The sequence below is a fragment of the Miscanthus floridulus genome, chromosome 1, assembly GCF_019320115.1.
Source record: "Miscanthus floridulus cultivar M001 chromosome 1, ASM1932011v1, whole genome shotgun sequence".
Taxonomy (NCBI): Eukaryota; Viridiplantae; Streptophyta; class Magnoliopsida; order Poales; family Poaceae; genus Miscanthus; species Miscanthus floridulus.
In genome coordinates, this window is record NC_089580.1 from 127,839,516 (window position 1) to 127,911,604 (window position 72,089).

General features: G+C 44.0%; 2 protein-coding genes and 1 pseudogene across 4 annotated transcripts; all 3 read right to left on the bottom strand.

Annotated features, from left to right (window-relative positions):
• Positions 1–5,460: 5,460 nt before the first annotated feature.
• Positions 5,461–19,994, bottom strand: LOC136540765 (MADS-box transcription factor 56-like). 3 transcript variants are annotated; one of them, XM_066532798.1, is made up of 8 exons: positions 19,836–19,994; positions 19,443–19,703; positions 7,396–7,474; positions 6,783–6,844; positions 6,597–6,696; positions 6,439–6,480; positions 6,308–6,349; positions 5,461–5,885 (listed from the first exon to the last, which is right to left on the bottom strand). In XM_066532798.1, exons 2-8 carry the CDS (start codon positions 19,625–19,627, stop codon positions 5,718–5,720), a joined length of 678 nt encoding a protein of 225 aa, XP_066388895.1. In that variant the 5' UTR covers positions 19,628–19,703; positions 19,836–19,994; the 3' UTR covers positions 5,461–5,717. The 3 variants fall into 3 exon arrangements, with proteins under 3 accessions (XP_066388895.1, XP_066388879.1, XP_066388887.1); XM_066532782.1 differs by having other exon boundaries at positions 5,461–5,888; XM_066532790.1 differs by having other exon boundaries at positions 5,461–5,888; positions 19,443–19,740; positions 19,836–19,970.
• Positions 19,995–22,595: 2,601 nt separating this feature from the next.
• Positions 22,596–24,036, bottom strand: LOC136462940 (uncharacterized; annotated as a pseudogene).
• Positions 24,037–34,529: 10,493 nt separating this feature from the next.
• Positions 34,530–35,267, bottom strand: LOC136462947 (uncharacterized). The gene has a single exon (XM_066461999.1). The coding sequence runs from the start codon at positions 35,265–35,267 to the stop codon at positions 34,530–34,532; it is 738 nt and encodes a 245-aa protein (XP_066318096.1).
• Between the last annotated feature and the right edge of the window lie 36,822 nt (positions 35,268–72,089).

Sequence of the window (72,089 nt, forward strand, 5' to 3'; positions counted from 1 at the left end):
TGCACCACCGTTGGTGCACTCGACACCTTGCTAAGAATTTACTTTGGAAGGATGGTACGAAGGACAACTTTCCTCTATTCGAGGAGATTGCTCGCATGCTTGAGGTGTCGTTATTCGAGGAGAAGTTGGAGTGGCTAAAAATGGCATCAAATGCAGAAGGTAGGCAGTGGTTGAGAGGATTGATGAGAGAACCTGAGAAATGGACAAGAGCCAACGACGTTGGTGGATGGAGGTACGAGTTTTAGACTAGCAACATGGCGGAGTCATTTAATAGTGTACTCAAGGGTATACGTGCCATGCCCGGCAATGCCATTGTATCATTCACCTTTTATAGGCTAGTTGCATGGTTTAACGAGAGACACGCTCAAGCAATGGCGCTACAGAGTAATAATCAGAAATGGGTATCTAAACCTAAGAAGCATCTTGACAAGGCAAAGGAAAGGGCTGCCACACATGACGTCGATTGCTTTGACCACAGCACCGGCAAGTACCAGGTCATAGAAAGGGGTGGTACAACGTCCGATGGTGAGGTCCAAGCATCAAGGAGTTATATTGTGGTACTTAGTAATTTCTCATGCCGATGTGGGAAAACTAGGCAGTACCACTTTCCTTGTTCTCATTATGTTGCAGCATCTCAGCATCGTAACTTTGCCTACGAGACCCAGATACAATGGGAGTTCAGTGTTGACAGCCTTGTACAGACTTGGTCTCCCCGTTTCGAGCCTTTCCTAGACGAGGGTCAGTGGCCACCTTACACTGGGCCGAAATACATTGCGGATCTAGGTACACGTTGGGACAAATGTGGAACCCGAAAGAGGACGAGGCACAAGATGATCATGGACCAGGTTTCCGGTAGAACGAGGTGAGGGAGAGCAACCCCCTTTCTTACTGGCTCCGAGCAGAACCAATGTGACAAATGTGGTAGACTTGGGCATAATTCACGTACATGCCATTGGCCGCTTAGTCAGGTGAAAATAACTAATGTTTCACATGCATGTTTACTACTACCAAAAAGTTATTTATTTGTTCATATAAAACTAATCAGTACTTTCTCATTATATTTTGTAGGATGCAGTCGTTCCACCTGCTAGAGCCATACTACGAGAAGAACCACCGAGGACGACTCATCGCGAAGGGGGAGGTAACGACTTTACTTCTGCTTGTTATTTTTCCTCTGCACATGTACTTGTGTTCATGAATTAATCTAATAATTTCTATTCTTTGCAGGAACTGTACCCTCTTCGTCCTCGAACCCATGATAAGTTTGAGGACATGTGGTACGACGACTGGAACACTCCTCTCCTTGAGAGGGCTAGACTTGACGTTGTATCGTTCCAGGTTCGCCGTGGGTTGCCTGCCCCACACGAACGAGAACTTCAGTGCGTACCTATCTTGGTACAGACAGGCAACAAGGACCAAGCTGAAGGTGCAATGGACCCAAATAGACTGCCGACATTGAGTCCTCCGACGATGAACAAACGTCTTACGATCTTGCGACGAGGGCCGGGACACAGGTGGAGCTTGCGCCGATCCTGGACCGAGTGGTAATATCAACTATAACCCCATCATTTAAATAACATTCATAGACTTAGGTGCTTAGGTTCTTCAGTGAGGCTGATGCAAATTTGCTGCTCTTAATAAAGATTTCTTAGTTTATCTTTTTCTCTTAATATAGAAATAGAAATTTATACCATGTGTGCATGTGATATTTCATAGCCATAACTATTTTAACAATCATTGGGAAAGGGCATCACAGAAGAATGCATTATTAACTAACATGTAATGGACTCGATATTCAACCCCCTGATTTCATCACAAATTCACATGAAAATGCCTGAGGGCCCTTCCCTGTAATTGCTTCCTGAACTTTGGCACTACACCTCATCACCTAGCTAACTCGTAGAACTTTGAAACAGAAGGGATAGTCCCCTACTGGTTAATATATACTTTATCACAAGGATAACATCCACAGCTCAGAACTTTTAGTAATAAATTATGAGTTCTTTTGGCATTTGACTTTCAGTTGAAAAGTGCTTTGGAATATCTCAAGTATTATACTTCACACAAAGCTAACTTGTACAGTTAAATTAAGTAGTTGCAAAGGTACCATAACAACTATTAGCTGCAGCAATCTTTCAAAAAAAAAAAAGAAGCTGTAGCAATATAGAACAGGCTTATAGCTAAGCAAGCTCTGAGATAATCGACACAGTCAAGCAGCATATATATAAAAAAACAATCTGAGCTCAGTCATGTACTTTTCAGTTTTCATGACTAGTCAGTTTTGAGGTTAACGTGACAGAGCTTTCATTTTTAATTTCTGTTACCATGCTATGAAAAGGCATGTGCTTGTTACCGGCCACACTTTCTCTCTAGCCTTTTTGACTTTGCTGGGTGTTCATCGACGGCTTGGCAAGGCACAGCAGTCCTTGCAATCTGTCTGTCTATGTTCTTCCTTTTGGCAAGGGGAGAGAGAGGGGATACCTTGCTCGTGAAGATGTATGGATCAAATCCAAGTATCCAAGGTGAAATTCGTCGATTCAAGAGATTGGGTGGGTTAGGGAGAGAAAGAAACCGAGAGGGAGGAGGAAGAAATGAGAGCAAGCCTCGGCAAGGGAAACTTAGCCGTAGGGTTTTGAATCCATGCTCGGCGCCAGAATACATGGTGCCGAGCTCGGACGCCATGTGTTCTGACGCCGAGGTACCGGACCACGCGAACGCCACCTAGGATGCCCTGCTGTGTATGGCCAGGCACCTCGGAGCCAAGGTCTGTGGCGCCGAGACGTGTTACCTCGGCTGCCATGAGTCATGACGCCGACCCCCTAGGGTCCTAAAGATGAGTTTAAGTCTCCCAAGGGAACCAAACGTAAATTTTCTTAAAAAAGGGTCAAATTGTAAAAAATTAGGTTGGCCTGTTGGGTCATGTCCATATATGGTGACAAGCGATATGCCTCCGTTGCCTCCCCTATGAGACAGATAGGATTGTTTAAAGCATGTTGTTTCTAAAGTATTTTTTTTTAATTTTGGCATTGGCAATCAATAATGGCCCCGTTCGCTTGTCTTAAAAATAGCTTGTTCGGCTTCTTTTTTCAGCTGGAACAGTGTTTTTCTCTCACAACAATTCAGTCGGAACAGTGTTTTTCAGCCAGTTTCAGCCAAGTTGGTCTGTGTTTCCGAAGCATCATTGAGCACACTGTAAAATTGATAGAAATTAATATTTGTTGAACTATAAGAAATTCGAAGAAATTGCTGTTGCAGCGTATGTTTTTTGTTACCCTAGTAGTGTTTGTACTGCCATACACAGGCCAAATCACAGCTGCAAGCATCTGAACCAGATACACACAGAGATTTTGCTGATGCTTTTGTCCTTTTTTTTTAGCTTAGTGTCGTTGGAGCGGCATCCTCCTCCTATTGACAGATAAATATCAAGAAATTGTAGAGATAAACTATTTTTACATATTGTTATTAATATTTATTAGAATTTTTGCTAAATTCAGTATAACGGTATCATTTACTTGCCTTGTCATCAACATGTCTTGAAAGTTGAAATACTCTTTCAGGCAGCTGTTTGATTAAGATTTTCTCTCTGGTCTGGTAAGGAGACAGACAATTTTAATATTGAGTTGGAGCATACGGTGATAGGTTGGAAAAAATATTGGAATCATATACATATAGAGATGCATGCATCGGATTTGCGTGCAACATGGCGTTTGTGCATGGAAGAAAATGCATAGCAGTCACTGTTCCCGAACGCAGACTAATTTCATTTTATTATTACAGGCATGCTAAAGTTAGTTTCTATGTCAAATGGAGGAACATTTGAAGTCTTGAATTGTAATGTGGAACTAAATGAGTAAATTTTTAATTCTTTTGCATGCTGACATCAGGACATGCTATTCTCAATAAAATGCGGTAAATCTGGTTTTGTAGCAGACTATGGTCAGACAAATTAATTTGGCACCTTCACTCATCTGTGCAAGGTGACAAGGGATTTAGACATCAGCAACATCCATTGAATCCACGCCCCAGTAATTGAAATGGAAGGATACAAGGTACAAAGCTTACTGGCACAGAAAGCACGAAGGGTTTCAGCCTTTGGTACATCATTGTTGTCTTGCACAGAAAGTACACCAGTTTGATTGCCACCATCGTCCCAAATGAACTGAATATATATACCATCATTCATCAATGGGAGACAATGCCTATGCAGAGGCAAACCATTCTAAAGCTACAGCTGGTGGTACTTGGCCAAGAAATTTATGGTTGGTGAGAAGTACAATTGCATCAGGATGTACCGTGTCACAAACACATATAGTGAGCTTAATCGCAGGGGATAAAATAATCATGGGATTGCTCTGAACTTTCTTGATGCGTAACAGCTCTGAAGTATTATGTTCAAGGAATCAAGGTATTTGTAGCCTGCAAAGACTATTGTTTTAAAAAATTAAATTCACGTTCGAGCATGCTTACATTCGAGGATTGTATAGGTGCAGTTTGTCTGCTTTTTTCAACACGTAGGACTCCCTGTTGACTGCAGACATAGCCACTTCCATTCTTCTCTGCACAGACCTAAGCATGGTTATTTGACCACTAACCAAAACTAGGCAAATCATCGAGCGCATGGTGTGCGTACTGCATAGTGAGTAACCAACATGGTCTCCACTGTAGGTGTCAGGCACAAATGCGATTGGCACAACGCCAGCGAGGCAGCGAGCAAGCCGGGGCTTGCGGCGGCACGAGAGGGTCACAGGAGGCGGCGACACTGACTTCCGCGTCGCCAAGCGGCGCTGGCCGCAGCCCCTTGCGGCTCTAGAGCTGGCACTTGTCGCGCTCAACAGCAGGTCATTCGTCGTGATCGTTCTCGAGAAGAAGTGCAGTGGGCATCTCGGGGCGTGACAATCTGAGAGGGGGAGGGGCCGAGGGGGAGGAAGCAACAGCGACTGTGACTATCGCGGAGGTGGTGAGGGGGACGGAGCGGCGGCGGCGTGTGGCGTCGAGCGGCGTTAATGGCCGTGCCCGCCTCGCCGGAGGGCGAGGGCCGCACCCATCACCCATGATGTGGTGGTTCTCCGGGGGCCGCCACGCCCACGCCAGCCGGGTTCGCGGACGGAGCACAGCGGACCGACGGGAAGCACGGAACGGAGGGGCGACGGCGGCGCTATTGCAGGTCTTGGACGAGCCCGATGGGGAATTCGAGAAGGAGCGAGACGAGGCGATGGGTCGTTAACGGCCTAACGGGCACGCCACACGCTACCGGGTGAATGACGAGCAGTTTGGGACCGACCTATGCACGATCGGACGTTCCATATTGAGTCTTACCAGATCTGACGGATTGCGGTTTTGTGGACGACGTGGCCCTATCCCTAGCCTGCTTTTAGCGCATGAATCGTATCTAGAGATAGAGATTTTCAGGCCCCAGTAAGCATTTAAGCATTTTGCTCGCTTCTCTTATAAGCCGTACTATTTCAATCAACGAACAATATTTCTCTTTCATAATAAATTAGTCAACGATACTTTCACCCATGGCTTATCAGCCAAGCGAACTTGTGCAGGTTTACAGCTAGCTACCCAGCCGTTTCTTTGATCCACATACTACAGATTTTTTTTTTTTACTTTTCAAGCACAACTTTGTATACAAGTTGCAAGTAAAACCATTGGCCAGTGCCCTTTGATGCTTTCAGAGAGCTTATTTCTTTTAGCCGACCTGAAAAATCCGTGGTTCAACCAGAGTCCCGGTTGGAGGAGCGCTCCCTGCCGGGTAATCCTATGTACAGCTCCGTCTCCACGTCCATGTCGTCATTGCTCGGTGGCGCCGGCAGGTTAAGTGGCCAAGGAGGGAGACAGCGGTTCAGGACTGGTGGCGCCTCCAGTGGAGGCTGGAGGTTGCGCTGCTGCAGCGACTAAGAACAGCAGGTTAACTTTTACAAAAAGCAAGCAACACATGACTTGTTTAGGTTATGTACACACATGATGGCTCTGAGATTGTCTTTCTTGCCCATATTATGTTAAGAATTTAATTTGCAGTTTGCGATGTTAAAGAAAAAACTCAACTCCTGAAAGTGGACTACCCAGCCATCATGTATGTACATAACCTAATGTCACATGCGTTCTCTAGCAGTTGTTCCTATCATTAAGAGTTTATTTCAGGAGTTGCGCATATCATTACGAGGGCATTTTCCAACACCAGAGTTGAGAAAAGGCCCCGAACTCTGCTGCGCAGCGGAAGCTCAACCAACACACTGTACATGCGTTCTCTGCAGCTTGCAATGCTGTTTGGGTACCAGACTACCAGGTGGTTCGTTTCATTTACCTTATCGCGCAATTCTTTGTTGTCTTTGAGCAGGGTCCGCTCCTGGAAGTGGTAGAAGTAAGAAACAGCAGAGGTCAGGGAATGGGTCACTGTAGAGTTTCAGGATACTCTGGGCCTATGCGCTATGTTACCTTCTCCTTCAGCTTGGCTATCTGCTGCTCCAGCAGTTGTGTCTGTCAAAACAAAAGTAGGATGCATATCAACTTGGGCGAACAACAGTATCTTTGTTATCGTCTATGCAGTAATTTCAGAGACTAGGGTTTATGTGGCAGGTCTAGCATTAACTAACCCTCTTTCCTCTGATGACGTGAAGACTCTTCGCCAGTTTAACCTCCAAATTGTGCAGTTCTTCAATGGAGCATTCTTCTAAATTTTCACCCAAGAACTTTCTGCAACTCATGTAAAGACAATGAATGGCTGGCCTTTTCGCTCCGAGGAATGTCATTAATCTTTAGTAAAATACATGATTACTTACCGTTTGGTCTTTTCAAGGGCTTCGAGTCTATTTGCCAAGCTTACGGCATCTGCTTTGACTTGCTGCACTTTCAGATGATTGAATGGTAAAAGATAAGTGCGCAATCAGATACATTCTGTCATGAGAGTAAGCCCCCAAATATTTACTGCAAGTTCCATTTTATATTGTGAACACTGGCCTAACCGCAAGAAGATTATTCTACCCATGTTTTGAAGTGATGCTGTATAACATTACTTTAATGCCTTGGAGGTAAAAGTATTCAGGTCAAAATATTGACCTTATTCCTTACTTTTCAATTAAGCGTGTCAGCACCTTCGTTGCGGTTTATATATATAAAAACTGTCATGTAAATTCACTTTCAGGTTTGCTGTATTTAAGTGAAGATGCAATAGTCAAAAGATGTGTTTAGTAGATACATCAGCCACATGAAAAGTAATAGAATCTGAAACAATGAGCAAATTAAGTATCTTCCGAATAAAAAACATCTCATTGATATAAAAACAAGAAAAATAGCCGTCAATCACTTCAGATATTCATATAAGTAGTAGTACTAACTCTATCTGTCATGATCAAAACCAGGTAGGTCATACATACTATACAGTGAGAACTTCACCCGTATATCTTGTTGAACAGTCTTGTTATTGACATTTTCCCTTGTGTACGTCCTATAGCGGTCAATTGTTTTCTGGAGGCTGCAGAATGAAGCAAACAGTAAGAAAATAATAATATTTCTTAAAAAAAGTTGGGCATAACATTAGTTGATCGCTGACATTATTCACATTATTCATCGACTTAGAATCTTATCATTGATAAAAAGTTAACCTTTCTGGCCAGAATTAGGAAAAAAAAGTACTTAATTGACATATTAGATACAAGGAACTTAGAAAGAACAAAAACCAAAATACGTGAGAATATGAGCCTTGGCTCAACTCTACTAAAACTATGTACTTGCATGCGAAAAATGATGCAAATATTATTACATCTGCGCATACTGGAGCTAAGCTGACAAGGAGAAAATAGTGTGCTAGCAATTTGGTTGAAGTTTAAGAAGAAATTATGCATGCTTTGAATAGGTTCTCAAAATTCACAACAAATTTATTTTTTGAAGCTTGTAGTAAACTGAAATTAAAATAATATTAGGCTATTTCAGATGAAAAAAACAAGAATACAATTAATGCTGTACACAAAAGAATGACCATTTCTTTTGTTGCACATCTACCCAAAGTCCAAACGCAGCTGATATGCAGTACTGCAGTCTGGAGATGATAATACCATTGTGCTATAAAAAGCTGTAGCTGATGCATGATTGAGATATGGCTGAGTTTCCCAGTTGGAGTTAGGGTAGGATCAGTAATAAGGAGTTCTTGTTGTTAGAAAGACTATTGACAGGAAAATATTTCTAATGATTCCAAATTAGTAATGCCACAGGTGATTAGAAACATACAATAGTGAAGGGTATGATGGCTCATAAAGCTGATCAAAGAATCCTTATATTCAAGAATAAGCTAAAATAACCTTAGTGATTTTTAGGGGGAGTAAAACTTCCTTAACCAATTTTCCAGGGGCTAGATCTGAGATGAAGAGTATCAAAAGGTTGCTATTCTAATCAAGGGATACCACAATACTGTTAGGATAGCAACCTTTACAGGGGCTTCATGTCTAGTCCACATGCATCCTCCTAAACCAATACTGTTAGGATACCACAATCCTATCATCTATAGTCTCATGTTCTCATCACTTCAGTGGAAATATTGCAATCACAGTCTAACACTGGATGTTAATTAGGAAGAAATGTGTAGATGCAACAGTGATCCAACCAAAAGAGAATTCACAAAAAAATGCAAAAACATTATGATCTGTAGTTTTTGGTGTTATTGACCTGCATCTTTAAAAGAAGGTTGGTGATGTAAGTTTTTCCGTAGGGAATCAACCAACATTGGCCTTAATTCGTGGTGATGATGCTATTTCAGAATCGGAAAAATCATCTTGTATAAATGTATTTTTTTTTTTGCTTAGTATAAATGTAATTGTGCTTATAAAGCCCATAAGCCACTCCATTGACTAAGCACCTATCTCCATATTTGTATGACCCACACAAGAGAAATCATTAAATAAAATCTATAGAGATTTCTATAATGTGGCAGTACAATTCAATCAATAGTGAGAACAGACAATAAAGAAAATTCAAAGAGTCTGTTTACAGTTTATAGCTAATGAAGAGAATAATCCCTGTTGGATGGGTGAGGACAACATTTAGGGTGAATCTATTGCACAAGGAAGAGGTTGACATTTTCAAGTTTAAGTAGGTAGTATACTTATATTCAGTATTCTTTTCGAAGGAGTCACAAAATAAAATGAGGGCAATGGACCATGTTGGTGCTAACTAACCTTCATCTTTGTCCATATATGCTAAGGTCAAAAAATAAAACAATTATCTTTATTTCCCCTTAAATAGTGAAGTTTATTTTAAGTGAACAGATGCGGTACTCCATTGGATCCGAGATATAACTAAGTCCATCTACCCTTCTCCCAAGTGCACCAATTATAGGTCCATGATAACTCTAATACACATATTTTCTTCATTCTTGCAAGTCTACCCCTAGTTAACTGCACACTAGTAAATACCCCAGATGATGTTTTCAGTCTAACAGCCTGTTCGCTGGTTGGTTTCTGGGCTGATAAGCCCGGCTAATGCTGGTTTGTTGTAAGAGTAAAACGCCGTATCATACCTGATAAGCCCTAGCTGAAACCAACAAGCGAACATACTGTAAATTGGATACGAAAACTCATACGATAATTTTTGTCATGGTTAGTCGGAGTTTCAAACACGGAGTGCCGAAAGCTTTAAATTGTCATGGCCCCGTTCGGCTTACCCCATATTCGGCTTGTTCGGCTTGTTTTTTTAGCCGGAACAGTGTTTTTCTCTCACAACAATTCAGCCAGAACAGTGTTTTTCAGCCAGTTTCAGCCAAGATTCAGCAAGCTGAACGAGGCCACTCGTAGGTGCAATACATTAGACGATAAAGGTGTGATCTGGAAGGGTGACTGCTAAAACATGAAAATAAGAACATCTTGTATTATCTGTTTCCTCAAATGTGCCAATCTACCCATCTACTCTGTGATCAAGAGGAGGAATCACGTGCACCTGCAGCAAGGATTTCGGGACTCCACCTGGTGATGGACCCCGGATGGTGTATATTCCACTGTTCAACCTACAGGATCCAATTTAAAGCCTCCTTCGGATTTTTCCGTAGTGGTATTTTTTATTCTAAAATCAATGTGCATGTCTTTTACAAGTATTCTATGCTTATGTGCACAAATTTAGGGGAAGGTTACTCTATAAGTTGGATGCTTTGAGACTAACATCTTTTCAAGCTTATCATATATGTAGTAGTCTCATTGTAAGAAAAATGGAGTCCCCGGAGTTAAGCATCATACTTTAAATATCCACCACCTATTGCAAGTGGTATAAATCAAATTGGTTTCCGCATGTGGTATTTCTAAACCGATATCATCATGTTGATTTCACTTTGGTATTTATATGCTTTCTCTATGCATTATATAGATTAAACTCCACAACAACAACATCAACAAAGCCTTTAAATCCCAAACAAGTTGGGGTAGGCTAGAGTTGAAACCCAGCAGAAGCAATTAAAGTTCAGGCGCGTGAAAAGCTATTTTCCAAGCACACCCATCTAAAGCTAAGTCTTTAGGTATATTCCATCCTTTTAGGTCTCCTTTTATTGCCTCTACCCAAGTCAACTTCAGTCTTCCTCTGCCTCTCTTCACGTTACTATCCTGGCTTAGGATTCCACTACGCACCGGTGCCTCTAGAGGTCTCCGTTGGACATGTCCAAACCATCTCAATCGGTGTTGGACAAGCCTTTCTTCAATTGGTGCTACCCCTAATCTATCACGTATATCATCATTCCGAACTCGATCCCTTCTTGTATGGCCGCAAATCCAACGCAACATACGCATTTCCGCGACACTTATCTGTTGAACATGTCGTCTTTTCATAGGCCAATATTCTGCACCATACAACATAGCAGGTCTAATCGCCGTCCTATAAAACTTGTCTTTTAGCTTCTGTGGTACCCTTTTGTCACATAGGACACCAGATGCTTGGCGCCACTTCATCCACCCTGCTTTGATTCTATAGCTAACATATTGATCAATATCTCCGTCTCTCTGTAGCATTGATCCTAAATATCGAAAGATATCCTTCCTAGGCACTACTTGACCTTCCAAACTAATTCTTCCTCCTCCCGAGTAGTAGTACCGAAGTCACATCTCATATACTCGGTTTTAGTTCTACTGAGTCTAAAACCTGTATTGTCCACCTCCTTCGCTTTCTAACCCTTCCATTTAGTCTCTTGAACGCATAATATATTTACACGCCTTCTAGTCGCGGTATCAACTAATTCTCTTAACTTACCTGTAAGCAACCCTACATTCCAACTACGCAAACGGATCCTAGTTGGTTCGACTAGCTTACTTACCCTTCGCGCCCGTCGACTCAGATACGAAGACCCTTACTCATTTTTCACTACACCCGGGCGCCGATGTAGCGCGCCACTAAGGATGCGACAACCCGATCCTTACTCACTTGACACCATGCCCAGATCGCGACACGGTGCGTCACGGGGGTGATGACCCGGCCCTTGCTCATTTAACACCATACCCGGTTTCGATATGGCGCGTCGCTAAGAGGGTTACGCCCCAACGGTTTTTTTGTTTCATCTCCAATAGATTAAACTCCCTTGAGCATTAATTTACCAATTATGCATAAACTACATTCTCCATCATATGCATGCATATATTTAGGGGAAGCTTAGTGTATGTAATGTGAGTCAAACTTTGTGACATATTCCACTCCACATACAAAGGATCACAAAGTCTGACTGTGGGGGTATGGCCCCCAAGACATGGGCTGCGCCCCCAGGGGTGGCCCGGCCCACAAGGTTAAGTCGTGCACGGTGCTGCTCGACATGCATCGCAAGACATTGTATAGTACCAAATATGCTACTTTACTTATAACCCTACCTCCTCCAGAATATATAAAGAGAGATAAGGGTTCCCTAGCAGAGAGGATCTATCAGATCGGATCTACATACAGATCAATACAATACAACAAAGACACAGAATGTAGGGTATTACGTCGATCAGACGGCCCGAACCTGTCTAAATCGCTGTCTCTGCGCCCTGTGTCACCATCCGGTGACTGATCACGCGCACCCCCACCGACAAATCTACCATCGCGGGATACCCCTCGATGGACAGCCGAGCATATTCTGTCGACAGTTGGCGCGCCAGGTAGGGGTGTGCGCTTGATCCAAGGCAAGCCAGATGGACCTCAAATCAACAGCGCGTTCTCGTCATCAATCTCGTGGAGATCCATGCCGGTCCACGACGACGATTCATCGCTGGCTACACCAGCCCTCGCGACAGCAGATCCGATCTCGGAACCACCTCCGAGGTCGTCTTTACCAACAACTCACCACTCGCCAGGTGCTCGCCGTCAACACCGACCAGACAACGCCATACGCCGCCGACCAGACGCTCCGTCCAAAGCTAAGTCACGCTTTAATATTCTTCTAAATATTCTCCGATCTTCGTATATCGCTATAATGTTTTTTCGAGCTGTTTTCTCCATATTTGCTCTCCAAACGATTTTCCGAACCCTCAAACAGTCCTATTGATGCTCGGACACCTCCAGACATGGCCCTGTCTCCGGCTCCTCCCTACACGTGCTACGGGCTCCACGCTCTGCGTTATCGGTGGTCGGCAGCGGCTCTTTGGTCACGCATGTTCCACCTACACGTGCACGGGCTCCGCGCTCGACGTTATGGACTATGGGCTAGCTAGGGCTGGAGACTCAGCTACACACTAACTGTTCAGGCGGTTTATATTAAACATAAACATATTTTCACTCCAACTGATCGCCGAACTGCATACGCTGTTTCATCACCATTGCTGATTTTTCTCCGAAGTTTATTTATTTGTACATCATGTACTACCCGTTCTATACGTTTGTATTGCAGGATCATCGTCCAAGTGATCGAACCACCTGGTTCTCGGACTTCTCCACCGATCAACTGGTCGGCCCGTTTAGTTTATGGACTCCGTCGCCGACCAGTTGATCGGACTGTTCGCCGGTCGTTTCTACTCAATGTTCACTTCGCCGCCGACCAATCGACCAGACTGTTTGTCGCTCGTGCTTCATCGCCAGCGACGCTGGTTACTCCTCGGCCCTCGGATTCTTCGTGCTCGAGGACTAAGTGGGCACACTTCACCGCACGGACGTCGTCAGCTACGTCGGTGCTCAAACCTCACCGCCTACGCCGGGCACTCCTCGGTGCTCGGACCTCGCCACCTACGCCAAGGACTCCTCGGTGCTCGGACATCGCCAGCGATGCTGGGGACTTCTCGCTCCTCGGTGCTCGGTCATCGCCGCCTACACCGGGGACTCCTCGCTCCTCGCTCCTCGGTGCTCGGTCATCGCCGCCGACGCCGGGGACTCCTCGCTCCTCGGTGCTCAGTCATCGCCGCCTACGCCGGGAACTCCTCGCTCCTCGCTCCTCGGTGCTCGGTCATCGCCGTCGACGCCGGGGACTCCTCGCTCCTCGGTGCTCGGTCATCGCCGCCTACGCCGGGGACTCCTCGCTCCTCGGTGCTCGGTCATCGCCGCCTACGCCGGGGACTCCTCGGTGCTCGGTCATCGCCAGCGACGCCGGAGACTCCTCGCTCCTCAGTTCTCGGTCATCGCTAGCTACACCGAGAACTCCCTGGTTGGTCGGACATCGCCGGCTACGCCGGGGACTCCTCGGTACTCGGATCTTGTTACGTCTCGTCGGTGTGCTATCAAGCTGTTCCATGCTATTCGGATCAGGGTGCCGATCTTGGACAGCACGTCTTAGGTCTTGATACACACATGTCGGACGACGTCGGCAAGCTTTCAGACTTCTTTTTCTTTGACCCTGCTACAAGATTCATTCTTCATCTCCAGCAGGCTCGGGGACTAAGTGGGCACACTTCACCTTGCGGTGAATGTGCTTGTTCTCATCTCGATGCTACGCCCGGGGACTGGCTGCCTGCTCGGTTGGTCTTCCACTTTCTGACTCTGGCACCACGTGACTACGTCACCTACTGTCAGGCTCGAGGACTAGCTGTGGGGGTATGGCCCCCAAGACATGGGTTGCACCCCCAGGGGTGGCCTGGCCCACAAGGTTAAGGCGTGCACGACGCTGCTCGACATGCATCGCAAGACATTATATAGTACCAAATAGGTTATTTTACTTGTAACCCTACCTCCTCCAGAGTATATAAGGAGAGGTAGGGGTCCCCTAGCAGAGAGGATCTATCAGATCGGATCTACATACAGATCAATACAATACATCAAAGACACAGGACGTAGGGTATTACGTTGATCAGACAGCCCGAACCTGTCTAAATCGTTGTCTCTACGTCTTGTGTCACCATCCGGTTCCTGATCACGCGCACCCCCACCGACAAATCTACCATCGCAGGATATCCCTCAGTGGACTACCGAGCATATTTTGTCGACACTGACCCTCCCTTGTGCCACTAATGTCTTCATTTTCGGTGTTTGATTACAAAAAGGAAGAATTTGTAGGACCAAAAGCAAGCCCGATCATAATAATTTACAAGTGGTAATGGTAATAATTTACAAGTGGTAATGGTCCGAGAAAGGAAGGATAATGGATTATAGAGTTAGAGGAAGGCTTAAATACATAATGCCACATAGGAACATTTGCAAGGGCAAGATAAATTTCCAAAGATGTTTCCATGTGATATCTTTTAGTATCATATAACCTTGTCATTTGCATTGTATCCTAGCAAGTAAATAGTTGTTAAATTTTAACATTTTTATTATTTGCTTGTTTTGGTCGTATTGTCATTAATCACCAAAAATTGGGAGATTGTAAGGAAAATGGACTCTAGAACCATTTACTTTGGATTTTAGTGTTTGATGACCAACCCAACCAAATTGGACTAATGAATTTGCAAGTAATTGTTTTGTAGTTCAATAGGGTACAAGACGTGACTTGGATGAAGACGACATAATGATCCCACGATCAACACAAAAAACAAGACCCTAGAAGTACAAGAAAAGACCCAAGATATCAAGCATAGTCCAAGCACGAAGATAGAAACCAAGCCAGACGCAAGATCGCGAAGAAACGAGCTCGACAGATGTGACCGGACGCGGCCCTATTTGTGACCGAATGCGTTCGATCAGTTCCTCCGCAATAGCAGGTGTCAGCAGCAGCGACCGGACGCAGATGTATAAAAGTGACCGGACGCGACGATGGCACTGTTCATTATCTCGGCAACACATTCAGCACTGACCAGATGCTAGCGAATAATCGACCGGACGCAGAACTGCAGCGTCCGATCGAGTCTAGAGAGGTTCCAGAGCGGCGCCAGCGCGACCGGACACGTCTGGTCGACAGTGACCGGACTCAGCACCGAGTCCAATCAACGTGCTAGCTTCAACGGTCAGGTTGACCGGACGCGTCCGGTCAGGACGAAAGCAACGTCCAGTCAGTAACAGAAAGCTAGGTTTTCGTCCCCAGCGGCTACTTTATCGGTGGGGCTTATAAATAGACCCCCAACCGGCCATTTGAGATGTGGAGAGCTGAAGAAACTTACCAAGGGTGTTGATACACCATTTTAGTGATCTCTATTTGCATAGTGCTTAGTGATTCATTAGGTGATTAGTGTAGGTTCTTGACGAAGTGCTTCGGTTGATTAGACCACCGCATATGCGCTTGGTCTAGGTTCAGGCCTAGTGTTTAGTAAGGTTTGCACACCTCTTACCACTCGGTGTTCGCACGCACCATTGTTGTACATCGGAAGGGCTTTGCGACATTACACCAATCGCGTTTGTGGTGTGGCCGCCACCGTGTACTGAAGGGAACAAAGCCCGTGGCGGTTTGACCGGAAGCTTGATAGTGAAGACGGCGGAGAGCATCCGGGAAAGGCTTGCCGAAAGGCACGTCGGAGATCCACTTGCGTGTGGGGAAAGCCCGAGACTATCCATAGAGTTATCCGACCGAGAGCTTGGCCCTTGCGAAGGGCTCCAATAAGGACTAGGGGGAAGTTTACGCGCTTTTCGATATCTCAGTAAAAATACCGGAGTCGTCAACAGGAGTTTGCATATCTCTATCTTACTATTTAGCTTCCGCATTTATATTGTTTGCATAACTCCTTTTGCGGTAGAGATAGCAACATACTAGCAAAACCGTAGTTGCATATTTAGATAGTTTATCTCTTTGTATAGGTTTTGCTAAGGTTAGAAAAAGAGGCCTTAGTGTAGAGTTAGAGTTTTAAGTTGCCTAATTCACCCCCCTCTTATGCGTCACGGTCCCTTTCATATTTGATTAACGCTAACTTACTTACACTAAAAATGGCGTACCCAGTGCAGAGTGCTCCCGCTCTGTGCGGGATCTAGAACTTACTTACACTAATACACTAATTTTTAGGTGTTTTCCAACATATGAAAATAAAGCTACTATTTTTTAAATTTGAATTTAGCTATTTAATAATTGAATTTTATATAGACTATTTATTTGCCTTTTTCTTTCCAATTCGTTTGGAGATCAACTATTAGTTTTTTGTAGTTTATTCAAATTTTGGCTTCACTGATTGCGTTTTACATGAACTCTTAATTTAGGTACCTTTTGCTTTCCAACTCAAATGGAAATCAAATTGCTAATTTTCCTAAATTTATTGTTTTGAATTCGCTATTTATTAATTTTATTAGACATGGACTCGTTGCTTTAATATATGCTATTAGATCATTATAAAATCAAACGGTGTAGGCACTTTTATTTTTGAGTTATGTAGAAATTTCAAAGAACTCTCCATGAATGTGATGGTTTCTTTTAACACTTGTAATTAGATAGTAATAGATATATAATAACTTGTAAGCAAAATCAACATAAAGGTCGAGTGCAAATTTTGGGGGCTAGCTATAATAATGATTCTTCACCTCATGGTATGGGTTTCGTCAAGCAAAATTCACTAGGCTACAATCTGAAAAACTACAGTGTGACAAGAGCAGAACCAAATCCCTGGTAAGGAAAATAGATGTCATTATCACATGCTTCATTCAAGCAAAACTTGGCAGTAGTCTGTTTTTATTTCGAGAGATAATTGGACATACCTACAACTAAAATATATGGATTACTGTTTTCAAATTTAGGTATCGTCTCAACAAAAGCTCCAAACTGTGATGTATATAAGATAGTTGACCTAGTGCCTGTTTAGTTCTCAAAATTTTGCAAAATTTTTCAAGATTCCCCGTCACATCGAATCTTTAGACGCATGCATGAAGCATTAAATATGAATAAAAAATAAAACTAATTACACAGTTTAGACGAAATTCACGAGACGAATCTTTTAAGCCTAATTGGACTATGATTGGACACTAATTACCAAATAACAACAAAAGTGCTACAGTACCATTTCCCAAAAAAATTCGCCAACTAAACAAGGCCCTAATGAGTAAACTGGCAACCTACACGACATAAATGACTCCAGTTCTCTAATAACTTCATAAGTCTTACACTACAGTTATAGACAAATTTTCAGAAGAACAAGATCATTAATAGTCAAGGATAAGGGTGAACTGAATGAGGGCTCAACTAAACATTACATGGCCTGGAAAAATTCATATTAAACGTATAACACTTGATGATTTCTGTAAGCTCTCCTAATCAACCAGTACTGATAAATGAAACCTCATAACCGAGGTGTATCATCTCAAGAACTAACCAAAGTAAATCGGATTCACTGCAATCTCAGTAGTAACATGTTCAGAATGCGTATAATACTGTTTATTGTTGGAGAAAACCAAAGTGAATAAAGGGGATGGCTCCAGCACAGTAAAAAAATCATCTTGGAAGAATGTACGAATGGGAATACACACCATGTACAGTTTATGATTGCTAACAATAAGTACTCATATTAGCTTATATATTATTATGGCCATGTTCGCTTGTCTTATAATCCATACTTTTCAGCTTTTTTTTTTAGTCGAAACAGTGTTTTCAGTCGGAACAGTGTTTTTCTCTCACAACAAATCAGCCGGAACAATGTTTCGGCTTGTTTTTTCAGCGAAGCGAACGGGACCATATCATCAAACAATGGACTCTCAAAGGCTGAACCAATTCGAAAGATTTGTGTAAATATGGGCATGGAATGATGTACGACAAGGAGAATTGGTTGCATGCATAAACTTGGTTGAAAAAACTATTCATCAAAATATGTTGTAGATTATTAATTTAAGCATCTACCAAGCATATATATATTGGATATAAAACCGTTAAGATAATAACCAAAAAGCCTATGTTAATAAGGGTCAATATAGAGTGATATACGATGATTTTATATACATATAAAGGCATTAAGAAGTCAAGTCAGTTTAAAACTTTAAACCTAACCTACCCAACGGAAGATTAAGATGGAATAGTCACGGTAAAACAGGAGAAACAAACTGAAACTAAAGCTCACCAGAGAAGCTACTCAGGTCACCAGACCTATTTGTCATAAAATCGAAGATAGAAATCTTGCTGAAACTACAATATCGCATGTACTATATTTCTTAACCTTTGGACGAAACAAAAGCACGCAACCAATAAACCAAAGAATTAATACTGTAGCGAACGTCACAGCTAAATGACCGGTGAGGCCCAAGCCATCATATCATACCTCGTCCGGAACTGACGTGATTGGAGAACACAAGCAATAAAAGTCATCGGCACCACCACTGTATACATACCAAGAAAAGATTGTTTCCAAAATACTCCTACAAACCAAGAAAAAAGTGCCTTTGGCTGGCCGGAGGAACAAGGCAAGCCTTATGTTTCTCCGTTTCTAGTTGCCATGAGCAGCTATCCTCCACGCAGTACTGGGCACGCCTGCCTCTTTTTCCACTCACTCTTCCTCCTATTGGCCGCGCATTAATTCAGGACTTTGGCATTGCATTGGGTTGCCCCCATGTACGATGTTGTCATCGATTTAATTGTTTTCCCTGCCGGTCCTGCTGTTTTCAGCCAGTCCGCCAGGTATCAAATGGGAGGAGACATGAAAACAGGGATGGACATGGGTGTGTCTGGGGAGAGCGAAAGGAACAGTAGCAGCGAAGGGGCAGGAGGAAGGAAGAAAGAACGCTTGATGTGCATCGAAGCCGCACAGATATTTTTTGGTGGAGGGTGGAGCAGGCACTACAGGAGTTCGCGACTTCCAATAATAGCAAGGCCCCGTTCGGTTGTAGGGAAATGATTCCCAGCCGCACAGATCTTTCACAAATTTGAATAAGCACGGAAGATTTTCGGGCCAGGAACGGCCGGTTCCAAGAGAACCGAACGGGGCCCAAGCGTGGTGCGGCGAGAAATGCCCAAGCGTTTGAGCAAGACGAACCCAACCGCAGGAAAACCCAGTTCAACCAAATCCCAGAAAAATCAAGTCAAATTCACCACCGACAGTTTGAAATCGAAGGAGCAACTGCTGCAGCCTGCGGGGCGCAACGAGCTAGACAACGGATGGAACGCGCGGGACACGTATTCAGATTCGTCGGTGGGCCGGGAGAAGCATGCAGGCCGGAGGAAGGATGGCAAGAGGAGGACGCACCTGGCGGCGCTGGCGAACTCGTAGAGCTTGCCGCGCGGGGAGAAGACGATGAGCCCGACCTCAGCATCGCAGAGCACGGAGAGCTCGAAGGCCTTCTTGAGCAGCCCGTTGCGGCGCTTGGAGAAGGTCACCTGCCGGCTTGTCGCGTTCTCTATCCGCTTCAGCTCCGTCTTCCCCCGCACCATCGTGGCCGGCCGATCCCTTCGCGGCTTCCCGAAACGGAAGCGTCCGACCCCAATCCAGGGACGCTGCACGAACAAGCTGCACCGAACGCAAACCAGCCAACCAACAGCAGCAACTGTGAGGTAAGGTGACAAATTTTAAAAAACGAGAGGATCAGAAGCCACGGGACTGAGACAAAACTAGGCAGATCTGAGAGGGGAGGGCGCTCACCAAAAATAGCAAAGCGAAGGAGGCAAGCAGGCGGTGGTGAACTGGTGGGCTCGGCTGGCGCCCGCCGCGCGGCCGGCCTCCGCTTTCCTTTCTGGTGCTTGCCCGCCCGTGCACGCGTGTGTACTGTACACACGCGCGGTGGGGGTGGGGGTGGATTTTTATAGTGGCGGGGGCGGGGAAACTGCGTGACCCGGACGGAGGAGGAGCCGAGGAGGTGGACTTGGCGCGTGTTTACTTCGGCGAATTTGGGAATTTTGGCTTTTTATTTGGTAATTAGTATTTAATTATAGATTAATTAGCTTAAAATATTTGTCTCGTGATTTTCAATTAAACTGTGTAATTAGTTTTTTTGTTTATATTTAATGTTCCATGCACGTATCGTAAGATTCGATGTGATAGGTACTGCAGCACTTTTACGTGAATTTGGGGTTGGAACTAAACACGCGGCAGTGGTGTTTAGTTGGCGAAATTTTTGACGAAATGATACTGTAGCACTTTCGTTGTTATTTGGTAATTAGTATCCAATCATAGTCTAATTATGCTTAAAAGATTCGTCTTGTGAATTTCGTCTAAACTGTGTAATTAGTTTAATTTTTTATTTATATTTAATGCTTCATGCATGCGTCAAAGATTCGATGTGACGGAGAATCTTGAAAAATTTTGCAAAATGAAGTGCAACTAAACAGGCCCTTGGTGGCGGTGGAGGCCGACGCTTGCCCGTTTTGTGGGGTTTTTACATTTTTATCATTATAAAGATTGGCGCTCATCTGATTATCATCCTTAGAATGACACTTACATTTTTACCAGATGAAAGAAGATTGAGTTTCTGTTTTACCATATTTACGCATGTGGCAAGCCACGGCCCTCCAACACGCTGGCGCCCAGTCAGCAGGCGAAGGTAAAATGTCATCCCTGCCCCTGCCCATTTTGTTCATTATGCCGCATCCCTCCCGTTCATTTCTTCCCTCGCTCATTTCGTCCGCATCCCACCCGCCGCAGCCGACGCGTTCTTCCCCCGCGCCGCCGCCACTTCTTGCTCCCCTCCCACCGTCCCTGCGCCACGGTGACCGCATCTGGTGAGCGGGACCCCTGGTGAGCGCATTGAAGGTATGTGGCCTTTCTCCCCCTTTGCACTCAGGTCCCGTGTCCATTAGGGTTTAGGGTTAGGGTTCATGGACGCTGACTTTGTCTTCCTCGGTTGATTCTTTCGTAGGCTTGTGATGTAGTGGTAGAGGTGGTGTCAACCCGTGTCACAATGGCTAGCAGCAGTGATTGCCAGTCGCAGAGGGTGGAGTCGTCCAGTGCTAGTAGGGCGTTGAGGAGGCAGGAACGAGGCCGGAGCTCCGTGCACACGCATGCTGCGGCGTATCTGGTCGGTAAAGAAACTGGGCTTCCTTTGATTCAATGTCCGGATTGTCATCTGGCCCATGTGATCGAGCTTCGCGTCAAGCAGGACACTCCCAACAAGGGCCGGAGCTTTTTCAAGTGCCCCAGGAATGGGGTCAGTTTTGTTGTGTCTCCATCTCTCGTGCTTTCTTTGTTTAAAATCTAGAGTTTAACAGTCATAAAATGGTGTTTGCAGAATCCAAAATTGTGTGGATTCTACAGATTCCAGAAGGAGTACCTAGATGAGCTGATTGATAAGAAGATCGTCATTATCAACTGTAAGGAGGTCGAGGAACTGGAAGAAGGATCAGAGGGCAGTGAATATGCTAACCATGAGGAGAATGACCTTGAGAAGAAGATGGAGAACCTGATGTGGAAAATGATCTGTTTCATTGTTGTTGCAATTGTTTTGTTTGGAATTGTTGTTAGATCAGTTGTAATGACTTGATTTGTAGCAATGTGTTTGAAAATGAATTGAACATGATGTATGAACCATTTGCAATGAAACTTTGAACTGTATTGTCCAGATAACCTTGTGCTATTTGATTCATTTGAGAACTGTGTTGTCTAGATAACCTTGTGATGTTTGATTCGTTTGTGTGTGTGTGAGCACTATGCAACCTGCAATCCTTGCCCTTGCACAACTAGGCCGGCAGAGCCCTGTGCTATATCATTGCCAGATATAGATGATGCTGAACTTTTGAACAGGCATAGATACGCCTACTAAAAGTCATATGCTGTACATGTGCAACAAATCATACTATGCTTGGCTAAACCCAATCACTGCAGACATGCACAGCATGAAAAGCAAGATTGATGCCAATAGATCCTCATATGCATGTACAACCATATAGGGTAGAGCACAGCCCTCCACCAAATACAAGAGGAGGATCTTATTATGAAGCAGACACTATGAAGCTAGAGAAAGACCAGCAAGACCACAACCAATGATAACCAAATCAAGGCCGTTAGACAGGTAGCAAATTCTAGGCATACATATAGAGTTTAGCGCCCATTACATATAACAAGTTCATCTTGGGACATTACATGTTGTTTTTGTTCCCATCATTACATAATATTGTTTTTGCAAAATAATGAAAGTTCATGATCTTGGCAAAACAAGACCAGTCAGGCTCCTGTCTTTCTCTTTCCTGCTCTTGTCTTGTGCGGTGTCTTCTTCACCTTAGTTGCCAACTGCTTTTTCCTAGGAGTCATCTTCCTAGCTGGCTGCACTTCAACCTCCAGTGCATCTTCAGCAAATAAGGACCTATGGAAAATAAAGTATGATTAATGATTGATTTATTACACAGGTAATCCATTATCAATTACCATGCTGTCATAGGAAGAAGAGCAATACCTCCTAGCTATTGTGGTCTAAATAGCTGTCTCTAGGAGCTCAACTTCTAAAGGCATCACCTCCATCACTTGTTCATGTGCTTCTTTCCTTGCTGCTGCTTGGGCTACTTCTGCTTCTTCCCTTGCTGCTGATTGGGCTGCTTCCCTTGCTGCTGCTACCTTTAGCTCTAGTTCTAGAGCCTCCCTCTTAGCCTTTGCTACTACCTCCCTTGCAATAGTTGCTCTGGTCCTTGGAGTTGGTGCTTCCTCAGTAGTGGTACCTTTTTTGGCTTTTTTTCTCCCAACCTTGACTGTGGTCTTCTTTGCTCTCTTCCAGCAATAATGATAGGATCAGTTTCATATTGTAATGTAGCAAATAAAGAAGAATTGAGAAGGTACCTTTTCTTGGTGCCAGTGAGTGGACATTTCTAGCTACCACCCCTATGACCATACTCTATGCAGTTAGGACACCTCACTTGCCTTGTTGCCTTGCCACCTGTCTCCTTTGCAGACTTGATCCTATTTTTCCTCAGTCTTCCTACTTCTCTCTTCTTCTAGCATGGAGGGTGCAGTTTGAACCCTTTGTCTACCTCAGGCCACTGGTTCCTATCAGTGATATTAGGAATGATACCCTCATATGCTACTTGAAACTTCTGAACTGAATAATACTGATCCACAAATTTGGCCATGTCTGGTTGCCTGGTGCTGGTAATCACAGCCAAGGCATGGGGACATGGTTGATCAGTTATCTGCCACTATCTACATGTGCAAACTTTGTCAACTAGGTACACAACATGCCTTCTCACTTCTTCATCCTTGTAGATCTTTGTAACCTCAGCCTGATTTGGGTGCCCCTTGTAAATGGTCAGGTGGCCAAGTCCCTTGGATGCTGCATTTAGTTGATGGATGATCCTAGGCAATATACCTGGTGGGAGGGCCCTTGAAATCTTCCTCCTCTTGGCAAACAAGACCATTATCTTCTCTCTGATTGCATCTGCCATGCAATGCACAGGAAGGTCTTTGTGCTCTTTGATCCAAGAATTCTATGATTCTACTAAATTATTGTTGATATAGTCACATTTGATGTGTTCTGAGAATTTACTTCTAGCCCACAGAAAAGGATGATGCTCTGTCAGCCATTTCTACACATCTAGACTAGCTTGGAAGACTTTATCAAAAAAGTACTTGAATTTGTGTGGTGAGTAAGCTCAAGCTGCAGGCCACATGTTTTTGCCATACACATCACCAGTGTAGTATTTCTTCATGTTCTCCATTAAGTGCCTGAAACATTCTCTCATCTCTGCTTGTGGAAATACTAGTCTAACAGCTGACTCCAACCCCTTACATGCATCAGTGCAGATAGCTAACTTATCCATGGGTCCAATGGCCTTCCTAAGTTGCTCCATAAACCAGACCTAGTTTTCCTTTGTCTCTGAGTCAAACAATCCAAAGGCCAGAGGAAACATCCAATTGTGGCCATCTAAAGCTAAGGCTGCAGGCATGTGGCCATTCCACATCCCATTAAGTGCAGTGGAATCTACACTTATGCAAGGCCTGCAGCCATTCAAGAATCCATCTATATTAGCCCTGAATGCATAGAAGAATCTGCTAAACCTAATTTTCCCATCCTTAGGATCAGTGACAGTGGCTATCTCTACAACACTTCCAGGTGATCTCAGCTCTATCTCAGCCTTAAACCTAAACAAATAATCGAAAGAATCATTCCATTTACCAAATAACTTATCTGATGCCCTCTGCCTCCCATTGTACACTGTCTGGTAGGGGATGTCAATCTTGTACTTGTAATGCGGCTCTTCTTTGAGTTCTTTAGCCCCCATTTGTGAGTTCCTCTTGAGGTAGGGGATTGCTCTCTCAGCCACCCAAGCTATAGATGCTATCCTGCTGACAACCCTTTGTGTAGATGCACAGTTATGGACCCCCTGATTGATTTGAATCTACATAATAAAAACAAAAGGACATGTGAGGACAACAAAAAAGCAACATTCAATAAACACAGAAAAAGATTGTATTCAACAATCAAAAAAAATTGTACCCTAACACTGCCATCATGTTGGGTTCTAGCTCTAAGAATCCATGGGCAGCCTAGAGCAGCACAATTAGCTCTGAACCTTTCTTTGTCTGAATACTCAGTCTCATACTCAAACTCCTTAATTATAGCATGCTGCCTAACAGCTAGCCTAAACTTAGCCATGCTGGGATAGCATGTGCCAACACTCATATCAGGATTGTCCCTGTCCTATTCATGCATTGGTTCTACATCAACTGTATCATCAACATTAATAGCTGCTTCATTCATATCTGCCTGCATCTCTGCTGGCATAGCTAGAATGGGCACCTCTTCTCAAGATCCTTCTGCTGTTGTCTCTGACTCCATGAACCCCATGGCCTCATAAACCTTGTCCTCATCAGCAACCTCTTTTACTAAACCATCATCATCAGGCTGTCCTATTATTGTTAGAGTAGTCCAGTCAACTACTATAGGTAAATCAGTAGGTGTTTCTTCTGGGGAACTGTAGGTATCACCACAACCTTCAGCATCATCATGCACAACACGTGAGCCACCAGTTGGCCCACTTGTGACATCAGAGAAACATCTACCTTTAGAAGCACCAGAGCTGACATTTGCATTAGAACCATCCTTCCTCACAACATCCATTACAATAATAGCCAATCTCTCATCCCATCTGTCCTTAATCATCTATTAGAAATGCTCATCCCTCCTAATCTTCCACTCAGACTCAGTATCTTGGTCAACAACCCACACTGCAAGTGTTTGAGTTGGCCCCTAGATTATCTTTGTGGCTAAATCCTCATAGAATTGAGCTGTAGAATACTGACAGTTCCTATCCAACCATAAGCCATGATGTTGCTCTACCATTTCAACTAGCCCATACTCACCATCAACCATGAATTTAGCAACCTTAATAACTAGTCTAAATGCATTGCCAGGATCGATCCTGGCATCATGGTAAACAATGAAAGAAATGAGGAGTTAGACAGTACCCAACTCCCCCAATTCTGCCTACACTGCTAGGTTGATTAAGCACTTACCAAGGAGGGCAATCACTGCTGCTAGCCATTGTGACACGGGTTGACACCACCTCTCCCACTACATCACAAGCCTATGAAAGAATCAACCGAGGAAGACAAAGTCAGCGTCCATGAACCATAACCCTAAACCCTAATGGACACGAGACCTTGGTGCAAAGGGGGAGTAAGGCCACATACCTTCAATGCGCTCAGCAGGGGTCCCGCTCACCAGATGCGATCACCATGGCGTAGGGATGGTGGGAGGGGAGCAGGAGGCGGCGGCGTGGGGGAAGAACGCGTCGTCGGCGGCGGGTGGGATGGGGACGAAATATGCGAGGGAAGAAATGAACGGGAGGGATGCGGCGTAATGAACAAAATGGGTAGGGGCAGGAATGACATTTTACCTTCGCCTGCTGACTGGGCGCCAGCGTGTCGGAGGGCCGTGGCTTGCCACATGCGCAAATGTGGTAAAATAGAAACCCAATCTTCTTTCATCTGGTAAAAATGTAAGTGCCATTCTAAGGATGATAATCGGATGAGCGCCAATCTTTATAATGGTAAAAATGTAAAAGCCCGCCCGTTTCGTGATGGACGATGGGGTGAGGCGACCGCTAGGCGAGGGTAAAAAAAGAGGACGGGACTAGGGGAGAGAGACAAATAAAGAAGGCGATTGCACGAGCGGTTTACCTTCCTTGTAAAATCGATCGGGGCCTGGCCGTAGGGCGCGAGCGCAAGCGCGGTCACCATCGGTGCGCGGAAACTGAGGGCGTGTTTGATTCCATGGTTGAGGCCGACTCGGCCTGTAGGCCTGTCCTAGGGCCTGTCTAAAATGGTGCAAGGCCCATCGTTTGGTTACATGTAAAGATTGTATTTGATAGGATGTATAGATAGATATGGTCACCTTGCATCTGGAATACGGTAGCGTTACCTCCCCTCTCTTGTTGATATTTCATCGAGCAGTTGGTAGGCGACGGCAAGGGACACAAGCCGAACCAACACGTCGGCGGCGTTGGGCCCGCGGCGTGGAGGCGGCTTGCTCCCGCATCGCCTCGAAGTCGAAGAGGCCGTGTGAGTTGAAGGAGAGCACGGGATCGCCCGACCCAACGCGGTGGACGGTAAGCTAGAACGGATCGTGCTTAATGACGATGTCAAGGTCGGAGGAGAGCGCGACGGTGGATACGCCGCCGGTGGTCCTGTGCTCACGAAGGTGGAGCGTGCGGGCCTCTAGGTCAGGGAGGAAGACATCGGGGACATGGAACCGGTGGTGCGGCGGAGTGGTGGTGGAGTAGTCCTCATCGATTTGGAGCCGCAACACGTGCGGCGGTAGCGCGGAGAGGCGGAGCACGAGGGGCCGTGGGCGGGATGGGTAGGAGAGCTTGGTAGAGATCGATGGAGCCATCGGGAGAGACGGCGAGGGAGTCGGCGACGAGGGAGAGCATCGCGTCGAGCGAGTGCGGGGCACGTCGAGGTGAGAGGTGAGAGGTCAGGAGGTAACCTGCTCGCTCACCGCTGGTTCCATCTCGCTCCACCAGGCCGAGCCATGAAAAAAATGAACCTCCACTTTGTTTCCTAGGAGCCACCCATTTAGATGCTTTGAGCAGCATGCGAGCCGGTTTGGGGAGTTGACCAAAGCACACCAAACACAGCACTTGCAGCACAGGGGTGCAGCCGGGCTGCTGGGCCGCCTTATCAAACACGCTTTGAGTGGTCCTGTGTTCGACTCCCCATAAAAAAGAATATTTTAGATTTAACGGCACGGTGCTTTTCAATGGTAGGTGACGTTCTCCTCGACAACAAGGCGCATGTGGTAACTTCGTCAATCTCGATGATTTATCGGCTCAGTCTTCGAAGATGCTTGTAAGAGTAGGGTTTACGTACGTGCGTTCATAAGATGAGTGTGTGTGCGTTGTACTGTATAATTGAAAAAATTTCTCAAACAAACATCTTGTTCGCTTGGTCGTATTTGGTTTATAAGCCATGGCTTATCAGCTAACGAACAGTATTTTTCTTTCACACCAAATCAGTCAATAGTATTTTCAGCCATTGCTTATAAGTCAACCAAGCCCAAACAAACGGGACGAAAGATCGCTTTTTAGTTGTGGTACATACATGCAAATTACAATTGTCATACTGTTATTTCAGCCCCGTTTTGCTTCGGTTTGAACTCACGAGCATGAAAAAAAAGGCGAAAAAGTCAACCAACTCCAGCCGTGGTTCCTTCTCCGTTGCCGTCACTCCTCTCCACGTCACTTAACTCCCAGCGACCTGGACGCGCATAGCCGCGAGGAAAACAACACACTGAAATGCCGGGACCAATGTCATCCTCTATAGTAGTAGTACTCTACAAAAAGTCCAGATTTTTTTTTTAGAAAATGCAAAAAGTCCAGATGCGTGAGAGCTTCCAGCCTTCCGCAGCAAGTTGGACTGTTGGGCCCTGCGACGGGTGCCAATCCCAAAATGCCGGGCCCGCGGGCGCGTACGATGGTGGGGAGGCGGTCGGTCTTCTGGGCCCGGCACGTTGTACGGACGAGGCCTCTCGAGAGCGACACGTTGACGGGAAGGGCGCGCCTCGCCCTCGCCGCCCGTGCCACTCGCTGGGTGGGGTGATAGGGACTCCGAGCCGTTTCACGTGCCAGCACGGTACCAGGGAGTGGCACCTACGCAATAAAAGAATTGCTATAATTGGTACGTACTCTTGTGTCTCGGGAGCTGCTAATTAAAAGGCATTTCCTTTTGTTGTAAAAAAAAGGCATTTCCTTTTTTTCTCGAAAAGTTTGAATAGAAATGTGGGTGTCTATTTCTGTTTTAGACAGGACGTTGTTGTCTATTTCAACCAGCAGCAGCAAGGAGAGAGACAGAGAGGAGGCTATTGGTCTATGGTTGCAGTAGAAGCCGTTCACTACGTAAAAAAAAGGGGGTTTGTTTAGTGGAAAATGGCTTGGTGGAGATAAACTTGGTCCACAGTTAAGATCGCGTATTGAGCACGCAAGCTTTTTATTGGACAAACTGTTGGTGTACGTTTTATTTTTATGGCGTGTATATATAGAGAGGAAGAGTGTATTCGGTAGCCAGTTATAAAATAAGTTATTTTATAACCACCTCCACTTATGATAATTTTATATACTAATTTACGATAATATCAATATATATTTACGGTAGTTATGGGTTACTATAACACATGTGGATATTTACCATAACGTTATAGTAAACCATTTAGTAAGGAGTTACTATAATTTCGTAAATTAACATAGTAATTATCGTAACTCAAAACGGTTACAGAATAAATTATTTTATAGCCAGCTACATAGTAATAATTATATATATATATAGAACTACTGTTCTGCAGATATTTATATTTATATTTATATAAACATAGCCTAAACATTAAAGGATTTATGTATGTACTGTACACCGTATTTGAAAGGCCCTGAACGGTGAGCTGTCAGTGGAGAGACAAGTCTCATCCGTTTGATCAGCTGCGGAGCCAGAAATTTTTAAGGAGCCTAAGAGACTTTTAGTGTATAAAAATAAAAATGTTTATCTAAAAACTACAATATTTATATATTTTCTCCCGTCCATTTTATCTGGCGCATACGCATATCAAGATTCAAACTTCAAAACTTTGACCAACAATTAGGCTAATAATTTTTAACTATTATAATACAAATTTTTTATGATTAGATTGATAAGGAATTATACCATCCAATGATTATAAGTTTATAAGTGTCGGTGCAGAAAGTGACCAACAAGTAAATATTTGTAGTTTTGCCGTACGTTGTGATCGGAGGTGGCCTAGCACTCAATGACACAGGGTTTATACTGGTTCAGGCAACATGCCCTACGTACAGTTTGAGTCGGTCGGTGACTTTATTCTTGAGCCCAGGTGCTCGAAGTTTACAGTGGGGTTACAAACGAGAAGGAGAAAGATGTGGTGCACGAGAGGTCCGGTTGGCTCCGGTCGGAAGGGCCGGGAGCGACAGGAGCTCCTCTATGCGCTAAGTGTTTAAGCGTGCGTTTGAGGTCCGAACCTGACGGTTCTGTGGTTGTACGCTAGTTAACTTGGTTGATCTAATGAATCTAGAATGACTTGTGTGAACTTGAATCTACTTAGTCTCTTGGAAGAGAGCGCATCCCCTTTTATAGATAAAGGGAATGGCCTTATAAGTGAGAGGGAGATAGTTCGTATGCTTCTAAGTCTTGGTGCTCACGTCGGCGGGTACAGGAGGATGGTAGGCGCCCACAACACTGTTGGATGTCGGTTGTATGTGGGAGGTTATGTCGTCTTATTACGGGTATGGTAGATGTCGGCACCTGTATATATTGTTGATGTCCAGAGGCATGTGAGGAGTTTCACCATGTTCATTTGGTACGGTAAATCCCGGCACCCGCAACACTATCGATGCTCAGAGGCATGTGGGAGCCTTATCGTATGGGAGTTAACGGCGCCCACAATACTGTAGAGAAAAATATCGATGCCTATAATACTGTTTGTGTCAGGGTGGTTACAGAGTACTGTTCCTATAGGTGATAGGGTACGATCCCTGGTATCCTGGTTTGACTTGAGCGCCTTGCCATGCTTTCTCTGTTTGCTCCCTATACCCTTTCGGGCGGGTGTCCCCGGTCGGTTGGTCCCAGTCGGCTCTGGTTGCGCCAGTCGAAGAAGAGCAGTGAGCAGGGTCTTTGTATACCCCGATCGGAGGCGTGGGGTCGGAGTTAGAGTTAGTGCTTTGCCAAGCCTTCCGGTCGAGGAGACCGCCCGGAGGCGCTGGAGACCGAAGTGAGCGCTCCGGTCGAAGAGGTGCACCGAAGTTGACAAGCGGGTGCTGTTCCTCCTCGGCCTGACCTTCCGATCAGTGTCTAGACCTCCCTTCTAGCCTGTTGTTTTAGACACTTGGGTCGGCCCATGAGTGGCGCGCTGTCTGCTTGGGCCAAGCCTTTGCGGGTAAGCCGGTCCGCGAGGGACCTCGGATTTATGAACCCGACAGGAGCGTCCGAGCCCCCGGGCGATTCAGGCGGAATCATCTAGGGGTTTTTGTCTTGACGGTGGGTGCGCGCGAGCGCACCCACGGGTGTAGCCCCCGAGCCCCCGGGCGGTTCTAGCAAAATTGTCTGTGGGGTTTTCCGTGTTCCCAGCGGGGGATGTTTTCGTTTCGTCAGTTGGTGTGCGCGAGTGCACCCGTGGGTATAGCCCCTGAGCCCTCGGGCGGTTCAAGCAGAACTGTCTGGGGGTGTTTGTTTAGTGGGCGTGTGTGCATGTTTGTCAGTCGAGACGGAGTCGTCGACCAATGCATCGTTGCGCAGCCGAGGCGGTTTAGTTTTGAGGGATTGGGTGAGACGGAGCTTGCGGGTCCTGGCATTGGTGCACGTCGTGGGACCGGGCGAGGCAGTTAGTCTTAGGGATGGGATGAGGTAGAGCTCGTGGATCCTGGCGTCGGTGCGTGCTGTGGGATCGGGCGAGGCAGTTAGTCCTTGGGATCGGACAAGGTAGAGCTTGTGGATCTTGGCATCGGTACGCGCCATGGGATCCAAGGCAGTTAGTTAGTTAGTTTAGGGATCAGGCGAGGCGGCAAGGCGGTGCTCGTGTATCCTGGCGTCGGTGCAGCCCACGCAGCTGAGGTAGTTAGTTAGTTTAGGGATCGAGCGATGCGACAAGGCGGTGCTCGCGGATCCTAGCGTCGGTGTAGCCCGCACAGCTGAGGCAGTTAGTTATTTAGTTTAGGGATCGGGCGAGCCAGAGCTCGTGAATCCTGATGGGGCGAGTTCAGGGTCATAGACCTAGGTTTTTTGGAGCGTAGTCGAAGCGTAGCCGGATGGGGCGAGTTTGGGGTCACAGACCCAGGTGTTCGGAGTGCAGTCGGAGCGTAGCCGGATGGGGCAAGTTCGGGGTTGCAGACCTAGATGTTTTATGTCTTGAACCCCCGAGCCCTGTTGGGCCTTAGTAGGGGTCTATGTGAGTTGTGTGCATTACCCTGTCCTCGGTTCCTCATAACCGGAGGGGCTGAGTTTTGTTGCTTGTTCTGATCGCTCGGGCTCAAGTGACGTGCTCAGTGAGTTCACTAATGGGTATGATCGAGTGGAATCCGGGTCCATCATTCGTGATGGGGTTAGCATAGCCCTCTTGTGACATTCCACTGCTCCTTTACCTGCAACCTGGTAGATGCCTAGGTCATTCCAGAGACCAACCTAGGTGGCCTAACGGCCTCCCCTCGATGGAGATTCTACGGGCTTGGTGAGGGGTTCAGGATCGAACGAGACAGTTGAGATGACCTTGTCTGCTAGACTAGGCGAGGGACGCAAGGGGCTCATCTGCATTTTTCTCCCCTAGCTCTGTTGGTTTCTCATGTCGAATGAGGCAATTGCCAGTTTATGACGCAACATAGAGCGTTGTGATGCATTTCGCTGCACATGTGATGCTTAGTTCCTGAGCCCTCGGGCGGTTCAGGGCCCAAATCGTCTGAGAGGCATGGGCATATGGAATGAATGCGCGTATGGATGTATGAAATAATTATAAAGAAATAGTGGGGGTTTGGTAGTGTTACCTTGACGACCCGAGTGATGGGGTTTGGAGAGTCCGATCAGGACCCGTGCTCGTCGTTCATGACGGACTCAGCATGGCCTACATGGGGCATCCCTTCACTCCCTACCTATCTCTCGATGTGTTTCTTGTATCAATGAATACATCAGTACTATTTTTTGATAGAAATCACTCTTCGTTCCTTGTTTTTATCCTAGCATATCTTTTGTTTTTTGTCCTTTCTTTTTCATACTTGCCCGTTAGTTCCATAGGCTGTAGCTTTTTTAAGAGCCTAGGCATGGCCCATGGGGCTCGGCTGCTCATAACCGTAGGTCATGGCGGGGTGCGTTCGGTTAGGAGTAAGAACAAAAGTTACGTAGGGCACTATCCGTTCCTTGTTTTTATCCTAGCATATCTTTTGTTTTTTGTCCTTTCTTTTTCATACCTACCCATTAGTTCTGTAGGCTATAACTTTTTTAAGAGCCTGTGCATGGCCTGTGGGGCTCGGCTGCTCATAACCGTAGGTCGTGGCATGGTGCGTTCGGTTAGGAGTAAGAACAAAAGTTACATAGGGCAATCAAAGGAAAAGGAATACGCTTCCGTTCGGGGACACAGTTGTTTACCGTGTGTCAGTAAAAAAAAGGAGTAAAATGAGAGGTAGTATCATGTATTGTACCCTTATGGAGCCCCCGAGCGACTCGGGCTGAAAGTGTTCGGGCTGGGGTGCTTTATAGGGGCAAGTGTCGACTAAAAAGCAGTTAGACCAAATTTAGGGGAAAAAACAACATAGCTGTTCACTATTCTAAGTGTTGGTGAGAACATTGCCATTGTTGTCCTCCAGTCGGTAGGTGCCCGGTTGAATTACTTTGGTCACCATATAGGGCCCTTCCCATGGTGGAGAGAGCTTGTGTTTTCCATCGTTAATTGGGTCCTTCAGAGTACGAGATCACCGACTTTGAGTATCCTCCCTTTGATCTTCCTTTCATGGTACCTGTGGAGTGTTTGTTGGTCGCGAGCAGAGTGGATGATGATCGTCTCGTAGGCCTCTTCGAGCAGGTCGACTGCGTCTTGTTGGGCCTCCATGACTCGGTCGCGGTCGAAAGCCTTCACTATTGGGGCAACGTGGTCGAGGTTGGAGAGCAGTACTGCCTTAGCTCCATAGGCCAGGAAGAAGGGTGTGAACCCTGTGGATCGGTTTAGGGTCGTTCTTAGGCTCTAGAGGATCACTTGAACCTCTACAACCCATTGCCCGGCGTACTTGTTGAGTCGGTCAAAGATACATGACTTAAGTCCTTAGAGGACCATGCCATTAGCACGTTCGACCTAACCATTAGTTCATGGATGTCCGACCGAGGCTCAGTTGATCATGATGTCATATCTATCACTGAAGTCTAGGAACTTCTTTCCGATAAAGTTAGTCCCGTGGTCAGTGATGATATAGTTAGAAACAACGAACCGATAGATGATGTCGACAAAGAATTTGACTGTCTCCTCCACTTGGTGAACTTGTCGACTGCTACGAGTAGGTGAGTGAAGCCGCCTAGGCCCTTTTTGAGGGGCCCCACCATGTCGAGGCCCCAGACCATGAATGGCCAGGTGATGGGGATGGTTCGGAGCTCCTGTGCTGATAAATGGGTTTGCTGAGCGTAGAACTGGCATCCTTCACACCTGTGGACGACCTCCTCTGCATCTCATAGCGTGGTGGGCTAGTAAAAACCTTAGCGCAAGGCTTTTCTGACCAGTGACCTTGGGGCCGTGTGATGTCTGCAAATCTCGGCATGGACCTCGAGGAGGAGTTGCTTCCCCTAGGTGGTGGGGACGCACTTCATGAGCACTCTTGACGGACTCTGTTTGTACAGCTCATCACCGAGCGTGATGAAGGTCTTGGCATGTCGAGCGATTCATCAGGCTTCAGTCCTTTCGGGTGGGAGAACTTCCTCGAGGAGGTAGGCGAGTAGCGGCGCTCGCTAGTCGGTTTGACCGAGTGCCAATACGGTGATGTTTGCGGGTGACGTCATCATGGAGGTTCTAGGATCAGAGCCCCCGAGCACCAGCTTGGCATTGGGGTCAAAGCCCCCGGGTGCTGGCTTGGCGTTAGGGTCGGAGCCCCTGGGTGCTGGCTGGGCGTCGGGGTGTGTCTAGATCAGACCTTCTAGGATGCGGGCGGATAGCTCGTGGACGTCATTGATGAAGACCCTGCTTGGGGATGGATCTCTCCTGGTAGCCAATTTCACAAGAAAATCGGTGGCATCATTGTCCCTTCGAGGGACATGATGTAGATCGATCCCCTAGAATTTGTCCTTAAGCTTGCACACCTCTTGGCAGTATGCTGCCATGAGGAGGTTTTTGCAGGAGGACTCATTCATGACCTGATCAACGACTAGCTCCGAGTCGCCGCGAACGTAAAGTCACGTAGCACCAAGCTCGATGGTGATGCATAGTCCATTGATGAGGGCCTCGTACTCCACGGCATTGTTTGAGGCTAGAAAGTGGAGGCAGATGGCGTAGCGGATCCTACTCCTGCTTGGGGAGATCAGAACCACTCCAGCCCCCGAGTCGGGTGCCATTACGGACCTGTCGAAGTACATTGTCCAGTACTCATAGGTGACGTCTGGGGTCGATAGCTGTACCTCTGTCCATTCGGCGACAAAATCCATGAGAGCCTGAGATTTAATAGCGATAGGGGGGATGTACCATATGTCATGGTCCATGAGTTTGAGTGCCCACTTAGAGATCCGTTCTATGGTGTCATGGTTGTGGATGATGTCCCCGAGTGGGTATGAAGTGATGACCATGACTTCGTGGTCGATGAAGTAGTGCAGGAGCTTTCGGGTCGCCATCAGCATGGTGTATAGGAGTTTCTGCACCTGGGGGTATCGGACCTTGGGGTCGGCGAGTACTTCGCCGATGAAGTATATGGGCCGCTGGACCTTAAGCTGGTGTCCCGGCTCCTCTCTTTCGACGACCAGCGCGGCGCTTACCACATGGTAGCTGGCCGTGATGTAGAGGAGAAGGGGTTCTCCTCGTTCAGGAGTGATGAGGAACCAAGGTGACGTCAAGGACGCTTTGAGGCTCTCTAGGGCCTGCTGGGCTTCCTCAGTCCACACGAAAGTGTTTGTATTTTTGAGGAGCTTGTAGAGCGGCATCCCCCATTCGCCGAGCCAGCAAATGAATCGACTTAGGGTAGCCAGACAGCCAGTGAGCCTTTGCATGCCCTTGATGTTGCGTATGGGACCCATGTTGGAGATGGCCATGATTTTTTCGGGGTTGGCCTCGATGCCATGCTCGGACACAATATATCCTAGCAGCTTCCCCTTTGGAACCCCAAAAATGCATTTTTTGGGATTCAACCTGATGTTGAACCTTTGGAGGTTCGTGAACATCGCGGCCATGTTTGCGATTAGGTGACAGGCTTGAGCTATTTTGACCACTATGTCATCAACATAGATGGCGATCATTGGTCTTGGCCGTTCGATTTGGTCAGGCTGATCGAGCGGGTCGATTTGGTCGGCGAAGCATTGCTGCAAGTACCACTAGTAGGTGACGCCAGCATTCTTCAAGCCGAATGGCATGGTTACATAGCAGTATGAACCATATGGGGTGATGAACGAGGTTGCGAGCTGATCAGACTTTTTCATCGTGATCAAGTGATAGCCTGAGTAGGCATCTAGAAAGAAGAGGATCTCGGAACCCGAGGTGGAGTCGACTATCTAGTCTATGCGCGGCCAAGGAAAGTGATCCTTTGGACATGCTTTGTTGATGCCCGTATAGTCAACGCACATTCTCCACTTTCTGGTCTTCTTTTTAACAAGAACGGGATTAGCAAGCCGGTCGGAGTGGAATGCCTCTCTGATGAATCCGGCTGCAAGGAGTTTGGCTATCTCTTTGCCTATGGCCCTGTGCCTCTCATCATCGAAGCGATGCAGGCGCTGCTTGGCGGGCTTTGAGCCTGAGATGAGGCACAGTGCATGCTCAATGACCCCCCATGGTATGCCCGACATGTCAAAAGACTGCCATGCGAAGACGTCGTGGTTGTCACGCAGGAAGTCGACAAGCTCGCGTTCCTATTTGGCCGAGAGCTGGGTCTCGATCTGAACCATCTTGGTTGGGTCGGTGGGGTCGATTCCCACCGCCTTGGTTTCCTCAAGTGATCGAAAGGCCATCGAGGAGGTTGGTTGGTTGCAGTCTAGGACTACTAAGATCGATGATTCCCCGAGACGCGGGAGCTTGGACGAGTTGATGACCATAGTGGCGAGCTCGTAGTGCTCGCGGTCGCACGTGAAGGCATGCAAAAAGGCGCTACTCATGGTGATGATGCCGTTTGGTCCTAGCATCTTCAGCTTAAGGTAGGTGTAGTTGGGGATTACCATGAATTTGGTGTAGCATGGCCACCCCAAGATGGCGTGGTAGGTTCCTGGAAAGTCCACCACTTCGAAGGTGAGAACCTCCGAGCAAAAGTTGGCTTAGCTGCCGAATGTGATGGGCAGGTCGATCTGCCTGAGCAGGTATGCCTGTGCTCCCAGGATCACTCCATGGAAGGGAGAGCCCACTAGGTAAAGCTCTAATCGAGGGATGCGCATGGCGTTGAGGGTGTCGACGTAGAGGATGTTGAGGCCACTACCTCCATCCATTAGCACCTTGGTGAGGCGCTTCTTGTGGACGATGGGATCAACAATGAGTGGGTAGCATTCTGGTCTCATGATGTGGGAGGGATGGTGCCTCTAATCGAAGGTGATCGAAGATTTCAACCAGCTGAGGAAGGAGGGGACGGCCGTCTCAGCGGCGCATGCTTCCCTATAGCGTACCTTGTGCTGGTGCTTGGACCCGATGGCATCAAATCCGCTGAAGATCATGATGCATTCATTAGTGTCGGGGAAACTGTCTCCATCCTTACCCACTATGCCTCCTTTCTTGGCTGCCGCCTCTTTGCTGTCCTTATAGAGGTGTTTGATGGGGTAGGCATGGTTGGTGCATGAGCTATCCATGAGCTTATTGAAATGGTCAGGTAGGCCCTATTGGGGCTGCTTGCCTGTGAGGTCAGTTGCGGCAATCAACGTGGTGTTGTCCGGTCGACGCCGATCCTTTTTGTTCTTCTTGCCCCTTTGTGTGGAGGGGCCCTCGTCTTAGTCTGTGCGCTTGGCCTTACCTTTGTCTTGGCCTCTATTGAAAACCACTTTGACCGCTTCCTTGTTGGAGGCATGGTTAGTGGCGATGTCGAGTAGGTCGTGGGTGGTACGAGGTTTTAGGCATCCAAGCTTGTGGATTTGGGACTCGTAGGTCGTCCTAGAGAGGAACGCGCTGATGACGTCCGTGTCGATGACATCAGGGAGGCTGTTGCATCATTGGGAGAACCTACGGATGTAGTCCCATAGGGACTTGCTGGGCTCCTGCTGGCAACTCTTGAGGTCCCAGGAGTTCCTAGGGCAGACATACGTCCCCTAGAAATTCCCGATGAAGACCCTCTTGAGGTCTGCCTAGTTGTGGATGCTGTCGTGTGGGAGGAATTCAAGCCATGCCCGAACATGTTCTCCCACACAGATGGGGAGATACTGAATGATGAAATAGTCATCATCTACCCCTCCGGCTCAGCAAGTGAGCCAGAAATCTTCAAGCCAAATACTAGGGTTTGTCTCCCCGGTGTACTTCATGATGTTGGTGGGTGATCGGAAGCGCTGTGGGAACGGCGTTCTCCGGATACGTCGGTCAAAGGCCCATGGCCCTAGACCCTCAGGGCTAGGACTCTAGTCGTCTAGTCGGTGACCATGCCTGGGGTGCGTTTCACCGCTCCCCTCGATGGTTCGGCCGGGATCCATGTCGCCTGCTCTTGCCACCGCTCGGTGGACATCATCATCGTGCCGGGCCCGATGCCAGTTGCTGGCAATGCTACGAGCATCCTGGTGCGGACTAGGCTGCTCATGTATCGGCGGTCAGTGGGGAGCAGGCGCCAGGTCGGACCATGGCATGGCTGCCGCCCTCGAGCCACACCTAGCGGCTATAGCGGTGAGCGGATGGAGCGATCCATCTGGTGCATCCCCATTCTCCTAGTGGGGAAAGAGGGCACGTGTTGGAGTCGTGATGCAGAGCTTTCCACCTATTGAACAACTGCGACTTCTACTAGAACCCGGAGGTTCTAGTAGACTGCCCACTCCTAGAGGTCGATGGGCTTGGGAATGCCGCGTAGAAGCATTGCCGCAACGGCGATGTTCTGGCCAGCCTGTGCAAACTATGGGAGATTGTTCCCCTCATTCATGATGTTGTGTTGGACCTAACGGGCGGTGCGCTTGTGTAGACATGAGGGCCCCCACACGTGGGTCTAGAGGGATGTGAGTCTACGTAGATTCCACAACCACCGACGGCTATCCTAGAGCATCCACCATAGCACACTCCCAGGATGGATGGTGGCGAGGTGCTGCATCACCTATGCTGGAGCCATTGCTCTCACCCTTGTCATCCGGGAGTTCATGGAGAGTGGCAGGAGCATAGCTCACCATTCCCACAAATTTGGATGTGAGGGGGGATGGTGCCAGCATCCTTTAGAACCCCTGAGCGAATGCATCCACGAGGGGTGCGAGGCCATAGGGGAACCAAACGTACGGTGTTCGTGGCACAAGCAGTACGGTCCCTCTGGATGATCGGTGGGAGATAGTGGATAAAGAGTAAATAACAGTACGCATATTACTTACAGTGGGGTTTGAGCAGAGAGTTTGCTCGGAATGACACGCAGATGCAGCATCATTGAAGTCATGCGTCCTGGAGTCAATGGAGGGCGCCCCTCCAATGGGTGCTGGGATGAGTGCCTCCTCATGGAGGTGTAGTACGCCGAGCCAGTCGACGACGAAGTCCAAGCTTCTGAGGAGGAAGGCCTGGGATGGCTCGAAGATGGGTGGAACCCACAACCCAACAGGAGGGAGCGCGGGAAACTCTAGTGAGCCAAAGCGAATCGAATCCCAGAGCCCACCACGACGAGGGTGGTAGAAAAGTGGGCCATCCAAAGACCAAAAAGTGTTGAATGTACAACGTTTTCCCCATGGACGACGCCAACTGTCGGTGCAGAAAGTGACCAACAAGTAAATATATGTAGTTTTCCCGTATGTTGTGATTGGAGGTGGCCTAGCACTCAATGGCATATGATTTATACTAGTTCAAGCAACGTGCCCTACTCCTAGTTTGAGTCAGTCAGTGACTTTATTCCTGAGCTTAGGTGCTCGAAGTTTGCAGTGGGGTTACAAATGAGAAGGACAAAGATGGGGTGCACGAGAGGTCCGGTTGGCTCCGGTTGGAAGGGCTAGGAGCGATAGGAGCTCCTCTATGCGCTAAGGTTCAAGCATGTGCTTGAGGTCCAAACCTGGTAGTTCTATGGTTGTGCGCTAGTGAACTTGGTTGATCTAATGAATCTGAAATGACTTGTATGAACTTGAATCCACTTAGTCTCTTGGGAGAGAGTGCATATCCTTTTATAGATGAAGGGGGTGGCCTTACAAGTGAGAGGGAGAGAGTTCATATGTTTCTAAGTCTTGTTGCCCACGTCGGTAAGTATAGGAGGATGGTAGGTGCCCACAACACTATTGGATGTCGGTTGTATGTGGGAGGTTATGTCGTCTTGTTATGGGTATGGTAGATGTTGGCACCTGCATATACTGTTGATGCCTAGAGGCATGTGAGGAGTTTCACCATGTTCACTTGGTACGGTAAATTCTAGGGCCCGCAACACTATCGATGCCTAGAGGTATGTGGGGGCCTTATCATATCGGAGTTAACAACGCCCACAATACTGTAGAGGAAAATGTTAGCGCCTTTAATACTGTTTGTATCAGGGTGGTTATAGAGTACTGTTCCTATAGGTGATGGGGTACAGTCCCTGGTATCCTGGTTTGACTTGAGCGCCTTGCCTTACTTTCTTTGTTTGCTCCCTGGTCCCTTCTGGGCGAGCATCCCCGGTTGGTTGGTCCTAGTCGGCTCTGGTTGCGCCAGTCGAAGAAGAGCAGTGAGCAGGGTCTTTGCATACCCTAGTCAGAGACATGGGGTCAGAGTCGGAGTTAGTGCTTTGCCAAGCATTCCGGTCAGGGAGACCGTCCGGAGGCGTTGGAGACCGAAGTGAGTGCTCCAGTCGGAGAGGTGGGCTAGAGTCGATAAGTGGGTGCTGTTCCTCCTCGGCCTGACCTTCTGATCGGTGTCTAGACCACCCTTCTAGCCTATTGTTTTAGACACTTGGGCCGGCCCATGAGTTACACGCTGTCTGCTTGGGCCAAGCCTTTGCGGGTAAGCCAGTCCGCGAGAGACCCCGGGTTTATGAACCCAACAATAAGCATACATAATATAATATAAAGCAAATGAATTATTGAAGTATAATTTAGGAGACCGTGTCATTCTAACTTACGCTAGATAAAATGGATCGGACAGAGTATGATATAAAGAAAATATTTCTTTGCACTTTGCCAAAGAGCCTGGACTGCCGCCTGGGATCACTATGCAGTGGCTCTGAGCAGTTTAAATGTGTTACTAGATTTATTCTAGGGCTTAACAGTGCTATGCTTTAAGTGGTAGGTGACGTCCTCGTCAATGATGAGGCGCCTGTGGTGAATTCATGAATTTCGAGATACAATCAAACATTTGATTTAGCTGAAATTAAGTTGTGCTAAGACAAACTAATCCAATAAAGATATGTAGCTCATTATTATTGGCACGGGCTAGTCTAGATGACTACGCAACAAGTTGTACATCACATTGTAATGTGCAAGTATGTTTGACAGTATGACATATGGATTTAAAATCTTCAATAATGAGGCTTGGTCGTACCATAACAAGAGTGTCACATAATGGTGCCCCTCGTCAAGAGAAAGGAGACTTGTTTCAATCCCTCGGTTAGTTTGTGTTTTAGGCTTAGGACTGGGTTACCTTAGGGAACTATGCAAACTATTCGTTTTCTCATTTTGGTTCCCTTCGTTACACTTGCAAAATTAAAGCTACTAGTTGGTATAGCTGGCCAACAGGCTGGCCAGGCCCAAGCCTAGGCCAGGCATGACCCGTAGGGGGTCAGGCCAGCACGGCACGCCGTGCCTCCCAGGCCATGCCAGCCCACACCCCAGTGCCCTTAAAATACCACAAACTGCTTCTCTCATCCAACACTTCTCTATTTTCACAATCACATTTCACAATTCATTCATATTTCAGTATTTCACATTCACGAGTAATAAACTGATCATAGATTCTAAATTCTAACGAAAGCTACAAAAGGAGACAAGGGAATTAAGATAATTAAGCTGTTTGTGCAATGGTACCTCATTAAAAACATTTTAAGGTAAAACTCACCCTTGTCAGAAACCCTAGAAAGAAAAAGGAGTGCAACGCAACTCTTAATTAAGTCTTAAACCATTGTTCACCAGTATCAGTCACACATCACAGATACAAATATAACAGATCACTCTCAAGTCTCACACACTAAGTACCAGCAGAAGCCACAGATGCAGATCCTAATGTGCTAGCAGCAGCAGAGCCATAGATGCATCTTCATCGAGATAAAGATTCTTGAAGGAGTCTTCCAACTCTTGGTTGTCAATAGCATGTTGTAACCTTCTTTCTCCTAACTCCCAATCCTTTATGCAAGCCAGCATCTCCACAGTTTCAGGCAACAAGCATCGTCGCCGCTCTTCAATTATCCTTCCTGTCAAGCTAAAACATGATTCTAAAGAGACAGTAGAAATAGGAACAGACATAATATCTCTAGCCATTATAGATAGGATAGGATATGTTGGTTTGTGGTCATGCCACTAGAGAAGTAAGTCAAAGTCATCCTCATATGCAGTGACATTGTCACTGTCTAGATAAGCTTTGAGCTCACAACCGACAGCAGAAGTAGATTGAGATGAAGTGCGGGCAGAGGCAAGGGAAGGACCAACAACACCAGATGATCTAGGGCCTCCAAAGATTCTTCCCCATACCTATTTTTTCCAATGTTTCCTAAACGGTAAACAGTCATTACACAGTCACCCTTCGTTTAGCATTTAGGCTGTTTACATGGTATTTAAACGAAGCTAAATGGTCTAAACGGTTTTGTACTTTAAAAAATACATATAATTCTATATGTGCATGTAAAAAATCAAGTATTCTAGCATTTATACATATTTATTTGAGTAAAAATTAATTATTTTGGTATATATATATATTTATGCATGTGAAAAGAACCAAATATAGATATTTATGCATGTAACATATCAAGTGTACACATTTATAAATATAATAAAGTTAAGTATACAAATTTATCCATACAAAACTGAACTAGATTTACCTCGTGTTCACCTAAACAGCCGTTTAAACAGCTGTTTAGCCCGTTTAATGATGTTTATCTCCGTTTTGTTTAGGCCGTTTAGACCGTTTTTCCTATTTTTTGACCGTTTAAATGGTCAACCGTTTAATTTCTGTTTATCCCCTAAATAAAATAGTTTACCACCGTTTACCGTTTACTGGTCGTTTAATCGGCTGTTTAGGCCATTTAGGCGAACACTGGTTTTTTCTTACCTACATGGCTTGTAGGCTATGGAGGTCTCTAAGACCTAGCTACACCAAACCTTCTCATATTTGTTAAACAACTTGTAAATTTCAGTTTTCACATCAGCATAATATGAACTGTAATCAACACTAGTGTTCTCTTTAAGTATTTGTAGAACATTAAATAAACCTTTCAACTTAGCTCTAGGATCAAGAATGAAAGCAAATGAATATAGCAGAGGTATATCCTGCCAGTATTTAAGGAATTTAAGCTTCATAGGATAGACAACAACTATTAGATTTTGATCTTTTTCACTTGCATGCAAATGAGAAGCAATGTCTAGCAGATGGTACAGAATAAGTGGACTAGTTGGATAGTAAATACCAGAAAGAACAACTGTGGATTCATAAAATATTTTTAAGAACTTCAATATCTTTTTAGCTATATACCAATGTCTTGCAGTCAACAATGTTGAGCCATAATTTGCATTAATGAACACAAAAAACATCCTTATATGGAACTAAGTGTTTAAGCATAAGGTATGTAGCATTCCATCTAACATCCATATCTAAGCCAAACTTTCTAGGTCTAACACCCTGAGTAGTATAGTAGTTCTTAAACATAGTAATTCTTTGATTAGAAGAATTTAAGAAATTAGTAGCAGTTCTAAAATCTTCTGTGTAAGGTTTGAACCTCTTTAAACTAGATTTTACAATGAGATTAATGATATGACAAGCACAACATTGATGCATGTGGCAGAACTACCTAATCTAATGCCTCTTAGGGGTGCTCGTCTTCCATTAGACACTAAGCACTCAAGGGAGAATACTAAATTACTCAGTTCCGTCGGACACACCCCAGGGGAGAACCTAAAAATCCATATTTTTCATCAGGATCACACATGAGAGAATAAAGCTTATACCATTCTTAACCATTTCTTACATCACTTTTAATACAACATCCGAGTATAATATTTATTATTATAACAGCGGAATGTAATCATATTATCAGAGTTATAAACTATTTAATTGAACAGCGGAATATAAACATATGATCAAAATTACAACAGAAATAAATATCTAATTATGACATGATAAAGTATTGATAAATAACTTGGACAACATATTATAAAACTTTCATTTATAAAAATATTTAGTCAGAGTTATAAATAACAACTACAATCGCAGCATAAATGAATCCTCTCTGAGCCCTCCAGGAGGTATCCACACACAAGGGTCAGCTCTAGCATTCACCTGTCACCTACAATATAGGGAATAAAACCTAGAGTACTCAATTATACTCAGCAAGACTTACCCGGCAGGAGGAAAGAAAAGACTCCAAGGATATACAAGGCTATCTGGCTTGTGGGTTTATTGTATTTGCAGGAAGCATTACTAAGCGCACGTCATTATATTCAATTTTTATTAAAAAGCCATATTAGTTCCTTAACTAACTATTCTATATAAGCACATGTACTACCTTCAAGCAGGTGGTAAGCAATCAAACTTCCTTTTCCATTCTATCTTTCATCTTTTAGTTCTTACTATGGTGCTAGACACGAAACAAGCCGTACCGGATCGCCCGATGATTCATGAATCAATGCCCCTAGCTGGGTACCCTGAAAACACACACCCCGCTTGTACCCCAGGCACAAGCAGGACCAACCCATCATCCTCCTATCCTTGGTGTCTAGGTCCCCGTCCAAACTAAGACTCTAAGCCCCCGCCCCTAAGTCCCAGACTCAGTGCGGTGCAAGGACCTCCTAACCCAAAAACCGCCCTAACAGTTGGTCTGGAAAGAGTCGGATCCATGACAAGAGAGCAACAAGTCTTCCAAGCACCCATACACAAGTATATACTCAGGATAATAAATCTGTGACTTTCCCATGATGCCTTATGCAACGACCGGTCCTTAACCGACACAGACCGAGAAAGCAGTGTAACCAAGCCATGCCCCGTGTCCATGATGACACAACCACTTACACCCACCAATACCTAAACCATATCCCTACCCGGTCACCATTTTTCCTTTCCACCATTTATATTTTCCAAGTGATAATAATGCAGTAATATATTTTCTATCACTCGTGAGTGACAGACAATCACTCGACTTCTACCGGAGTCCTGTAGCATAGCATTCTACACGATCTAGTAATACCAGTAAGACTCATAGGATAAGATAGATATATGCAAGTGGGTTTCATTCAACTCCTTAAAACTTAAGGCACAAATATAATTTAAACTGCAGAAAAGTAGGGTTATGCACTAGGGCTTGTTTGACTAAAATATAACCAAAAGTTAGTATTTGCATCTTTAGATCATCCACATCATCTGAATAGAAAGCCCATCGCATCATCTCCTAGAGAGAATATCATCACACCATCCTTAGATTCCCAATCATCCTTTAATTGATCCGTTGATCCATCATCGTACCTATATGATATGCATTGATGCAAATGCATAGATATAAATAATCAACGACAACCGAAATGCTTAGAAATCTGATCACGCCTCACAAGCTAATGAGCTAGTTCTAATGACGACCGTACTTAGTCTACATATCCATGTTGTCAAATAAGATGCTATTTCCCAACATTTATTTTAGTTACATAAACCCAAGTTGTTTCTTTATTTCATTCTATCGATTTAATCATTATTCGAAATAGGGCATCATTATCTATCTAGCAAACTAATTATTCTAGAATTACAAAAATTACAGTGAGCAGATAATAATATTAGTAATTTACTGTACAATTTTTAGAGTTAATACTATCATCGATTTATCACAGAAATTTTTACAAGTTCACCTTTTCATAATATTAAGCATGTTAAAATAATTAGAGCAACCCTAAAAGCATACCACACCTATGCGAACAAAATACACTATTAGGTAGATCATGATTTTAGAAACTCAATAAAACTGGTTTGACATTTTTATGACTTTTCTATGATTTATTACGAATTTTACAAGTTTATTTCTGGAACTAAATTAACTAAATATTTTCTAGAACAAAAAGGCCGACGGTGGCTAAGCGGCCCAGCCGGCCCAACGTGGACGCATGGCCCAGACGGTGCGGCACCAGCGTGGCCCACAACCGGCGAGCGCGGCTCGACCATCTTTCCCTGTGAAGTACCGTGATGAGATGACTCAACTTAGCTGGACGCGAAGATAGACCACGGCTGAGTGACAGTGATGGCACACGTGCTGGAAGCCTAGTGAGTGGTAAGCGCTGCATGTAGAGTCACTACGCTTTGTACGGTGGACGACACGTCAATCACCAGCAGTTGCTGCTTGTCATGCTGCTGATGCCAAAATAATAATAGTGAATGTAGGGGCAACGTGGCGCGACACAAATAAATCAGGTGACAGATTCAGAGCAGGGGAAAACAACACCGTCGTACCGGCGAGGCAGGTGGGACGAGTGGCCAGCGGCACTCTCGTTTTTATTTCTATTTCCTTTTAAGTTTTAATCCAATTAACTTCCACCAATAATTATTTCACACAAAAGTTCATACTTCGCACTAACCCATAGAGACAAAATATTTAAGTGCTATTTAATTTCTTTGCTCAATATAGTTTGCTAAAAATGGCATTTTAAACATAAGTTCAATATTTAAATTTTAAAATCCGAGAAACTCATTCTGGAAATTTTTCTTAGGCCTAAATCCCGGTGCTAAATGAGCTCGTAACACTAGGGGTGTTACAACCAACCCTCTTAAAAAGAATCTCGTCTTGAGATTCGAAGCTAGAACCAGAAAGGGAAAAACACGATTGCATTTCGTAGCTCAGGGATTACACGAAGATTACACGACTTCAAATACTAAACCACACGGGGACTTAGGGATGCATTGTTTAGAGCAACCTTATACAACCAAGAGCTAATCCAAAAGATGAGATAGGTGAGGACAATGAAGAAACAACAAGATGATGATTATCCAAAACATAGCGTAACACCAACAGATCCTGAAATAGGACTCCCAAAACTCAAACATCGTGACCCTAAGACCAAGGTCACCAAGGGAACTTGAACTTCTTCAAAAACCAGACCCTTCTTCTTCTCAAATTACACCATCACCTCAGACTGACAAACCTTGCTTCACAATGTCATCTGGATTTCATAACTCTACTTCGAATGCGGGGGAAATGGGGATGAAGAAGAAGAGCAAGGACCAAGGGAATCTTATATAGGCGAACAGAGGTGGGTGCAACACATTAGAAGTGGAGGCGGCGTGAATGGGATACATAGACGGTTCATGCTATGGGGATAAACATGGCCATGGTGCGCTCCCTGCACAAGCGAGCAGATGGAAAATAAAGGAGAGGAGAGGGGTCTGCTCGATGAGGTAGGCGTGCGGCAGCTGGGTCTCCAAGAGAAAAAGAGAGAGATAGAGGGGGGGTCCAGTATTGGGACAATGACGCGGGGGTCAAGAGCCGACCAGATGCCAGAGAAAAGGAAAACATACAGTGCACAAAGACAGTGAGTGCGGCATGATGCTACGGCCACACGAGAATGGGGAGCTAAGGACCGGATACAGACAGCGTTCGTAAGGCACACAGCAAAACGACCCAGCATGCATAGCATGGTCAACTAAACATAGGGCTAAGGACATGACGTCTACTCAGGCTTTTACAATTACTCCGGACTATCCAGGGCTAACTTCCCTTACTACTCTTCTTTTTCTTTCCTTTACTCGACCACATCCGTCTTTCATGTAGATTGAGACCATGTCATACTTTCTTCCTCCAAACCACCTCCTCATGTTTACTCTGAGAGAACGCTTCTGCATCAACCCGTTGTGGATTTTCCGTTTGAACACCTAAACATTTCTAAGGAATTTATTTTGTAGCAAAGGTGGTATGGCGGTGTAACTTGGTAAAGGTACTTGGTTAACAACCTCAATACCAATGTGTGTCGAGAAGCGTCACCATGTGGCAGCTGCTCCACAGGGAGCCCTCGGTTTTGTCGTGGCACCATAAGCTTTTAACCAGGCAACTATTACCAACTTACACGCCATGAAGGCGGTGGGGTCATAGACCACATAGTAAGAGGAGTATTGCAATGGAAAATTCAAACAACAAGGGTTCCCTTCACAACAAGGGACAAGGAATGCAAATCCAATGGTGGATTTGATTTAAAGAAACTCAAGTGTTCTGCTAGGACATCCACAATTAGTCGATATAGTATCCAATATTATCCAATCATAGCTGGTCTGCTGTCATCTGAATGGTAGCTTCTCTTGTAACCCACTTATATCATCCTTGAAAACTTTAAGCACAACTATCAGAACTTAAGGTAGATGAACGCAATAAACACAGCAAAATAAATAAAATGTGTATTCCAATGCTCTTATACAGGTACAATGTATAGGCATTTAGGCTCACATTCATGACACAACATTCATCTATAATCGTACGATCTCAATAGCTACGGACGACAACAACAGCAAGATTACAATACCGAAGGACAGCGATGAAAAGCACTACTACTACAGGTATAGCATCCCAAGGCAACTAAGCTACTCTAGCCATGCATCTTCGTTCCTGGGCACGGCGGATTCTTCCACCGCCCTAGCTATGGATCTGCATCTTCTTGTGGCAATGGCTGAGTGAGAGGAATCAAGGGTTCTGCTTCTAACACTTCCGAAGGTGGAGGTGCTAGCGGTACTACACCACCAGTTCTCCTTCTTTTAGGCGGATGGATAGGGATCCCTTCTAAGATTAGGGCATCCTAGCTTTCAGTAGCCAGCGTCCTCCACTTGGTCCTAGTGACAAGATAGGACTCCCACAGCTGATGGACATGCCGATCTTTAGCATCCTTCAGAGCTTCTGACATGGTAGTCTCCCGGCTCTCAGCAACTATAGCACTGGCGTGTGCTTCGACAAGTTGCACCTAGAGCATCCAGGTGAAGATCTCAGCTTCCTCGGCCCACCGAAGGTAGATCCTCAGTTCTAAGGCTTGCCAGTCATATTGCTCATCTAGAGCAAGCATGTACGTGGTTAAGTGCACCACGGTTGGACTATCCTCTTGCACATCCCACCCTTGCAAAGCCTCCATGAGAGCCCTTCATGCCCACCAATTCTTATCCAAAGGTGAAAAGAACCTCATGGGACTACGGGCAATGGGCTCTTCATAGATCTAGCAAAGGTACCGCAAGGCTTTGTGGGCCACAACCTGATAGGTGTCGATGAAGCTAAACCCGGTTGTGGTCACACACTAGGCTTCAGTGAGGTCGAGGAACTCCTCACTCTTCCTAATGTAGATGGTAACCTTACACCGCTCGATGCCACACTCCTCATACTCACGGCCCTCATACTCGCACTACTACAGGATGGCCTTGTTGTCCTGAGCGGTAATGGCCTTTAGTCCCAGTTACCATGCCGGGACAACGATCCCAGGACTAAAGGTGGAACCTTCAGTCCTGGGTCATTGAGCCGGGACTAAAGAGGGGCCTTTAGTCCTGGTTGGTGTTACCAACCGGGTCTAAAGGCCCTCTAGCCGAGCAAACATGGCCGCACCCTTTAGTCCCGGTTGGTAACCTCAACCGGGACTAAAGGTTCCTTTTATTTTTCTTTTTTTGTTTAATTTGTTTTCAGTTCAGTTACACATATTTGTTTAATATATAATATGTTTTTATGTATGTATTCTACGCTGCTAATATAAATACACGCACGCATATATATAATTACATCTAATTCTCATCTCGAGCATTATTATATTTGAATAAAGTATGAAACTATATATATTATAGATATATATGTATATATACAACACTTTCATATTCTTGTTCTCGAAAATAATGATATCAATAAACATTTAATTTACATCATTTATTCCTTAGGATCAAAGTAACTCCGCCTATGGTGGGGCGCCTTCGGTGTCTCAGCATAGCAGGTCCCAAGCCCTGGTAAAGGAGGAGGGTTGTGTTAGGCGTGGCGAGCCAATGTAAAAACTTAGCCACTTTAATGGAGATGAAACCCGAAAGAAAATCGTTGGGGCGTAACCCTCTTAGCGACGCGCCATATCGGAACCCGGGTATGGTGTTAAATGGGCAAAGGCCGGGTCGTCACCCCCGTGACACGCCGTGTCGTGATCTGGGCATGGTGTCAAGTGACCAAAGATCGGGTCGTCGCTTCCTTAGTGGTGCGCTACATCGGCGCCTGAGTGTAGTGAAAAATGAGCAAGGGTCTTTGCATCTGAGTCGACGGGTGCGAAGGGTAAGGAAGCTAGTCGAACCAACTAGGATCCGTTTAGGTAGTTGGAATGTAGGGTCACTTACAGGTAAGTTAAGAGAATTAGTTGATACCGCGACTAGGAGGCGTGTAAATATATTATGCGTTCAAGAGACTAAATGGAAGGGTCAGAAGGCGAAGGAGGTGGACAATACAGGTTTCAAGCTTTGGTACACAGGGACAGTCGCGAATAGAAATGGAGTAGGAGTTTTGATTGATAAGAGCCTCAAGAATGGTGTGGTGGGAGTGAGAAGGCAAGGAGATAGGATTATCTTAGTCAAGCTTGTCGTTGGTGATATGGTCTTGAACGTAATTAGTGCGTATGCCCCCCAAGTAGGCCTCGATGAGAGTGCTAAGAGATAGTTCTAGGAAGACTTAGATGGCCTAGTTAGAGCTATACCTAGTAGTGAGAAGCTTTTTATAGGAGGAGATCTTAATGGGCATGTAGGTACTACAAGCGCAGGTTTCGAGGTAGTTCATGGAGGTTTTGGGTATGGTAGTAGGAATCAGGAGGGGGAGGAAGTTCTAGACTTCGCGGTAGCTTTTGACCTGATGATAGCCAACACTTTCTTTAGAAAGAGAGAATCTCATCTAGTGACCTTCAGTAGCGGACAACACTGTAGCCAGATTGACTTTGTCCTTGCAAGAAGAAAGGACAAACGAGCATGCTTGGATTGTAAGGTGATACCAGGAGAGTGTGTTGTTTCTCAACATAAGCTTTTGGTGGTAGATTTTCATTTTCAGGTGCGTGCCCGTAGGGATAAACAAGCTAAGATTGAAAGAACAAAGTGGTGGAAACTGAAAGGGGAGACGTCAGAGGTATTTAGGGAAAAGGTTATCAAAGAGGGCTCTTGGAAGGAAGAAGACGACATAAACAACATGTGGGACAAGATGGCAACCAACATTCGGAAGGTAGCCTCAGAGGTGTGTGGAGTAACCAAAGGAAGGGGACGCGAGGCTAAAGATACTTGGTGGTGGAACGAGGAAGTCCAAAGGGCTATTAAGGAGAAGAAAGAATGCTATAGACGCTTGTACCATGATAGGAGTGTGGACAACATAGAGAAGTACAAGGTGGCAAAGAAGACTGCAAAGCAAGCTGTAAGTGTGGCAAAGGGTAGAGCGTACGAGGATCTTTACCAACATTTGAGTATGAAGGAAGGAGAGAAGGACATTTATAGGATGGCTAGGGTTCGTGAGAGAAAGACACGGGACTTCAACCAAGTTAAGTGCATTAAGGATGAAAGGGAGCATCTCTTGGTGAAGGAGGATGAGATCCGACATCGATGGCAAGAGTATTTTGACAAATTGTTCAATAGTGAGAATATGGACACAACTTTTCAGTTGGATGACTCTTTTGATGACACCAATAGGCGCTTTGTGCGGAGAATCCAAGAATCTAAGGTCAGAGAGGCGTTGAAAAGAATGAAAGGAGGTAAGGCGATAGGACTGGATGGTATCCCAATCGAGGTGTGGAGATGCCTTGGGGACATAGCTATAGTATGGCTAACCAAGCTGTTCAACCATATTTTTCGATCGAACAAGATGCCTGATGAGTGGAGGAGAAGTATATTGGTACCGATCTACAAGAATAAAGGGGATATTCAAAGTTGTACGAATTACCGGGGAATTAAGTTGATGAGCCATACTATGAAGCTATGGGAGAGAGTTATCGAGCATCGCTTGAGAGCAATAACGCGGGTCTCTATGAACCAATTTGGTTTCATGCCCGGAAGGTCAACCATGGAAGCCATTTTCTTACTAAGACAAGTTATGGAGCGATATAGGGAGAAGAAGAAGGATCTACACATGGTTTTTATTGACTTGGAGAAGGCTTATGATAAAATACCAAGGAATGTTATGTGGTGGGCTTTGAACAAACATAAAGTCCCAACGAAGTACGTCGGGCTCATTAAGGACATGTATAACAATGTTGTGACTAGAGTTCGAACAAGTGATGGAGACACGGATGACTTCCCGATTAGGATAGGACTACATCAAGGGTCAGCTTTGAGCCTTTATTTGTTTGCTTTAGTGATGGATGAGGTCACAAGGGACATACAAGGGGACATCCCTTGGTGTATGCTTTTCGCGGACGATGTAGTACTAGTTGATGAAAGCCAGACAGGAGTGAACCAGAAACTGGAGTTATGGCGGGAGACTTTGGAGTCCAAAGGTTTTAGACTCAGTAGAACTAAAACTGAGTATATGAGATGTGACTTCGGCACTACTACTCGGGAGGAGGAAGATGTTAGTTTGGAAGGTCAAGTAGTGCCTAGGAAGGATATCTTTCGATATTTAGGATCAATGCTACAGAGGGACGGGGATATTGATGAAGATGTTAGCCATAGAATCAAAGCAGGGTGGATGAAGTGGCGGCAAGCGTCTGGTGTCCTATGTGACAAAAGGGTACCACAGAAGCTAAAAGGCAAGTTTTATAGGACGGCGATTAGACCTGCTATGTTGTATGGTGCAGAATGTTGGCCTACGAAAAGACGACATGTTCAACAGCTAAGTGTCGCGGAAATGCGCATGTTGCGTTGGATTTGCGGTCATACAAGAAGGGATCGAGTTTGGAACGATGATATACGTGAGAGATTAGGGGTAGCGCCAATTGAAGAAAAGCTTGTCCAACACCGGTTGAGATGGTTTGGACATGTGCAACGGAGACCGCCAGATGCACCGGTGCGTAGCGGAATCCTAAGTCAGGATAGTAACGTGAAGAGAGGCAGAGGAAGACCGAAGTTGACTTGGGTAGAGGCAATAAAAGGAGACTTGAAAGGATGGAATATACCCAAAGACTTAGCCTTAGATAGGAGTGCTTGGAAGACAGCTATTCATGTGCCTGAACCTTGATTGCTTCTGATGGGGTTTCAACTCTAGCCTACCCCAACTTGTTTGGGACTTAAAGGCTTTGTTGTTGTTGTTGTTGTTGTTGTTGTTGTTGTATTCCTTAGGATCAAAGTAGAACTCGCCGTTGGGATTTAGCACTTTTTCTAGAAGAAATCCTGCTATTGACTCTTAAACTGCTTTTAGATAGTCTTTTTGCATGACCCTTTGTTTCAACCATTAAGTCTTGCATTTGAAATAAAAGGAAAAGTATTAATACATATATATATATATTCATTTAAAAATAAATAAAAATTGATATATACATACTCTGAGGACATATTTAGGAGTTCTTCTTATGTGCGCAGTGATAAATTCACAAACATAGTATCCACACAAGTTATTACCTAATTGCTGCCGCAAACACCACTGTATGAGAAGAAGATTATTCTCATCATCTCACACGTAAATTAAAGTATGATATAGTAATTAAACATGTGGGGAAGTATATATAGTACAACTTACTGGTATTTCAACTACATTAAGTGGTGCCTTGCAATCCTTGTGGTGTTGCCGAATAAACTCTTTCCAAACCCTATGCGACCAATAATGTACGATCGTTAATAAATTATGGCAAAGTATATTCAATAATAGTTGTGCGCGAGAGATCGAAATTACCCCTAGATAATGTCTATCATATCTTGGTATAGTGTCCGCTCTTTTCTCAATGAGTCCAAGATTACTAACTGACTTGAGTTTAACTCAATGACAATGAGTATCCAGTAAAACCTGCATTGGTTTATACACACACATACATGCATATAAGTTGTATTGATATTACATAAAATGTGTAGACTATATTATTATTAACACTTACTCAAAGTTGTACGGGAAAAGTATTGTTGTCTTGTCGTGCTACTTCACAAAGAACTTCATGATATTCGCCTATACTTCAGATACCCAGTGCTCCTTGACAATAATATCGGTTTTGAATACGATATAAGGATCAATGAAGCCAACACTGGTGTCTTGTATTCTTTGGAGCTCTGACATCTAGAATCTATATATAAATATAAGTTACATGTGAGGATAATTATATACACGTACGCATGGAAGTGAGTTTATTAAATAAAAGTAAGAATCACTTACAAATAAAGGAGCTAATGATTGATTTGTCTAGAGCGTCCAAGTGGTATAGTTGATGCAATTCTTCAAAACTAATATGTAAGATGTCATCGCCACGGAAGTAATGATTGTCTCTAAATCTGACAAAGATCCACTGCTCACCCCTGCCACACGCCTGCATGTACCACTTGTTGAGCAAGTACATTTGCGTACCTAATTCATTCAGAGCCGTAGGGTTGTACAAACTTTTGCCAAATTTATAAGTCTTCCAGGTATCAACTTCCAGGTTCTAGATTAGAGCTTTGCCCGTCACTTGATCCAAGGTTAAACCAATATCTTTAAAAAAAGCATTAAGGTCTTGAACCGACACTTCTCCAGAGTTGTTTGGTCGATAGACTTCTTTGTTGGAACCATATTCATTAGCAACAACAAGATTTTGCATCGGTTGCTTCTATTGTCCGAGCTATGGGACATCCTTCCCTGATGCTCTTTTCCTTTTTTTATCTGCATCATGTGACTTCACGAGGGAGCGGTCATAGTCTGATAGTTGCGGAGGCTTATGAAGTTTAAGCATCTTTTTCTTGTGATCTTCGACCTTATGCCTCAGCAGATCTCGTGGTATGTAAAAGTACGCCTTCTCCTTAAGCTTCGCTTGTCTCTGCTTTTTGATATCTATAAAAAAATCTTTCACTTTTTTGTCTTCTTCAGCTGCTATTTGCTCATCAGTCTTTTCAGAAAGTATTTCTTAAGAAATAACTCTTTTTTTAGGGTCTTCTTTGCCGCCGAGACCTTAGACGTCTCTATAGTGCGTCACTGTGGAGGGGGTGGGGGCGATGTTGGAGACCGACATGGAGGCAATGAGGCTGGTGTTGGAGACCGGTGTGGAGGCGTTGGAGATCGTTGTGGAGGCGATGGGGCCGGTGTAGGAGTTGGAGATCGTTGTGGAGGCGATGGGGCTGGTGTAGGAGTTGGAGATCACCATGGGGATGAAGTCGTCTCGCCCCCCGCGACGCTGTGATGAGATGGGGAATGAATGATTGGGCCAGGCTAGGGGGAGACCCTGCTACAAAAATAAGTTGTGAGTCAATTATTTTTGAAGCCAATAGAAAATTAATGAAAAATAATATTTCATTCACTTTCATTCGTACCTAGGGTGAGGTAGGGGAAGCGGTGGCGTCCCAGGAATGATGATGAAGCGTTTGCGCCATTGAATAAATGTCTTCTCTACTTCTCCTAGTGTCTTCTCCCCATCACTGCCTTTAATGTCAAGAGGAACATTGCTGTAACCTTTGAGCACTCTATCGACCGAGACGCTAGCATATCCAGGTTGAATAACTGACCCATGGATTCTTGGTGTCTTCGTTCGGTCTATTAGAGATACAACCCCGACAGCCACCATGATTGATGCATTATTACCATTTGGAATGTGCAGCTCACATATTGTTAGAGGTTCGGTAATGTCATCAACAGGGAAGCGCAACCCAGCGTCATCTTAAATAACTGGCAGCTCCGTGGAAGCACAACTGCTTTTCATCTGACCAACGGGGCTAATGGTGACTCCCGACGTTGATTGCGATTGCATTTGACTCATTGCTAGCTGCACTTGCCTCTTGATCTCCTCCTGCATTCTTGCCTCAAGAGATTTTTTCTCGTTCACGTGATTCAAGCAATGCTTGTCGTGACTCATTAACAAATTGCTCCAATACACGGATTCGATCTGCCTCCTCATTCTTCTTTCTCTGGTGGCTTCTGTAGGTATCCTTGTCTGCTGGGAATGCTTGTAGCCATGGAACCGCCCCATAGCCTCTTGTTCGACCACCATGTTCGGGATTCTCTAGGGCATATGTCAATTCATCCTTCTCTCTGTTGGGCTTGAAAACACCACTATCAGCTTCTTTCCTAGCACGAGCTAGTCTCTGTGTTGCTCTCTCAATTTTTTGGCTAAAAATTAGCTTGCCAGTGTCTGGGTCTAAGCTTTCCCCATGAGCGTAGAACCAATTCTTTGTGCATTGAGGCTAGTTCTTCTCTATTGTTTTAGGTATGATTTCCTTGGCAATAATCTCTGCTTCTAGGTTCTGCCACTTGGGAATAGCACTCCTATAACCACCTGATCCCATGCGATGATGGTATTGCTTCTGTCGAGCATTCTGCCGATTCCTCATCACACGTTCCTCACTCTCTTGAGATGTCTTGTATTGTATGAAGTCATCCCAATGGGACTCCAACTTGACAAACGCCTTAGCATTGAAATCCGGTGTTTTATTCTTCAAGATAAACTTTTTATACAATGTCTTCTTCCAACTCTGGAACAATGTTGCTATCTTCTTCATTGTCCAATCCCTCACTAGCTCCTTCAAAGCATCATCTGCTTGTAATGTGAAATGCTGAGTGATATCTCTCCAAACTAGGTTCTTGTCACGATCAGATACAAAACTAATATTAGGAGCGGATATCTTCTGCTTCCATTCATGAGCACTAACTAGGATCCTATCCCTTACAATGAACCCACATTGATTGACATATGTCTAAGCATGTGGTCCTAATGGTTTGCCGGTGTCGGTGTCGAATTCTGATATTATGAAACGACCCTCTAATGGCTTTTTTGGCCCTCGGACTTTCCTACTCTTACAGGTGGTTGATGTAGATCTAGAGACCAGCTACATGAGTAGAAACACAACGATTAACAACAAATATACGTACGCATGCATCTATAAGAGATGATAGATAATCGAATATACCTCGCCAGTATTTTCTTGCGCGATAATTTGTTGATCTTCAACCACCGGGATATTCAGGATATCCTCATAATCAGCAAAGTACTGACTCGTGTCATCTACATCCGCATTGGTGCCGGCATTGATAATATCCGCCATTATGTCATCATTCAAGTTATCATCCGGAGCAGCCATTTGTATCTTCAAGATAACACATAGATAGAATTACTATGGCACATAACATAAGTACATATGATAACACATATAGAATTACTAAATCCATTTAAATATAATAACACATAATATTTTATAAGGATAAACAATAATAAGGTATAGGCTTTGGAATCGAATCAAAAACACTTTTGATCCAAAAACATGAAAATAAGTACATGTATATATACACATAGAATGATACAATTTTCTCTCTCTCAACACATAGAAATAAGTGCATATGTATATATCTCTAGATATGCATGTGATAACACATAGAATGTCCCTCTAGATACAATTTTCTCTCTCTCTCAACACATGAAAATAAGTACATATGTATACATATAGAATCTCTCTCTAGATATGCATGTGATATAGATATAATTACTAATAAAATATCCAAGTGATAAATAGATAGAATTACTAAAATAAAATCTGCATGTGATATAGAGATAGAATTACTAATAAAATATGCATGTGTCAATTACTAAAACAAAATTAAATCTAACACATATATAGAGAGACATAGAATAATAATTACTAAATATATAAAAAACTATAATAAAAAACTATCTAAAAAACTATCTAAATAAAGTACTAATTAAACTTTAATACATTTAAATCTAATTAACATATATCAAAAACTATCTAAAAAACTAACTAAAAACTAAGAATAAACTACTAATTAAATTTTAATACATTTTAATCTAACATATATATCAAAAACTATCTAAAAACTATCTAAAAAACTATCTATATAAACTATCTAAAAAACTATCTAAAAAAACTAGTTGGGGCGGATGGCGGGCCGGGCAGGGCGTGCTGGCCGGCCACGGGGCCAAGCTGAGCACCTCGCGCGAGGCGTACGACTCAGAGACGGCGAGATCGCGCGGCCGGGTGAGACAACAACGGCGCGGCGCGGCAGACGAGAGCTCGACGGCCGCCGAGCGGGGCTCGACGATGAGGCCGGGCAGGAAGCGATGCGGGCGGATTGGCGCGGCCTGACGGGGGTAGACGACGACGGCGGCGTGGCAGAGACGAGCTCAACACGGCCGAGCGCGGCAGAGACGAGATCGACGTGTAGATCGAAAAGTAGAAGATGAACAGGCAGGAACCGTTTGATATATATAGGCCAGGACCCTTTTGTCCCGGCTGGTAACAACAACCGGAACTAAAGCTCCTTTAGTCCCGACTGGTAATCCGAGTCAGGACTAAAGGGTTGGACCTTTAGTCCCAGCTCGGCTTACTAGCCGGGACTAAAGGTATTTTTGAGCGGGCAACTCCGCCCACCCTTTAGTCCCGGTTCCTGGCCTGGGCCGAGACTGAAGGCCTAAAAATTTTAGTAACCCGCCAGAGTAATTGGAAAGGCCTGCGATTTTGATTTTGTTCTCCTTGTTTAATACTAGGTTAATCAATTAATTCTATAGCAACTTCAATACTTTGCAATATTGATTTTAAAAAATACTATTGATTAACTAATTATTTATTGTAAATAGGAAATTTTTGTAACCTAAAGTTTTTAATTTCTTTTATGAATATAGAATATAAATGTTACTAATACTAAGTATTTTGTTAATGCAAAAATATATTTGTAACTTAAAATTAATAAAACTAATATTATTCGATAGGAAATTTATTATCACATTATTGTAACGTCAATGTTTCAATTTTTTCTCGATTTTTGACTAAAATGACAGGAAATTTTTGTTGAACCTATAAAAATAAAGAAAATATAATATTTTTATTCTACAAATTTTTTAAATGAAAAAATGGCCTATATAAGGATTGTAGATCTTGATGAGCTGAACAAACTTGGTATTCAAAATTTTTTAATTTGAGACAATCTAGGGTTCCAAAAACTAGTTTGTAGGCGTTTATAGTTAAAAATCACAAATTTGAACCATCTAAACTTTCTCAAATGGAAAGTTGACAAAAACAACAATTGTATATCTTGATGAGCTGAACAAACTTTGTATTCAAAACTTTTCAATTTGAGACAATTTACGGTTCCAAAAACTAGTTTATAGGCGTTGAAATTTAAAAATCATAAATTTAAACCATCCAAACTATCTCAAATGGAAAGTTGACCAAAACAACAATTGTAGATATTGATGAGTTTAACAAACTTGGTATTCAACACTTTTCAATATGAAGTCATTTAGAGTTCATAATACTAGAGTCAAAGTGTTGTTTTTTTATTTGACAAAATTTGACTTGGTCAAACTTGCTCAAATGAGACACTAAATGACCTCAGATGAAAAACCTCTGAATACCAAGTTTGATCATCTCAGCAAGATCTACAATTTTTAAATATCTTATTTTCCTATTTGAGAAAGTTTTATCAAACACTAGTCATAACTTCTTTAATCTCATATAGACTTTCTAAAACTATGTCACACACTTGTGAAATTTAAACTATATTTTGTTCAAACTTTTTCAAATTAAAAAATGTCCTATATAAGGATTGTAGATCTTGATGAGCTGAACAAACTTGGTATTCAACACTTTTCAATTTGAGACAATCTAGGGTTCCGAAAACTAGTTTGTAGGCGTCGAAATTTAAAAATCACAAATTTGAACCATATAAACTTTCTCAAATGGAAAGTTGACCAACACAAAAATTGTATATCTTGATGAGCTGAACAAACTTTGTATTCAAAACTTTTCAATTTGAGACAATCTAGGGTTCTGAGAACTAGTTTGTAGGCGTCGAAATTTAAAAATCACAAATTTGAACCATCCAAACTTTCTCAAATGAAAAGTTGACCAAAACAACAATTGTATATCTTGATGAGTTTAACAAACTTGGTATTCAAAACTTTTCAATTTGAAGTAATTTAGAGTTCATAATACTAGAGTCAAAGTGTTATTTTTTCATTTGACCAAATTTGACTTGGTCAAACTTGCTCAAATGAGACACTAAATGACCTCAGATGAAAACTCTCTAAATACCAAGTTTGATCATCTCAGTAAGATATACAATTGTTACATAGCTCATTTTCCTATTTGAGAAAGTTTTATCAAACACTAGTCATAAATTCTTGAATCTCATATAGACTTTCTGAAACTATGTCACACACTTGTGAAATTTGAACTATATTTTATTCAAACTTTCTCAAATAAAAAATGGCCTATATAAGGATTGTAGATCTTGATGAGCTGAACAAACTTGGTATTAAAAACCTTTCAATTTGAGACAACTTAGGGTTCTGAAAACTAGTTTGTAGGCGTCGAAATTTAAAAATCATAAATTTGAACCATCCAAACTTTCTCAAATGGAAAGTTGACCAAAACAACAATTGTAGATATTGATGAGTTTGACAAACTTGGTATTCAAAACTTTTCAATTTGAAGTCATTTAGAGTTTATAATACTAGAGTCAAAGTGTTGTTTTTTATTTGACCAAATTTGACTTGGTCAAACTTGCTCAAATGAAACACTAAATGACCTCAGATGAAAAATCTCTGAATACTAAGTTTTATCATCTCAGTAAGATCTACAATTGTTACATAGCTTATTTTCCTATTTGAGAAAGTTTTATCAAACACTAATCACAAATTCTTGAATCTCATAGACTTTCTGAAACTATGTCACACACTTGTGAAATTTGAAACATATATTAAACATGCATCGTTGTATCATGTAGGCACAACAGTGAATTTCTTCTTGACGTATGACCCTTGGTTATGATCTTGTCGTAACCATGGAGTATCTTCATCATTTAACATGATGCTTGGATCTTTCTTCACTATGAAGGGTGGAATTCAGACATTTATTTCATAATCTTCTGACATGTCTGACTTGTCTTCAATTCTCACTATATTTATTTTTCCAGAAAGAACTATGTGGCGCTTTGGCTCATTGATCATTGAGTTGATGTCTTCGTTTTTTCTCTCTTTGATTTTGTAGACATGTCTTTCACATAGAACACCTGACTCACATCGGCAGCAAGGACGAATGGTTCGTCTTTGTACCCAATATTGTTGAGGTCCACTGTTGTCATTCCATACTCTTTGTCGACTGTTACCCCTCCTCCGGTCAGCTTCACCCATTGGCACTGGAACAAAGGGACTTTAAAATTAGGTGCGTAGTCTAGTTCCCATATCTCTTCTATACGGCCATAATATGTTTGTATATTCCCATTTGGATCTGTGCCATCTATGCGAACACCACTATTTTGATTGGTGCTCCTTTTATTTTGGGCAACTATGTAAAATGTATTTCCATTTATCTTGTACCCTTGGTACATGAGGATATGCCACGATGGTTGCCTAGCCAACAAATACAGTTGCTCATCAATATTGTCATCGCCTTGACATTCTTTTCGCAACCAACCACTGAAACTTTCCATGTGCTGACGCCTAATCCAAGCTTTAGTCTTCCCTAGAAACTTGGATCATAAGAACTCCTTATGTATCTCGATGTATGGATGCACCAATGACGAGTTCTGAAGAACTGTGTAGTGTGCTTTATTGAAATAATCGTCTTCCATGTCGATATATGTTTTCTTCCCTAAAGTTCCTTTACCACTGAGTCTCCCCTTGTGTCGCGATTCAGGAACGCCAATCGGGGCAAGGTCAGGAATAAAGTCAACACAGAACTCAATGACCTCCTCTATTCCATAGCCCTAGGCAACGCTTCCTTCAGGCTTAGAATAGACTTTCACATATTTCTTTAAGACTCCCATAAACCTCTCGAAGGGGAACATGTTATGTAAGAACACAGGTCCAAGAATACTAATCTCCTTCACCAAATGAACTAGGAGGTGTGTCATGATATTAAAGAAGGATGGAGGGAACACCAACTCAAAGCTGACAAGACATTGAACCACATCATTCTATAGAGTAGCTAGTTCCACTGGATTGATTGCCTTCTGAGAATTTGCATTGAGGAATGCACATAGCTTCACGGTGGCTAGACGTACATATGGAGGTAGAATTCCTCTTAAAGCAACTAGAAGCAATTGTGTCATAAGCATGTGGCAGTTGTGGGACTTTAAGTTTTAGAATTTCTTCTCTGGCACATTTATTATACCCTTTATATTGGAGGAGAATCCCGATGGGACCTTGATGCTGCTTAGACATTCGAACATGATGTCCCTCTCTTCTTTGCTAAGCATGTAGCTAGCAAGACTTAAGTAATGATATCCATCATCAGTCTTCTCTGGATGAAGGTTGTCTCGTTCTTTCATGCCCTGCAAGTCCTGGCGTGCTTTAAGTGAATCCTTTGGCTTCCTGTACACACCCATGAATCCTAGCAGCTTCACACAAAGATTCTTTGTCAGGTGCATCACGTCGATTGCATTGCGGACCTCTAGGACTTGCCAATAGAGTAGCTCCCAAAAGATGGACATCTTCGTCCACATGGGTGCATGTCCCTTAGCATCTTTGGGAACAGATTCGCTGCCTTGTCCCTTTCCAAATACTACTTTCACATCCTTGACCATTGCGAGTACATCTTCCCTGGTTCAGTTATAAGGCTTCTTCTGATGGTCTGGCTTACCTTTAAAATGCTTCCCTTTCTTTCTTACTTGGTGATTCAAAGGAAGGAATCGACGATGGCCAAGGTACACAACCTTTTGACATCTTTTCAAATATATACTATCAAGGTCATCAAAACAATGTGTGTATGCATTATATCCTTTGTTTGTCTGACCTGAAAGATTACTTAAAGCAGGCTAATCATTGATTGTTATGAACAACATTGCTCGTAGGTCAAAGTGTTCTTGTTTGTACTCATCCTAGACATGTACACCTGGTTTGTTCTATAAAACTAGAAGTTCTTCAACTAATGGCTTCAGATAGACATCAATGTCTTTGCTAGGTTGCCACAGACCTTGGATGAGGATTGGCATCATAATGAACTTCCGCTTCATGCATAACCATGGAGGAAGGTTGTAGATACATAGAGTAACTGGCCAAGTGCTATGACTAGTGCTCTGCTCCCCAAAAGGATTCATATCATCTGTACTTAAGGTGAACCTTAAGTTTCTAGCCTCATTTGCAAACTCTAAAAATTCCCTGTCTATCGCTCTCCACTGGGATCCATCAGCTAGGTGTCTCAGCATATTGTCTACCTTACGGTCTTCTTTATGCCACCGCAACAACTTTGCATGGTCTTTATTTCTGAATAAACGTTTTAAGCATGGTATTATAGGAGCATACCACATAACCTTGGCAGGGATTTTCTTTCTAGGACGTTGTTCACCCTTGACGTCACTAGGATCATCACGCCTGATCTTATACCATGATGCTTTACATACCGGGCATTCATCTAAATTCTCGTATTCATTGCCATAGTAGAGGATATAGTCATTAGGACATGCATGTATCTTCTGGATTTTTAGTCCCAAAGGGCAGACAACCTTTTTTGCTTCATATGTAGTGGTGGACATTTCATTTGGCTTCGGAAGCATCTTCTTTATGAGGTTCAATAAATTCCCAAATGCCTTGTCGGATACACCATTCTTTGCCTTCCACTGTAGTAATTCTAGTGTTGTACCTAGCTTTTTTTGCCCCTCTTCGGCCATCGGGTATAGCAACTTCCTATGATCCTCAAGCATGCGCTCGAACTTAACTTTCTCTTTTTCACTTTCGCATTCTTGTTATGCATCACGAATGGCATCGCCAAGAGCATCACCGAGATCATCTTCTGCCGCTACCTCTTCTTCATCTCTCCCTATTGTAGTATCATCAAAGGCACCATACTGAGCAATAATGTCATCAATGTCTAAATCTTCTCCTTCACCTTCTTCCATCATGACCCCGCTTTCTCCATGCTTAGTCCAACATATATAGTTTGACATGAAACCTGACTTAAGCAAATGTGAATGAAGACTCATTGAGCTTGAATATTCCTTTAAATTCTTACATATGGCACATGGACAACACATGAAACCATCCTGCTTATTTGCCTCGGCCACACCTAAGAAATAGTGCACGCCCTCAATAAAGTCTTGGGAGCGGTGATCGGCATTGTACATCCAATGGCGTGACATAATATGCATTACACGACAAATTATGAAAACCTTGAACATAATTAAGTATTTTATTACACAACATAGATGACACACACATGGTTGATTAATTAACTAAGTCTGGCTACAACGTAAGCAATCCTAGCTATCACTAAACAAACTAAAACTACAATGCACTTCAGTAACATAATTATTTCGTGACCGTACGCAACTAAAATAGACAAATCATTCGTCTGTTGAAAATCAATAAGCTTCTCATGCTGGCTCACTGCCTCATCATCAGCAGCCGCTACCTCAAGCACACCCGAATTCTGCACGTATGTAGCATAATCTTCCTCCCAGTATCAACCATCGCATCCATTGCCCTCCCATTGAAATTAAAGCCAAAAAATATTTAGTCAAAAATATTCAAGAAAAGCAGGTCAATTAGCCATAATAATCAAATGCGTAAGAAACTCACATCGCGATCCGGGCACTTGTAGAAAATACGACCTTTGTTGGGTCCCTGTCTCTTGACTCGGTACTCCATCACAATCTTCTGCTTACACTTGCCGCAGATAATGAGAGGGAGTTCTGGCCTCAGTCGTTTCGCAACCGAACGAGAGGCCGAGGATCCGGTACCGGTTGTCATCTACTTTCTATACTTATTTTTACAAACTAGTGTAAATTTCACATTTTCTAAAATAATATATTTAAACAAAACTAAAATTATTTATTTATCTAACTAAACCATGAAATATGTACTATGTATAATAGTAAAATAGCAAACTATCAAGTGATTTTACTATTGTAAATCATCATGTGATTTTGAGCTAAAATGAAATAGAAATCATAATCAAATCCACCATATCAAGTTACTTTCTATACTTATTTTTGCAAACTATTGTAAATTTCTCATTTCTAAAGTAATATATTAAAAAAATAAAAATATTTATTTATCTAACTAAACCATGAAATGTACTACATATACTAGCAATACTAAACTATCAAGTGATTTTGATGAACTAATTTAACTTTTGTTTATCCAAACATATATGCAAATCATCATGTGATTTTGAGCTAAAAATAACATAAAATCGTAATAAAGTCTAACATATAAAGTTACACATGCATCTACATCGCAAAATGAGATAAGCTACTGATAAAACATAAGAGGATTAAGTTTGTTACCTCCAAAATTGAAGAGCAACACCAATGGAGGGGGAGAGAGCAAGAACAACAGCAAGCTGAAGAACAGAGGCAGTGAGTTTGAATGGAATGGCTCAGGCTCGGGGAGAAAGAAATGAGCTGGTCTATAGGCCAGGATAATTAGTCCCGGTTAGGGGGCCAAACCGGGACTAAAGATTAATCTTTATTTCCAGGGCATCACCCAAACCGGGACTAAAAGCTTTAGTCCTGGCTGGTATTTCCAATCGGGACTAAAGATCTCTGCCCCGCAGACGACCGTTAGGCAGGAACCTTTAGTCCTGAGGGCAAAAAATGCTGAGGCTAATGCCAAATTGGGACATCGTTCTAAAGTCTATTCTCTAGTAGTGTCGGGATGATCTTTGACTCTGAGCTTTTGCAGGGTGGCATGCAGGATTCTAGGAAAACCCTCAACGTTCAAGCAATAATTACTAACCTAGGCTCCTGCCATTTCTGGCGGTGGTATTGAGGAAGGCTGAGCAAAAAGCTTGCTCAAGGGAAAAGCTAAGCGAGCTAAAGTGCGCCGAGTGGTGGTACCAATTGCTAAGCTAGTCTCTACTTATAAAGGCAGAGCATTCAGTGGTCCTAACATGGTTCAGCGGGGTTCTAGCGCGGGGGATCACTACGACAAATTGACCAAATTTCCGCATGTTCAAGGTGAGCGACGTGCGATGCCATTACTGACTAGTACGACTACAGGGCAAGGGTCTGACAAGAGCATAGAAAAGGGGTGTAGGGAGACATGGGTCACGACAGGCGTGAACCATGGGCGAACACGAAGCTTGAAGCCATAGTGTAGACCTAACTCTAGAATAGGAATGAATTAGTAGCGCACAATATGACACGCGTGACACCTATGGATGGTGTATCTATAAGTAATACGAGCACTACAATGCACAAATCGGATATGCATAGATGCAAGTCCTATACGTCCTTCCACTGTTGCCAACTTATAGGGCAACCGTTCTTAGATTTTTGGCACATCGTTCTCTCCCTGTAACTAGTCGATATTATCGGACTATGCTCGGGTTAGTGTACCTGCAGAAAACTTGATTAAGCCTACATAAGTCAGCAGAGTGCCATCAATCCAAGATACATAACCATAGTAACATGGCTACTTATATAACTTTGCATACGAATGCCCTAACTTTTTGAAAAGAATTTGTGGCCAAATTTTATTTGGAAAGAGGTTTTCAAAACTTTATTTTCTCATTTACGCTCTGATACTACCTGTGATAGAACCGCCTAATCTAATGCTTCCTAGGAGTGCGCATCTTCTATTAGACACTAAGCACTCAAGGGAGAATACTAAATTACTCGGTTCCGTCGTGCACACTCCAGGGGAGAACCCGAAAATTCACATTTTTCCATCAGGATCACAAATGAGAGAATAAAGCTTACATCATTCTTAACCATTTCTTACATCACTTTTAATACAACATCAGAGTATAATATTTATTATTATAACAGTGGAATGTAATCATATTATCAGAGTTATAAACAATTTAATTGAACAATGGAATATAAACATATGATCAGAATTACAGCGGAAATAAATATCTAATCATGACATGATGAAGTATTGATAAATAACTTGGACAATAGATTATAAACTTTCATTTATAAAAATATTTGGTGAGAGTTATAAATAACAACTACGATCGCAACGTAAAGGAATCCTCTCTGAGCCCACCAGGAGGTATCCACACACAAGGGTCAGCTCTAGCATCCACCTGTCACCTACAACAGGGGGAATAAAACCCTGAGTACTTAATTATACTCAGCAAAACTTACCCGACAGGAGGAAAGAAAAGACTCTAAGGATATGCAAGGCTATCTGGCTTGTGGGTTTATTGTATTTGTAGGAAGCATTACTAAGTGTGCGTCATTATATTCGATTTTTATTAAAAAGCCACATTAGTTCATTAACTAACCATTCTGTATAAGCATCTGTACTACCTTCAAGCAGGTGGTAAGCAATCAAACTTCCTTTTCCATTCCATCTTTCATCTTTTAGTTCTTACTACGGTGCTAGACATAAAACAAGTCGTACTGGATCACCCGATGATTCATGAATCAATGCCCTAGCTGGGTACCCCGAAAACACACGCCCTGCTTGTACCCCGGGCATAAGCAGGACCAACCCATCACCCTTCTATCATGGGTGTCCAAGTCCCCATCCAAACTGGGACTCCAAGCCCCTGCCCCTGAGTCCCAGACTCAGTGCGGTGCAAGGACCTCCTAACCCAAAAACTGCCCTGACAGTCAGTCCGAAAAAAGTCAGATCCACGACAAGAGAGCAACAAGTGTTCCAAGCACCCATACATAAGTATGTGCTTGGGATAATAAATCTATGACTTGCCCACGATGCCTTATGCAACGATCGGTCCTTAACCGACACGGACAGGGAAATCAGTGTAACCAAGGCATGCCCCATGTCCACGATGACACAACCCTATTACACCCACCAATACCCAAACCATATCCCTGCCCGGTCACTATTTTTCCTTTGCACCATTTATATTTTCTAAGTGATAATAATGCAGTAATATATTTCCTATCTCTCGCGAGTGACAGGCAATCACTCGACTTCTATCGGAGTCCTATAGCATAGCATTCTACATGATCCTGTAATACTAGTAAGACTTATAGGATAAGATATATATGCAAGTGGGTTTCATTCAACTCCTTAAAACTTAATTCACAAATATAATTTAAACTGCAAAAAAGTAGGGGTTATGTACCAGGGCTTGCCAGTGTAAAATATAACCAAAAGTATGTATTTGCATCTTTAGATCATCCACATCATCTGAATAGAAAGCCCATCGCATCATCTCCTAGAGAGAATACCATCACACCATCATCGGATTTCCAATCATCCTTCAATTGATCCATTGATCCATCATCGTACCTATATGATATCAATTGATGCAAATGCATAGATGTAAATAATCAACGACAGCTGAAATTCTTAGAAATTCGATCATGCCTCACAAGCTAATGAGCTAGTTCTAACGATGACCGTACTTAGGCTACATATGCATGCTGTCGAATAAGATGCTATTTCCCAATAATTATTTTAGTTACATAAACCCAAGTTATTTCTTTATTTTATTATATTGATTTAATCATTATTCGAAATAGGGCATCATGATCTATCTAGCAAACTAATTATTCTGGAGCTACAAAAATTATAGTGAGCAAATAATAATATTAGTAATTTACTGTATAATTTTTAGAGTTAATACTATCACCGATTTATCATGGAAATTTCCACAAGTTCACCTTTTCATAATATTAAGCATGTTAAAATAATTAGAGTAACCCTAAAAGCATACCAGACCTATACGAATAAAATACACTATTAGGTAGATCATGATTTTAGAAACTCAATAAAACTGGTTTGGCATTTTTATGACTTTTCTATGTTTTATTACGAATTTTATAAGTTTATTTTCGGAACTAAATTAGCTAAATGTTTTCTAGAACAAAAACGTCGATGGCAGCTAAGCGGCCTAGCCGGCCCAACGTGGACGCGCAGCCCAGATGGTGCGGCACCAGCGTGGCCCACAACCGGCGAGCGCGGCTCGACCATCTTTGCCCGCGAAGTACCGTGATGAGACGACTCAACTTAGCTGTACACGAAGACAGACCATGGCTGAGTGACAGTGATGGCACACATGCTGGAAGCCTGGTGAGTGGTAAGTGCTATATGTAGAGTCACTGTGCTTTGTACGGTGAACGACACATCAATCGCCAGCAGTCGCTGCTTGTCATGCTACTGATGCTGAAATAATAATAGTGAATGCAGGAGCAACGAGGCGCGACACAAATAAATCAGGTGACTGATTCAGAGCAGGGGAAAACAACACCGTCGTACCAGCGAGGCAGGTGGGACGAGTGGCCAGCGGCACTCTCATTTTTATTTCTATTTCATTTTAAGTTTTAATCTAATTAACTTCCACCAATAATTATGTCATGCAAAAGTTCATACTTCGCACTAACCCATAGAGACAAAATATTTAAGCGCTATTTAATTACTTTGCCTAATGTAGTTTGTTAAAAATAACATTTTAAACATAAGCTCAATATTTAAATTTTAAAATCCAAGAAACTCGTTCTGGAAATTTTTCTTAGGCCTAAATCCCGGTGCTAAACGAGCTCGTAACACCAGGGGTATTATAATGCACAACACTATACTTACGCTGATTAGGATTTACAGGCTCAGGTGAAGGATCACAACCCAAATTACCAACAAACATAGGTGTCAAAGTATCTATAGCCTTAGCATTAGAAGAAAAATTGTCTAGAGTTACAGAGAAAACCTTATCAATCAAACCAAATTCCTCAACCACACAAGCAATTTTTTCAGTAATATTTTCACCAGTATGCTTTACCTCAATCAACCTCAGACCAATAACCTTTTTTAACTCCCAATCAGCACTCACATAATGAGCAACAACACTAATATAGTCCTCCTTAGCATTACCAGAACAAATATCTGATGTCAAAGCAACAGATAAAGCACCGGACAACACAAAATTCTTAAGCATATTACGATGTTCAGTAAATAGCTTACTAAGATCTCTAGTGGTGGTTTGTCTAGAAACCTTAGTAAACCTAAGGTTATGAGCACAAACAATGTACTTCTCCCATGCATCTGTCTCACCAATACCCAATGGCAAATCAAGCCTAGCATTCAAGCAACACAATTAAGATCTAGCAACATCAGGTTTATAGTCCCAATTATGCACAGAACCATCTGGATTGTAAGTAAGCCTAGACTGAACCCTAGCAGCTTGATCAGTTTTCTGCCTACAAGATCTCTAGTGCCTCTTCAAGTGGCCAGTGCCAGCATTAGATCTAGAAGAAAAAGTATGCTTACACATTTTAGAGGTAGCTTTAGTGCACATTTTCCTACCATTCGTAGCCTCATAGATCTCATTAAAATCAGTCCACACAGTAGATTTAAGCTTACCAGTACCAACACTAGACGAGTTACCAACAACATATGGAGCTGAGCCATTGGAGCATGCCGGGGTCCCAGTCGCCATCACCCCTTCACCACCGCCGCCGTCCAGATTGATCGGAGCAACATAGCGCCACCGACATCGATACCAAACAAGGCAGCAACATCCTCATGGGTGTCATCGTTGTCCTCAAGGGCTAGGCCTACCGTGATCAGATCTTCTTTGCTGGTGAGCGGCCAGATGATCTCATCGTCAGCACCAGCCATGGCACCCTCGACCGCAGAGGGCTCTCCAACACCGTTCCTCAATGGTGCATGGGGCAGCCTTGGTCGCTCTATGCCATAGCTAGAGGACGATGCATCAGCCATCGACCCACGTAAAGAGATGGAGGAGGAAAAGAACAGATCAGAATAGATCAATCATCAATGGAAGAAGAGGAGGGTTAGGGTTGTACCTACGCACCTAGAGCCTAGTTCTGAAGAAGACGAGGGCCACCCAGAGAAGATGGCACACCGGTTAGAAGGACGGCGAGCGGCGGAGGAGGGACAGACGAGGAGTCGGGGACACGAACTCACATAATCATTGAGATCAAGAGGGGAGATAGGGAGATGGAGAAGGGAGAGGCGGAGAGGGAGGGGATCAGGTAGGAGGAGACGAGGAGTTGGGAGTGGCTCGCCGGTGGTAGGTGGGTCGAGGTCATCGGAGTCAGGGAGGTCGGACACCACCAGTAGATGAGACGGCGAGGCGAGAGCGGCGTGGCGGGGGAGTGGAAATGATTTAGGGTTCGGGGTGAGGGAGAGAGCACCGCATCTGCGCTCTTATATATGGGGGGAGGCAGGGGGAGCCATTGGGGCTGGGCCGCCTAGCAGGCCGTGGGGGACTCGGGGTGGGGGGGATGCTGGGCCGCTATCGGGCCGACCCTTGTAGGTGGGGCCCTGCCGTGCCAGCCCACGGGCTTGAGAGACAGACCAAGCACGGCATGTACCCCCCGGCTAGGCCAGCCTGGGCCCACTGATCATCGGGCTGTGTCGTGCTTGGGCTAGGCCAAAAATGCGGGCTTTGTGCCGGACCGTCGCGCCTCGGGCTGCATGGACATTTATACTAGTTGGTCCCCTTTCATGTACACTTGAGGTTGGGGACCAACAATACATGTAGAGGTTTGAGATTGGTGTAGCTTTACTCAACAGGTGACCCTTCTTCACCAATCTATTATTTCTGTTTTATACAACAGCTTTATCATTTGCTCGCAAAAAAATGGCTTTATCATTATCTATACGCAACCTAGATGTATATCACACTTGTGTCAAAATGTAGCATGTTTTTTGTTGGCATTTGGCAACTAACGTTGCTTCACTTTGCAGCTGTGTTTGGATTCAGGGACTAAAGTTTAAGATGTGTCACATCGGATATCACATCGGGTGTCACATCGGGTGTTCGGACACTAATAATAAAACTAATTACAGAAGTCGTGACTAATTCACGAGACGAATCTATTAAGCATAATTAACCCATCATTAGCAAATGGTTACTGTAGCACCACATTATCAAATCATAGACTAATTAGGCTTAATAGATTCGTCTCATAAATTAGTCTCAATCTATGCAATTAGTTTTGTAATTAGTCTATATTTAATACTCTAAATTAGTGTCCAACATCCGTTGTGACAGGGACTAAACTTTAGGAGGTGGGAACAAACACCCCTGTATGTAGCTATAATCTTAGTCTTGCCACACTTTTGTGGGAAGAAAAATAGCCACCTAATGAAGGTTAGGCATAAGTTAATCAAGAAATCAGCTTATATGATATGTGGGCTAGATAGTTAAGAAGTTAGGTAGACTGAATTGTGATGGTAAACAAAGATTATTGCCTATTAAGACTCCAGCTGCCCAAGGTTTTTGGAGTGGCAAATTTAGTTACCAAGCAAGAAACCTACTTAGCTTTTGTCTCCTAAGTACGTCGCTCCCAAGCAGGGGAGGAATCACCGTTCTAAAACTTGACCGTCGGGAACTGTCTGCTGCGGAGCGGCCTCCCCCGAGCAAACCTTCCCGAGGCTTCCTTGGCTAGCAAGGAGCCTTGCTTGGAGGTGCTGACAAGTGGGCCCTAGAGCCCTTCGCCCCTAGAGTTGTTGAAGCCTTTGTCCTGTTGTGTCACGCCAGTTGTGTGACCCTGCCGAAGGAGTGGCTGATAGGGCATCGTGGCCTTTGAAGGGGCAAACAGCGTAGCATCTCCGTACCTGCCAGGCGTC

Bases quoted from the DNA above. Each gene is read 5' to 3' on its own strand.
- LOC136540765 (XM_066532782.1), bottom strand. From the start codon at position 19,627: ATGGTGCGGGGGAAGACGGAGCTGAAGCGGATAGAGAACGCGACAAGC. The intron at 7,475-19,442 runs GTGCGTCCTCCT...TTCATTCTGCAG, and splicing joins GAGTTCGCCAGCGCCGCCAG to CCTCCAGAAAACAATTGACC. The intron at 6,481-6,596 runs GTTAGTTAATGC...TTGTTTTGACAG, and splicing joins ACGTCATCAGAGGAAAGAGG to ACACAACTGCTGGAGCAGCA.
- LOC136462947 (XM_066461999.1), bottom strand. From the start codon at position 35,267: ATGCCGCTCTACAAGCTCCTCAAAAATACAAACACTTTCGTGTGGACT.